Raw genomic sequence first — 72,089 nt, forward strand, 5'->3', positions numbered from 1 at the left:
TGATATTATCATTAAGTCTGTTTCAGGGAAGAGTCACATAGACCATCTTCGAATATCTTTCGAGAGGATGAGAAAGCATGGTCTAAAAATGAATCCTTTAAAATGGGATTTTTGTGTGTAGGCCAGGGATTTCTTAGGCTTTGTGGTCCACAAAAAGGGGATCAAAATAAACCAGAATAAGACCAAGGCCATCATGGAAGCGAAAGCGCCATCGACAAAGAAAGGTTTGCAGTCACTGCTAGGCAAAATCAATTTCCTAAGGAGATTCATCTCAAACCTTAATGGGAAGACACAAGCTTTTTCACCATTTCTTCGAATCAACAAGGAAGGGTTCGAGTGAGGGTAGGCTCAACAAGAAGCATTTGATAATATTAAAGCATACTTGAGTCATCCACCAATCTTGACACCACCTTGTAGAAATAAAAGTATGAGATTGTATATATCTGCATCTGACAAGACTTTAGGAAGCATGTTAGCTCAAGAGGATGATAATGGCGTCGAAAGAGCCATTTACTACCTCAGTAGAGTCTTAAATGATGTAGAAACTCGGTATAACATAGTTGAAAATTAATGTTTATGCTTATATTTCTCTTGTACAAAATTGAAGCATTATATCAAACCTGTTGATGTTTATGTTTCATCTCACTTTGACGTTATTAAACATATGTTATCCAAACTAATTTTGCATAGTCGAATTGGGAAATGGGCATTAGCATTGACTGAATTTTCTTTAACATACATGCCATTAAGAGTTGTTAAAGGACAAGGGGTAGAAAACTTTATAGTCGACGACTCCATAGACGCAAATGCATTGAACTATCTCGAATTGGGACCTTGGAAGTTATACTTCGATGGGTCTAGTCATAAGAATGGTACAAGCGTCGGGGTTGTAATTATTTCTCCTAATAAAATTCCAACAAAATTCCAGTACAAAGTAGAAGGTACCTGCTTAAACGATGAGGCTGAATATGAATCCCTCATAGCAGGACTTGAAATGTTGTTGGAATTGGGGGCAACTCAAGTCAAAATAATGGATGATTCAGAGTTGGTCATAAAGCAGATCACAAAGTAATATAGATGTATTAAGGAGAATTTAATCATGTATTTCATAATCTCCAGTCGACTTCTAAAAATATTTGAAATGGTTTCTATTCGACACATACCTCGACTAGAAAATCAAGTGGCTAACGATTTAGCTCAGATTGCATTCGGGTATAAAATTTCAAAAGAAAATTTGCATAAAGTCATTGAAGTTAGAGGAAAGGTCGTGGCAACCAGATTAATACCCTTAGACTTAGAAAAGACAAAGCTAGGATATGTTGATGAAGGGAATTTCAAAATATTGGCAGTAGACAATTTGACTGATGAAGATTGGAGGAAACCAATAGTGGTGTATCTGCAGAATCCAACGACGTCTACTGATCGAAAAACCAGGTATCGAGCATTGAGTTATGTTCTTTTGGGTATAAAGTTGTTTAAAAAATCTCCTGAGGGAATTTTTCTTAAGTGCCTCAGTGAGTCAGAGGCATACTTAGCCCTTTCGACTATACATAGTGGAGCGTGTGGGGCACACCAAGTCGGTCATAAGATGAAATGGATTTTATTTCGCCAAGTGATGTATTGGCCTACTATGTTGAATTCTCAAAGGGATGCAAAGAATGTCAGATGCATGCAGGCATACAACACGTCCCTGCAAGTGAATTACATTCTATCATCAAACCTTGGCCATTTAGGGGTTGGGCTTTAGATTTAATTGGGGAAATTCGACCTCCATCATCTAAAAATCAAAGATATATATATATATATATATATATATATATATATATATATATATATATATATATATATATATATATATATATATATATATATATATATATATATATATATATAATATATATATATATATATATATATATATATATATATATATATATATATATATTGGTGGAAGTTGATTATTTTACAAAGTGGATTGAAGCTATACCCTTACTAAATGTGAACCAAGAGGATGTGATCGAATTTATCTAAAAGCACATTATTTATAAATTTGGAATCCCAGAGACGATTACAACGGATCAAGGGTCAGTATTCACTAGTCGGAAAATGCAAGAATTTTCCAAAGAAATGGGCTTCAAACTGTTAACTTCGACGCCTTATTATGCTCAGGCCAGTGGACAAGTCGAAGCTGCCAATAAAGTGATAATTGGTTTGATTAAAAAGCATGTGAGGAAGAAGCCTAGGAATTGGCATAAAACTATGGACCAGATTTTATGGGCATGTCGTACCTCTCCCAAAGAGGCCACTAAGTCGACCCCTTTTCGGCTAACCTTTGGCCATGATGTTGTCCTACCAGTAGAAATTCACCTACAATCCATAACGATTTAAAGGCACCATGAACTTCTAATAGAGTCATATTGGAGCATGAGGTTGGATGAATTGGTTGACTTAAATGAAGAAAGGTTAAATGTCTTGGAGTTGTTAAAACGGAAAAAGAGGAGAATAAAAATCTCTTATAATAAGAAGGTAAAAGTCAAAAGTTTTGCGCCCGAAGACTTGGTCTGGAAAGTGATCCTTCCAATGGATCGAAAGGATATAGCCCTGGGGAAGTGGTCCCCAAAGTGGGAAGGCCCTTTTCAGATTTTGCAGATATTCTCTAATGGTGCATATGAAATCGAAGAGCTTAATGAAGATAAAAGGATTCTAAGAGTAAATGGGAAATATTTGAAAAAATATAAATCGGTACTCCAAGAGATAAAAATAAGAGACAAATAGTTATATAAGTAAAACAAAGTCAATATGGTAAAAATGCCAACATGGTTATATTAAATTCGAAGGTCCAAAGGACCAATATTCATTACAAAGAAAATTATCGTTACATTGCAAAGTAAAAATAAAAAAATATAACAAACTAGAAAGGAAGGTTGGCCTTGATCTGAAGATACTTGGCTTTAAGAAGCTCTAGACGTTTTTCGCACAAAGATCTCTTCGATTGCAGGAGTTTGACGTCAAACTCAAGTTTTCGAGCCTTTTCGAAAAATTATGTGCCAAATGATAGCTCTTGAACCATTAAAGCTTCATCAAACTCCAAGAGTTGATTTTTGCTTCTTTCGGCATCAGAGATCTTCTCTTGAAGTTATTCTATTTGTTTCCTCCAAGAAGCAATGTTATGGTTATGACCTTTGATATTTTCTTTGTTTTTCTGTTTGGTCTACTCCAATTCCATCACCCTATTGGTAGATTCGGTGGCAGCATCCCAGACAGCAGCCTCAGAACCAGACTTCTTCTTAATATTCCCTGTGAGCTAAGGTAACAACTTATGATCTGCAACAACTTGGTCCATCTTATTTCCTATCTCCAAGATAACGTTCGCCACTCCAGGAGAAGCTTCCAACATGTCGACTTGGCTGAGAAGAGCCTTTAGAGTCAAAGAGGCAGAGGGATCAGCCAGCAGCAACAGAAACAAGTCACCTTTGAAGACTTTGTCTTTGATCTTAGAAAGTACTTCGTCTGCAGGAGTGCTCGAAGGTTGATCTTTAGACACTGAAGTACTAAGAATCTTTTGTCAGAAGAACTTTCCATGCAGCTTAGCATATCCTTCAAATACTCAAGGGTTTGGCTTCGTTTCAGAATAGCCAATTTTTCTGCAAAAAGACCCTCAGTACTACTCGTCAAAACTCTGGCCATTGGAACATCTGCCATAGTTGGAGTGACAAGAGTTTGAGTTTGAGCTTGCTCTTTGCTTGCATCAGCCTTCCCCCTTCGAAGCATTCGTCATCATCAGGGATTGTGGTGGGGTTGCCTTCATTCTCCTCCTCCACAACCATATCTTCGACATCTCCACCTTCTCCCTGAGGATTGTTCGCTCCTTCAACTGTATGTAAATCATCCCCATGGGCTTCCTCGTCTTCGGCTAATTGATCTACAACCATGGGTTTTGGACTGCCTTCAGCCTCACCTTCTTCGATTGAATTAGTTTTGTGATCGGAGCCGCTGGTTTGAGAATGTTGAATGGCAGTCTTCGGTGGTGAAGTGTCGAGGTCACCCAAGGAAGGTTGGTTAATCTCACTTATAGACCCCTTTTCAGATGATGTTCGATACGTGGGTTCGCCAACACTATTTAAAACATCTGGTGCAGAGACAGGCGCGAAGGAGGCTGTAGTCTTGGTTCGAACGACAATGCTTACGCCACCCTGAAATCAATATGATCGAAAATTATACATGGCGAAAGACGGTAAACAAGTTATGTAAGGTAAAGAGAAGTTTGTTATACCTTGTCACCTTCGACCCCAGGGTTGGAGTTGTCGCTCTCACTTTGGGCCACCGCTATCTTCTACATCTCTTCAGGAATAGGCTTTTGGATAACAAGTGTAGCAGGCCTTTTCCTTGGAAGTTTGACTGGAGGCTGGTCCGAAGCATCAGTGGCCTTTGGCTATTGCTTCCTCTTCCTAGAAGTTAGGTTGAGAACTGGCGACAAATCCTCTTCGTCAGATTCTATAATGACGGGAATGTCAGCAGGCTTTTGGATTTTTAAGGGGCTTATTGGAGGTTTTCGAGCAGCCTGGGTTAAGAATGGTAATATTAGCATCATTAATATACAACAAAGACAAAAGAAACAAGAAAGCAAAAGGATACCTTTACAGGCTTGCTGCCTCCTTCAATCTTCGACTCAATTGGTCTCTTGGTGGTGGGTTTTTTAGGTGGAATCTTGATAGCTAAATGAAAACAACATAAAACAGTTAGTGTTAGCTAAGAGTAAATGGATTTCAAAGGGAATGTACTTCGAGGGAAACCTCCTGTGTCACACCTTCATATATGTCTGATTCGATTCAGACATATTCGACCCCTATATGAAGATGCCCTTTGAGCTTTTTTCTGAGATTGTTGTCGAAGTATTTAGTTGGAATCTCCAAAAATAAACCAATCTGGAAATGGAGGGGCAATGGCCACTCCGAAGTCAGCATTAGGCAGTGGAGGAAACTTTGGGGGAAACAATTCAAGAGCCATTTCATAGCGTTTCTCATGAGGAACGTATGAAGGAATCTTTAGGTTTTCCATTTTCTTTGAAAAAATTTCTTTAAGCGTGACAGTTGCTTCGCGGATGGTTCGACTAAGATCACCAGGCCTATAGGCAGTTTCAAAGTAGTTTTAAAAAGCTTTAATTTCTCTTATAAGCGTATAAGTACCTTTCCTGGTCTTTTCCTGCATAAGAAGAAAAGCGTTGTCAAATAGTTGAATGAAAGAGGTGACATCATAGAATTCTTCGACGTGATACTTAGCCCACCATTTCCCAAACTCTCGATTGCAGAGGAAGCTGGGCTCAAAGTTGAATGGAGTAAGCTAGGTTCATCCAGTATATCTGGCTATTTGTTTGAGAGCAGTAGCTTCATTATGGACTGCATTATGGAGAAGGAGACTACCCTTCTTGTCATACAGGCACTTTGGAAGGACCCGAATTAGCCTAAATTGTCGAGCGACGAGGTTGGGTTGATAGGTTATCAAAGTAACCTGAACCTTCGAAGGGTTGAGTCGAAGGGTTAGAATCCTGGGGGTCACAAAGGCTTCTCAAATCAACAAAGATTCTGTCTCCTGTTTCTTGGATAAAGATGGGAAGGTCATAGTAAACCACTTGGGACCGTATTTCCTGAAGGCAAATAGGGCCATGCTCGAAGTGAAGACATGTCACTTAGAAAATATCATTATATAGCCTATGAAGGCCGGTTGGAGGGATTGTCATTCATCATTTGGAGTCAGCTGAGCTAGCCTAGTGCCTTCGACCCTTCTGTACTTGATCTCCTCAGTATCTTCGTCGACGAGGCCTTTGTTCGGCAGGCTGGCCTCGAAAGTGGCATTTAGCCAAAGTTGCAATAACCAGAAAGGGCCAGACAGAAGAAGGTTCCCTTTGTCCCCCAAATTCTTCAATTGAGCCACTCCATCGCTCAAAGATTCATAAAGGCTTGCCAGGACCATCTCGCGTAGGCAGATATTGTGCCCCCGCATGTAGTTGGTTTTGCCAGAGTGAGGTATTTCTTGGCAACTTGTAGGGATTTCGAACAAAAAATGGAGTGGGACAACCACACGGATAAAAAGGCTATATGCTCCACGTAGGAGACATCGTCGGTATCTTTATCATGGTAATGAGTAATGTGTGTCGAGTAGCTGCTTTGGTGGTCGAAAAGGCGATGGTGTCCATAGAGTCAATGTCAGGATCATAAGTTTGTCCAGTAGGCTTCAACCCTATGATAGAGGCCATGTCGAAAAGGGTTGGTGTGGCCATACCGCAAGGAAGGTGGAAGGTGTAATGTGTATTGTCCCATAAGTACAAAGAGGAGATCAACATGGGAGTGCTGTAATCTAAATTCAGCTTCGACAACATAATCAGGTCATATATTCCTATGTCTTTCCAAGCTTGGGCCTTAGCTTTCTCTAATTTGGTTAACCGGTTTAGATAATCAGTAGGATCTTTAAAGGTGGGAGTAGCACGGAAGGCTCTGAAACCATTATTCATAAATCGTAAATCTATAATATCACCAGCCTTAGGGTTTTCAGTGGAGGTGGTTTCAGTTCTAGGGTTTCTAGCTTGCCCTATGGGTTTACATTTGTGGTAAGAAGGAAAGAATTCTCTAAGCTTACTAGAATCAACATCTAAATCAGCTAAGGGTCCAGATAATGCATAGTTCTTTCCAGAAATAGAGACAGGAATAAGTACATGAGAAGCGTAAGTTTTGCACTGTTCTTCTGTTTGGGGCTCTGGTATATATTGTCGGTTGCCAACTGCGAGTGGAGCAGACAACGTGGCGAATGGAGGAAGTTCAGAGATCTTCTTTGGATCTTTTGTCCTATTGGCAGTGGTTTTGACGAATACACCTGTTCCCTTAAGATCTTTGCTTGAGGTTTCCATTGTTGGAGCTTGAAAGAAATCTGAGTTTAGTTGAAGAATGTTTGAAGAAGGAAAAAGCTAGAGTATTTGGAAATTCAGAAGGCGTAAAAATGTGAAATGGGTAAGTTGGTAAGTTTTATAGGCATGCTTGGAAGAAAGAGCGTTTCAAAACAGTATTAATGGTTGACAAGTTACTGGGACACATGTCTTCCTTGGGCGGTGTAATGGAGATGTCAATTAATGTTGCAGCCCATGATTTCCTAGAGTCTAGGAAACGTGATAAGTGAAAAGATTCGGTTGTGCGCTAAAAGGACGTGGGTAGGAAAAAGATAATGATGACTCTGACGTCACCAGGCAAGTTGGAGAAACTGAAGAGTTTTGCTAACATTGGGACACTTGGCACAATGTAAGAGTTATTAAGGCGTCGAAACAAGGTCTCAAAAAATGTCTTTTTCTCATAAGTGTCGAAAATAACATTTTTTGGGGGCAATTTGTTAACTCATATTTTCAACGCCCATTAAGAATTACCAAAATTGGAAATCATACGTACACCTGCTTTTCGACCAGGAAGTGGTATTCAACCAACTGGGGTTGATTCGACTAGGTAAGGTTGATAAGTATCAACATACAGTTGAGACTCCAAAAGAATATCTTAAAAAACGGTTGAAAATGGTTTTTGATCAAAGATTCAAAATTCAAATAAGGTAGGGAACTTCGCCCTTCTCAAAAACCGTTGAGAGTACACGTGGAGCATAATAGATAATTGTGTACATGCAAGGCGCCGTGTGTCTCGACGTGATTGAAGAATCATCAGAAACGGATATCCTGATCCAATATAAATATAGGGTATTAGTATTAGAAAATGGTGTGTCAAAGTATGTACAAAAACATGTAAATTTACCAAGTACTCGTGTGAAGAAGAATCGTAAATCACAGAATGTACGTTTGTTTACACCATTGTTAGTTACTTCAAAGAAATACAAATTTATCTTTAATTTTTCCCAGAAATACATTTTTTTTATTGCTTCATTTCAAACACTCTTCTTTTCTTCGTCATTTACATCCTTTTACAATTTCCTTGCTTTCGGCATTTACTTTTGTCAATTGTTTATCATTACAAGTCATTTACTTCTCATTCATACCATCCCTTTTTATTCAATTTCCAACTTTAATTTTGCGCTTATTATTGGAGTGTTCGTTATTACCAAAACTCATTCTCAAAACAATTAGCACATGTCCTAGGATCAATCTGATCGGTTCTGCGAGTAACCAAATTTAGAAATTTGGAAGATCAGCGGTTGTTTACCGATTTTCTAGGTAAACACCTCCGTGGAGTTATTCTGCGATTATGGTTGACACGAGACATCACACCTAGAGTAGATCCTTTTGGGAGCATCATTGTCCTACGAGTCATTCGTCTAAGGAAATGGTATCTCAAAATGGGTCTTTGATTCTAGGAACCTTTTTAGGTTGCCTTTGAAGACTAGAACCTACCTGTGAGGGGAATATGAGTTTTTTCTGCAGGAAACCATAGACTCTACATACCTTTATTCTCATGGACGTCGAACCTTTGATCCTGCATCAGACAATATACACAGATTATCCAGACTATTGGTGTTGTTAACCTATGATATTGCATTGTTGTACGTACGATTGGAGCTTTGAACTTGGGTTGTTATGCTATCATGCTTTGAATCTATGGGTGCTGCATAATTATTTACATTCCATCCCTAATATATGCATTCATTCATTTGCATTATGTGCATGTTAACCAGAAAACTCACCCTATCCATTCCTTTGTCAGAAAGACAACGATTCACCGACACCAGTCATCAGAGGATCATGGAAAAGACTAAGAGCATTGATAGAGTTGACATGGTTTTGGGGCTATTCTTGGATAGCATGACAACGGACCTCCCAAATCAGGTTGTGATTGATGAACAAGCTGAAGACAGTCTGAAGAAAGATAACAAACAAAAGGTGGTTGCAGGCATTCTGCCACTTCTTCCTCAAGAGCAACGTTTACTACCACATCAGAGGCCTACTCAAAGCAACCAGAAACTGAAGCAGAAGCAAATCAGTAAAGGAAACAAAGATCAGGAAGGGAGACATCCTCGCAATGATCCAATTCCCACGAGCTATGCGCAAATGCTACCTATATTGGTTAATGTTGGGGTAATTGTGCCTAAACAAATCGAGCCTGCTAAGTTTCTATACCACCATAAGCATGACCCTAATGCCACATATGGATACCATGATGGATACGTAGGGCACTTTACAGAAGCTTGCCATGTTCTCAAGAACAAAGTTCAAGAACTCATCGATCGAAATTTGTTGTTCTTTACACCCATGACTGCTAAGGTGCTTATGAAGAAGGAGTTCGATTATAAGGGTCTTTCAATTCGTGTGCAAGTTCATCCACATGCAGTCCAGCCTGTTATACAGTATCCGAATCAAGGCTACCACCCCGGAATGTGGTTGTCCTATCCTAGGGCATCATCTTCTACTGTTGTTGTACCTCAGTACGCCTACACCAGGGCATCCCATACCCCATTTGGAGTTCATTATGGTCAGACTTCTCATCAGACAGTCAATCCTAGCTTGGTGCTTTCTGCTCAAAGGTTCTGACTAATGGTTATTCCTTCGATTCATCCTCTGTTGCAAGTACCTTTGATGCCTATGTCATGCTACTGATTTCCACATGGTGTTACGTCCCAGTACCGGCAACCTCCTCGGGCATAAGCTCTACAAACAACAAATGGTGCCATTTAACCATCAAGGGCAAAAATAGACCATACGTCATGACAAGAAGCGTCCTCAACGCGATCGGATCCCTATGACATATGCTCAGTTACTGCCTTATCTCGTCCAACAAGGACTTATTATGCCGAAGGGAATACCACCTGTTGTTTATCCATACAACCCAAAGTATAATCCTAATGTTTCTTGTGTGTTCGATGTCGGATACGTAGGACATGCTACCGAGGATTACGGTCTGTTCAAAACCAGGGCACAAGAACTTATTGATCAAAAGATCTTGTCCTTCTCTGGTGAAGAACCCAATGCCAAGGCTGAAAAGGGTGAGTGCAGTCATTGATGAAGAATGCCTAAGAACCGAGGTTGTATCTGCAGAAGAATAATGAGGCCAATAATGCCAGGGATCATGTTGTTTTTCAATCTTTTCATGTGTAATATTTTCTTGTATGACAATGTACTGTTCAATTGTGAACTTGTTTGTTTTTGAATGAATGATCATAATGAAACAAACGTGCATGTTTTTCTTAAATTCATTCGTGTTTACTCATACTTTATTTTATCAGTATCAAGCTACTTGTCAAATAAAATCAAAAGAGAATGATGCAATCACAATACGCAAGATTGTTGTCTGTATGCTTTTGAATAAGACCGTGCTTATGATGTAAGGCATTATTCCAATCCCTAAACACCGGAGATATAAGGAAGTTAATCACTAGTCACCCCCTTCAGGCCTTGAAGTATGAGTTTCTTTCTTTAACACATAAAACGCTCATGTTTAACTCGGGGCATGGTAGTCTTCAGTTAGTTTGATCTTGCATTTAAATTTCGAAAAGGAGAGTATCCCATCAAGTGATTAGTCATATCATATCCTTCTCAAGAGGATGAAATCACAAATTCAAAATGATTATCCCTTACCAATGAAAGGAGTGAGATAGTCACGAACCGTGCAACAAATCAAGAAAGTATCATAGGATTTGCTTCAAAAGAAAAAATGATAAAATGAAAAAAACCAAAAGAAAATCAAAAGCCCGCTAAGTCAAGAACTTGAAAACAAGGTTGACTTAGGCAAAAGGTAGGGCATCCCGGTGGGCGGCCGACCCAAAGGATCAGCCCAGGCAAAAATAAGGGTAAACAAAACAAAAGAAACAAAGGATCAATGTCATAATCCTCAGCAAGAGCAAATCTCTATGACTGCAAACAAAAGCAAAAGGTGAGTGGTTGTCGCTCCAAACTCTCATTGGGTTCCTTAACCATCATTGTTAATATCCAAAATCCTTGTCTGAAAGATTGGCGGTTGTTTTAAGCTAACTGAACGTAGTACTGGAGAACATCCCAGAGAACGGATGGGTTAGAATAGATTCTGAGCCTTATATCCTTTCTTTTGGAAAACCGTGAACCAAACCACGTTACAACCCTCAAAAGACCTAATTGAAGCAGGGTATATTTCAAAAGCATATTATTGTAAGATCGCGTTAAGCTAACTCCTAAAAATTTTCTTGTCATCTGTATTGATACTGATATGGCATTCTGATCAGTGATCCGTTCACTAGATGTCATAATCTTAGTGAACACACTTGAGTTTCAAAACTTGCATGAGCATGACATTATAATTATCATTTTTTATGAGCATTTTACATTCGGACGGTCATTTGACTTCAAGGGAGCTTACAATGGAAAGGTTGAACATTCCTCATGATATTCTGTAGCTCAGATCTCTTCAAAAGCCCGTCAATCTGGGGCAACCACGTCGAGATTCTACAAATCTCTCTGAATCATCCGGACGGGGGCAAGTTACCTCAAGGCTCATGTTGGGGCAAGCTACCCCGAGAACACGAGAAGTCAATCAATCCCAAGTTGGTTAATCAAGGGCATACAATCTCAAGACACTAGGGCAAGTCAGTTTGAGATCCTCAGATGATGAGACTACTTCATAACTTATGACTGGGACAACTGGTCCAGATATCCAGTATATTGAGGCAGATGCATACTACATAGGTGCAAGGTCTCTCCATGTTCCAGACATAGTCCATAGGTGTTGCAACAACTGATTAGCTTAAAGTAGGTGTCGGAGAATCACGTATGAATGATCCCATATCTTGGCCCAAAGTTCTCACCTCCCTCTATATAAGCATATGACTTAACCATTGCATAAATCATCTTCATGCGTAAACCACGTTGTTTCACTCATGCATATCATTCATAAAGCATAACATGAAAAGCAAAAAAAAATCCAGTTATTGACTAACCCAAAACCCAACCTTTGCTTGGCAAACCACAAAACTCTCAAAACATTACATCCATTCTCAACGGACAAATTTTTGGATACTTTGGTATTTAATTTTCTTCTACCTCGAATACCCGGAATTTTTTGGATACTTTGGTTTTGAATCTCAATATCACTCGATCTTAAATCTTAACCACTTAATTAATTCAATGATAAAGTGTACATTAGAACAAACTATTTTTAAAATAGTAAAATACTTTTGTAAATAAACTAATTCATTAAAAATTGGATTTTTTCAATATATAAAATATAAGAAATAAGTATATATTAGAAAAGTTTCTTCATAAATTTTGATTTATAAATATATACTAATTGATTATAAAATTGATTTTATTTAATATATAAAGCATACTTAAAGATTTGTTTGTTTCTCTAAAAATAAATTTACAATACTAATTTATTTATTTTTCCCAATATATAAAACCTATTCAAATATTTATTTATTTTCTAGAAAAAAAACTACCAATACTAATTAATAATTTTTTTTGAACATATAAAGGCATATTTAAAGATCTATTTTTCTCTCTCTAAAAATATTTAACAATACTAATTGATTAAAAATTTAATTTTTTAAATATATAAGATACAAAATAGTATTTTCTTAATCTTATTCAAAGCATACAAAAAAGAGAATTATAATTAGAATAAATTCACTTATAATATATAAAGCATACAAAAAAAATCTATTTTTCTCTAAAAACAGATTAACAATACTAATTGGTTAACAAAGTATTCTTTTCAGAGTATAGAACATACAGATTAATCTATTTTTTCAACACAATCAACAATTGAGTATATTAATTAATTAAATTTTTTATTTTTTTAATATATAAGTCATACTCAAAAAACCATTTTCATATCCAAAAAACAATTAACAATTTAGTATACTAATTTAATAAAAAAGTAATGTTTTTTTTTTCTTCCAATGTATGAAGTAGAAATCAAAGTTTTAATCAATTCGCATAGTTAATTGTTTTTTAGAAGAAAATATTTTTTTGCATGCTTTATATATTTTTAAAAATAATAATTTAGTCAATTAATACACTTAATTGTTAATTGTGCTTAAAATAAATAAATTATTTTGTATTTGTATATTGGAAAATAAATAAATCTTTCAATAATTTAGTATTATTAGTAGTTTTTAGAGAAAAATAGATATTTGAGTAATGCTTTATATATTGAAAAAAAATTAATCCATTAGTAATGTTAATTACTTTTAAAGAAAAAATAGATCTTTGAGTATATATTTTGTATTGAAAAAGTAATGTGTTTTTAATTAATTATTATTGTTAATTTTTTTTAGAGAAAAAACAGATCTTTGAATGCTTTATATATTGAAAAATAATTATCAATTAATATATACTTAATTGTTATTCTATTTCAGAAAAAAAATAGATTTTTTGGTATATGCAAATTTATAATTTTTATATAATATATTTTTATTAGCATGTTCATTTTTGTTATTTTATCACTTGATTAATTAAATAGTAAAAATTTAAAATTGAAAAAATATGGAGAGATCGTAATTCTTGTCAGAACTACCTGTAATTCTTGCATTATACCCGGGCTTATTCAAATTTATCTAGAAGAAATGTGTAAAAATTTATCTAGAGGAAATGTGCATTTTGATTTTTTGTTTTTCACTCTCCAATATTTTTACTTATAAATACTCTTATTTAGAACCCTTATGCCACAAGCTCAAATTGTTTATTCACTTGTTATTTTTCTCTATTCTTGTTCAACCTTCATCTCCATTACTTTTCTGCACAAGAGACATGCAAGTTTGATACAAATTTGGTACGCCATTTTATTCTCAATCTTTTAATATATGTTGTGACTTTTATATACTTTGTCTCTGTTGTTCCATTTCTTCAAATTTTTCTTTCTCTAATTTTTTATTTGCTTGGAATTTCAATAAGGTTAATTTCATGAAATTTTTAGTTTCAATGTTTGTTTGTTTCAAATTTACGCTTTCATTATTTTATATTAATCTATTTATAAATTTTACTCTTTTTTGTTTTAGGTATAATTTGACATAGGGAGAAATAAGTGGTTGTCACAGCTCATAAGATGATCAATTATATAAATGATGATGTCGCTTTATCTATTCTATCAAAATTGTCTTTCAAATCTTTGAAACGATTTGGATGTGTTCGTAAATCATGGTTCCTCTTATCAGACAATCCTAATTTCATGAGTATGTATCGCCACAATTTCTTCTCCAAATATTCTTATGACGATGATACATCTCTTGTCCTACATATCCATGGTCACAAGAAGTTGTATTCTTTTTCTGGTGAGGATTTTGAGAATATGGTGGAACTAGATTGGCCAAATCAAATCGACCACTTGATATTTCTTGGTTTTGGATGTCTTAATGGCATACTTTGTTTTCTAGACCCTATTTGGAACAAAATTGTATTGTGGAACCCAACTACCAATGAATTAAAGGTCATTCGTCCAAGCCCTTTTGAGTCATTTTCCGCACCTGGTGCCCTTAACTTTGATGCAACAGTTAGTTTTAGTACTATTCCTAATCTTCATGGGTTTGGTTATGACTGTGTTGGAGATGACTATAAGTTCATTCGTAATACACCGATTAAACCTAAGTTCCACACTTTTTCGCCATCTTATAGAGATTTAAAATTAGCGCGAGATAAATCATTAAAGCCCTTTTGGGAGATTTATAGCTTAAAAAATAACTCTTGGAAGAAACTTGAAATCAATATGCCTACTTGTTCTAAGCATAATTCTGGTTTTGGGACTTTTCGAGTATACTTACGCGGAGTATGTCATTGGTTGAATTTAGATGGAGAAAATAATTATATCGGGGCATCTTTAATTTCATTTGACTTGAGCAATGAGATGTACATTAGCACACCCGTTCCCTCATTCGCCGGAGAACATTGTACAGGATTGTCGGTGTTAAATGACTCCATTGCCCTGTTCACGTATCATGAGAATATGCGTACTTTTGAGATATCTACTTTTGAAATATCACTATTAGGTGAAATTGGTGTCAAGGAATCATGGTACAAACTCTTCACTATTGGACCACTTCCTTGGTTTAAGAGTCCTATCGGAATGGGGAAGAAGGGCGAAATATTTTTCAGAAAGAAAGACTCTGAATTAGTTTGGTTTGATTTGAACACCAACACGGTTAAACACCTTGGTTTCAAAGCAGTCCGAGTTACTCACCGAGTTAATCCTGGTTGTCGGATAGTAATTTATAACAAAAGTATGCTTTCAATTGAAGCAATTAGCAAATAATTGTTTTTTTTTTAAATTTAAGAACGAAATGTATAAATAGTAGCTATTGGAATTTATCTTACTTACAAACTTCTAGGTTGTTGCAGTCGCGATAATTATTGCATGTAAATTTTCTATCAAATATTTCTTCAATGTTATTCCTTTTCTAATTGATTTCATAATATGTTGGTGTTTTTGTTGATTTGATTGTTATGATAATTGATTTTATCTTCCTGCTTTTTTAGTTGATTTTACTGCTCTTAACGTTTTGTCACACATTTGAGAATCAAATATATGAATATTGAAACTTGATAATAGGCTTTGAAGTGCAAACGTAATTCTTTGTTAAGCATCTTGTAATTATTAACTTTTTTTATTAGACGGTTAGATGAAATCACATTTATGCCTATAGCCTTTATTCTCTTCCTTATTTTGTGACCAAAACCAGATAATAGGAACGTTAGTGATTTGAAATTACTATTAGTATCTATGCGTAATTGTTATTATGAAAATGGAGGAGATAATTGAGAATATGAAAGGCTATTCTACGCCAAAAACTGCTTTTGGCAGCACCAAAAAGAAAGCGCTTTTTAAAAAAAGCGCTGTAATAGCTTGAAAAAAAATTCGCCTATGTAAAGAAAGCGCTTTTAAGGTAAAAGCGCTCTTATAGGTCTCCACTTATGAAAGCGCTTTTAAGGTAAAAGCGCTCTTATAGGTCTCAGTCTCACATCTATGAGTTTCACACTTATGAAAGCGCTTTTAAGGTAAAAGCGCTCTTATAGGTCTCATGGGTTTCACACTTATGAAAGCGCTTTTAAGGTAAAAGCGCTCTTATAGGTCTCAGTCTCACACACTTATGAAAGCGCTTTTAAGGTAAAAGCGCTCTTATAGGTCTCATGGGTTTCACACTTATGAAAGCGCTTTTGAGGTAAAAGCGCTCTTATAGGTCTCATGGGTTTCAGACTTATGAAAGCGCTTTTAAGGTAAAAGCGCTCTTATAGGTCTCAGTCTCACATCTATGAAAGCGCTTTCATGGTAAAAGCGCTCTCATAGGTCATTTATAAAAATTATAATAAATCTAATATTACAAAATCCCTGACTTTCAGAAATCCCTCTTTCACTCTCTCTCGTTCGAAGCTCTCGCTGCCCTGGAAAAAATTCCACAGAGTACCTGGAAATCTCAACGATAAACACTGCAAATTTGAAAGAGACTGCATTCGAAAGAGAAGGATTCAATACCTGGAAATCTCATTGCGTTTTAAGGTTAGGTTTTCGTGTCTTTCTGTTTTGCCCTAGAAGTCAAAGAATAGGTGGTCGATTTTGGTTTGAATGGACTTGCATTGCTACATTATGGGTTATTTATTTGTCAGTATCGATTATTAGAGTTTGTGACTATGTTTGCTTAATATTCTGTAACTTACCGAAAGTTTCATCTTGTTCTGATATAAATGATATTCTGTAACTTGCATCGCCATTGACTTAGAAATAATGTTGGGAGTTCTAATAGAATCAGTGCCTTTTCAACATTTGTTTAAATTTGCTGAGAAAGTAGGAAGGAATGAACTGATATGTTTGCACCATTGTATCCTCATATTCTAACTATTACTGAAATTTCAGAAAGTGATTTTGATGTTAAATGTTGGATACTCAAATGGAATAACTTTGTCTGCTACAGTGATATATGTGATATGGTTTCAAGAACTTAGAGCAATGTCTCATATTTTGGCAATCCTATTACATGTTGGTTTGAATGAACAGTTAAACTTCAAAATGTACATTCATATTTTGGCATAACTTTGTCTGCTACAGTCATATTTTGGCAATCCTATTTAATGTTGTAAAATGATGTTTTAATATTATGTGAATTTTTAAGATGGTCACTGTAGTGTAAAATGAACCCTGATGGACTATATGTACATTTTTCATGTGCTTGTCTGCAGGTTGTTGAGTATCGTGGTGAGCAAATAGGAGGTCTTGAGGATCTGAGGGAACCATATATGTTGTTTTCTTCCTTTATAGATAAATTCTTGCTTAGCTTTTATTACATGGTTTGCGTCTAATTGAAAACTTCACGTCTTTGCCCATTTCAGGTTCTTACAAATCGGTACTGCGTCTGAATCTGTTAATGCAGCTTACATATTTTCTAGAAAAGATCTTTCTCGGTATGTCTTTCAGCTTAGATATTATACAAACCCAAAGCATGTGTTTAATCATTTAGTATCTAGAATGAATCATTATGTTCAATTATTCATGTTAAGCTAATGAATCAAGTTACCAAAATATGTTAGTTATGTATGTTGCTTTATTATTTGACCTTGATATGCAGGCCTGCTATACAGATTCCCTGCGCAAGCAAAGCTGTTGTAGCTGTCCGGTTCTGTCCTATATTTTTTAATCTCAAAGCGACAAACTCAGGTACTTGTGCACTTAGTATAGTTCTGTTTACAACCAGTAACTATGTACAACCAGTTATATGTGGTACTGTTCCAATTAAACTGCCTGTGTGGGATGTATTCCGTCTTAAATCTATATGACCTCTTACTAGTAAAGATCATGAGTGGTGGCCTAGAGGTTCAAAGTGATTGGTCTGAGCTAATTAGACAGTTTTATATTATTTAGCTCTAGTTATGCATTAGGAAGCAGTTATGATATTTGGAACTGTGTTTTGGTCGCAACAAGCTCTTGAGTTCTTGGAAAGGAGACAGACAAAAGACTCAAAATAGTGGGACTTAGACGAGTTTCACCCAATAAAAGAGTGTTAGAGTTGGTATTGTTAGCACTCCTTTTATTAATATTAGTACACGTAGTTTAACTATTGATATACCGGTTCGTCCATTGACACACTAACCTTATATCCCCATCGAGTTGATAATTTAATAAAATTGATAATGTGAATTGAATTTCTTGGTTCTTGAATTTCTTGGTTCTTACTTGTGAATTGAATTTCTTGAATGATCGATTACTTGGTTCTTGAATTGTTCATGTGCATCATATAAGTTTCTTGAATTGTTTTATACGTTATGACTTATCCTTGATGTTGTTTTATATGTACAGCGCTCATTCCCTGTGTTTCCGTGAGTTTGACCTTCTCGACGTTGCTGTTCGGTAAATCCGAGGTAAATTTCTTCCTCAAATTACTGGTACACTGTGATGAATTTGTCTGAAATTGATGAAAGAATTGGAGATCAAGGTGATATTGATGTTGAGATTGAATCTTTTACCATAAATGATCAAAATGAGAATGAATCATGTATTAGAAATGATCATAATGAGGGTATTTGGATCAATCCAACCGTCCGCGTTGTTAAAAGAAAAGTAGAACATATTCCTACCAAGAAAAGAAAGAGACGTTACTGAAAAAGGTAATAGTATAATTATAGCCTATGTCATTCAAGAAAATTTAATTATAGCCTATGTCATTTTATATTATTCAATATATATATGGATTATTGATTATGGATTTTTATATTTTTCATTTCATTTTTATATTTTTTCTTTATTACAGGTTAAATGGCTAGTGATCAAGAAAACTCACAAGATGCAAATGCTCCTGATGATACTTCAGAAAAAGAAATTACACGAGGCATCACTATTATGAAGAGTATCATTCGTGATAGAGATAAAGCAGTAACATATAATGTAAATTGGAATGCTGATAACCAACTAATTGGGTCTAATGCTGCAAAGTTGGCAAGCTACATTGGTACACTTGTTCGTATGCACATTCCAATCACTGCTACAAGATGGAGTAATAAAGAGTTGGGTAGCGCTAAAGATAAGATTTGGACTGAGATACTGGTACAATATATGATTGTTTATATTTTCTTTATATTGACGATAATGTGTTTAAATTACTTATACTAACACACTCTATTCCAATATTTTTTCGTAGAGGTCTTTTAACATTGAAGATACAACTATCCGAAAAAAGTATATACTTCAATTGGCCGGAAAAAGACACAGAGGGTGGAGAACGTTTTTAACAAACAAGTATCTTAAGGACAAAGAAATTTTTTTTGTTGAATATGATCCGGAATATCCAGTGAAGTATGCGATCTTCATTACAGAAGAAGAATGGGTTGCTTTTGTAGGCCAAATAAGAGACGAAAATTTCAAGAAAGTGAGTGCCACAAATCGCGAGAGAGCGTCAAATCCCACGTATGCATACAAAAAAGGGCGTTTGGGATATGCACGCTTAGAGGAAAAAATTGTAAGTATACAAAAATGCTACGATCTTATTAATTGTCTCAATGTGTTATAATTGATTATCTTATTATTTGTGTCAATGCGTAGTTAGACGAGACGAAAAGTGACGCAACATCACTTCCGCCACATGTTTTGTGGAAAGAAGCTCGTGTGGGAAAGGATGGAACTGTTAGGGATGACGTTCAACATATTTATGATGAATGTGTAAGTAGAACATTGTGTCTTTAATTAAATCAAAAGTTTAATAATATATAATTAATTTTTTTATCTCCACTAATAATTTCCGATATGTAAATGAATTTCAGGAGACCCTATCTCAATCGATAAGCACAGCTGAGGACCAGGAGAACAGGAGCGTACTTAGTAGAGCACTAAATGTTCCTGAGTATCCCGGTCGGGTGAGGGGTAAAGGGCATGGTTGTACTCCAACTTCCTTGTATAAGAATCCAAGGAGAAGAAATCCTAGCAATCAAGAAGTGATGGAGACGTTGCAGGCATTACAAGCGCAAGTTCTTCAATTGCAAAAGGATAATGAGAGATATAGGTGTATGGAAAAGTGCAGTTCACAGTTGAAAGAAACTAGTGAGAAAGCCAGTATCAATTGTCAAAATAAATTTCCCGAGGTAATTATATATGTTATTTTGAAATTAAAATAGCACATTTATGTTAATTGAAATATATACACATTAAAAGTAACATATTTATTATTGGTTTAGGGCATTTCATCTTGTCAGCTATACTTATCGTCACCGACTTATCGCCTAGTTGGCAAGGGAAAAGTGCACAACACTTCGGGAGATTTACTTCACCATAGACCGCTCCCGGATGGACACCTTAAAGTATCGGTTGATGTTGTATTAGATAAGGATGCGTTGCTACCGATACCTGACATTGTTTCAGAGACAACATTGCTGCGAGATGCAATAGGATCATTTGTTGCATGGCCCTTGGATCTCATTTTCATTGATGATGAGGTATGTTGAATTCAAAAACCACTATGAATCTTTTAGTATTCAAATGTCAATTCTGAACCGTTAAGTTAATTTTTTTTACATGGTAATTTTAGACGCCTACAAAACCCGCATCTAAGGATAAAGGGATTTTGCGGCACAACGAGTCTGTTGCATCACAAAAAGAGGTATATTGAAAGTGTTAATTATATGATCCGAATCAAAAAATGCATGATTTTATAATTTACCTATGTTATATGATTTATAGGTATTTGCTCAAGGGTCACAACAACTGAGCCAGAAAATTGGTAGTCGACAGAAAAACAAAAGGGATCTTCCAGTGACTTCTTTGCCAAAAAAAGGTGCTTTTGTGCCTCGATACCAGATATCTCTTGAAACACTTGTTGACTCATCAGATATGGCAACAGCTGGTGCTATTCGCTTACTGGATATGGAGGAAGATATCTTTGGTTATTCATGCACTGAAACAATCGGAAAAGAAGATCTGGAACATATTTTTCGGCATCAAGAATTAGGCGTCGGTGTTATACACACATACATCCGGTAATCCGATCTATATATTATTTAATTACTTGAACAATTTATTTACACATTTCAATAAAAATAGTCTAATGTTTATTATGTTTTTATTGAAGGTTCTTGTATGACAATTTCATGCGCGGGAATGATCAATTGTCAAACAGATTCCGTTTCGTGTCTTCCTCCCTGGTCAACAAAGCATTAATTTGTAGGGAACCGGATTCATGTAGAGAGTACTTAGTCAAGAGATTCATGGCCAGCAGTACAAACAACTTGTATCTTTGGCCGTATAATTCAGGGTTAGATTTTAATTCTAAGTTTATTCTAATCTTTAATTGTTTCTTTTACGTAAAAAATTTCCATATAAACTTTTGTTTTAATTTATAGGTGTCACTGGTTGTTGCTTGCTATTGATCCTTTAAAAGAAGTGGTATATTTTCTGAATTCGATAGATGGTGAATGGACAAATTATCCGGATATGAAGCAATTAGTTGATACGTAAGTGAGACTGTTCTAAATATTCGTGTATATTTATGTGAGATTGTTCTAAATATATGTTTTTATTTTGTTAGATCAATAAAAGTGTTCCGATCTCAAAGACAAGCTCGAGTACCACGTACTAAATCCAGCAACATTACGTGGATAAAAGTGCAGGTACTTTAATTTTCACAATTTTGCTTATAATAGTGATGCTACTTGATAAGAAAAGATAACTATACATTCTTATTTATTTTTCTATGTAGTGTCCTCTACAGCGCAACGGTATCGATTGCGGATACTTTGTAATGAGGTTTATGAGGGAAATCATTAATATGAATCAAATAGAGATTCCAATCACGGTATGGATTTATAACTTAGGATTTGTTTTAATATTTATCGAATATTTCATATTATTTATTACTTTTAACTAAATCATGCATATTATGTTTTGTTATGTAGTACTTTGATGAATACAAGTGTGCTCATTACACGAGACTGCAGTTGGAACAAATCAAGGAGGAATTGTGTCAATATTTTATTGAGAAAAGATTAATTAGTATATAATGGTTTCAAAATAACATGAATACTTTGATGAAGAATGGTTTCTGGTTGGCAAGTGTATAGTTCTTTATATTTTTAACAGATTAGTTATGACTCCAAATAGGCCGTATAACATATTAGTTTTGACTTGTGTATAGTTCTTTATAATTTTAGTGATATCTTTAATTTCATGGATAGATTAATGTGTTCATTCTTGTGTTGGTTTGCTTTAAAAAATTACAAATGCTTGAATTATGACTCCAAATGTGTTCAGTGCCTATCTATCCTTGTGTTGGTTTGCTTGAATTATGACTCCAAATGTGTTCATTCTTGTGTTGGTTTGCTTGTGTTGGTTTAAAAAATTACAAATGCTTGAATTATGACTCCAAATGCTTGAATTAGAGAGGCTTGATTTACAGGTTTATGGGATTATTCCCAAAAAATATTACAGGTTGAAATGGTAGGCTTAAACTGAAGGCAGCGTTTTGTTATTTTACTAGAGGAAAAGACAGCGCTTTTTAGTAAAAAGCGCTGCTAAAGGTTGTCAATAGAGAGCGCTTTTTACTAAAAAGCGCTGCTAAAGGTTGTCAATAGAGAGCGCTTTTTAGTAAAAAGCGCTGCTATAGGTTGTCAATAGAGAGCGCTTTTTACTAAAAAGCGCTGCTATAGGTTGTCAATAGAGAGCGCTTTTTAGTAAAAAGCGCTGCTATAGGTGGTATATAGACAACCTTTAAGAGCGCTTTTTACTCAAAAGCGCTGCTAAAGGTTGTCAATAGAGAGCGCTTTTTAGTAAAAAGCGCTCTTAAAGGTTGTCTATATACCACCTTTAGCAGCGCTTTTTACTAAAAAGCGCTCTCTATTGACAACCTTTAGCAGCGCTTTTTAGTAAACAAAAAGCGCTGCTAAAACCTATAGCAGCGCCACCTACGGCAGCGCTTTTAAAGGCCAAAAAAAGCGCTCTCATAGGTCTTTTTTGGCGTATTTTACTCTTTCTTTTTAAATTTGTCAATGTTGTTGCTTAGAGCTATATATGGCATTTGTTTGACATATTTAGAATAAGAATTTATGTCTCAATTCATATCCTGGTATATAACTTGCAGAAATATGTTGGAAAAACAATATGTTATTTTGGCCTGATCTACACTTTTTAACATTAGAATTGTATTTGTTGAAATGACCTATTAGAAGCGATGTGAATAATCCAACCTATAAAGTCAGAAGGGGTTCAGGGGTGGAATATGTCAGTGTCTGGGGAATTTTATAGTTTTTAGAGAATCCTTGGTTGAGTTTGGTTGTATTTGGTATGCGATAAAAGTTTTTGGTGCTACGGTTTGTTGGTGCACAAGACGAAGAAGAGAGAGATGGAAGAAGAGAGAGAATAACAAATTTCTACTACTCTTACAAAACGGTTACAACAAATGTTTACATCCACCCAATGCACACCCTATTAATGACAACTACAATTGTTTATATATACAAATAATAATGCCACGTAGGCAAAATGATAACCTACACTAGCTAGGTTTAAGCTTAACAAAACTACTACTACTACTGAATATGAATTATTTCTAACACCATCCCTTATTTCATATTTAGCTAATCAAAACTAATAACACTAATTTCATTCCTCAAGTGAAGAAATTGATCAGTCTTAATTGCTTTCGTCAGAACATATGCAAGTTGCTTTTGGGTGCTACAATGCATAACTTATAGCACTCCATTTTGAACATGACTTCTCAGAAAATGATACATAGTCTCAATATGTTTGCTTCTCCCATGCATTAATGGGTTCTTGGCAAGATTGATTGCAAACTTGTTACCAATCATCAACTTCATAGGCATGTTTACCTTAATCTTCAGATTTTGCATTAAATTCAGAAGTCTAACAACTTGACATGCAACCACAACACCTACAATGTATTCAGTTTCACAGGTGAAAGTTTTATCATAAAATATATTATTTGTAGTATTGATAGATATTTTGTACGCGTTATATATTAAAAAATAATAAAAAATTAGTAATAATTTTTTAATAAAAAAATAAATCTTTGAATATGCTTTATACATTTAAAAGAATAATCTTTTAATAAACTAGTGTTGTTAAATATTTTTTGAGAAAAAAAAATCTTTGAATATGCTTTTTATATTGAAAAAATAATTTTTAATTAACTATTCTTATTAATTGTTTTTAATAAAAAAAACTAGATCTTTGAATGCTTTATATACTGAAAAAAATTAATCAATTAATATATACTTAATTTTTATTGTATTTCAGAGAAAACTTGGGTTATTTTATATTTTATTTATATGTTGGTCAAAAAATATTTTTTTAAATAAATTAGTTTATTTATAAAAATATTTTCCATTTTAAAGGAAATTTTCTTCAAATGTCTTTTTATTAGTATAACGACATTTATTATTTTATCATTTGATTTATTAAATTTTAAAGATTTAAATTTGAAAAAGATTGAGAAAAATATATATAGAGAAATCCAAATCCTTGTCAGGACTACTTATAATTTTCAATTACCGATTATTCTTTTTTATTGACCTAACTTGTTTTTTAATTTATCTAGAAGAACTAGAAGAAATGTGTAAAAATTTATTAAAAGAAATGTGTATTTTGATATTTTGATTTTCAACCTCCAATATTTTTCCTTATAAATACTATTGTTTATAACTTTTGTTCCATAAGCTCCAATTGTTTATTAACTTCTGCTTCAAACTTATCTTTGTTAGTTTTCTAAATAAGAGAAAAGAGAGACCTACAAATTTGATACCTCATTTTACTCTCAATCTTTTCACTTGTGTTGTCACTTTTATAGATCTCGTGTCTACCATTCCATTTTGTCAAATGTTTCTTTAATTTAGCATTTTGTTGCAATTTTGATAATGGTTAAATTCATGTAGTTTTTGTGTTTGAATATTTATTTAGTGTCACATTTATGCTTTAAAAATTTTCTATCCATCTATTCATAAAATTTACTCCTTTTTATTTTCTGTATAATTTGATAGATGAAGAAATTTATGGAAGTCATCGACGAGAGAAATTATACAAGAGACGATGTTGCATTATCCATTTTATCAAAACTCCCTTAGAAATCTTTGAAACAATTTGAATGTGTGCGTAAGTCATGGCCTCTCTTATTTGACAATCCTAATTTCATGAGTTCGTATCACCATAATTTCTTCTCCAAATATTCTTATGACGATGATACATCTCTCATCCTACATCTTCATGGTGGCGAGAAATTATGTTCTCTTTATGGTGAGAGTTTTGAGAATATGGTAGAGCTAGATTTTGCCCGAACGAATCGACCACAAGAAATTTCTTGGTTTTGGTTGTGCTAATAGCATACTTTGTTTTGAAGATCCTCTTAGTAACAAAATTATATTGTGGAACCCAACTACCAATGAATTGAAGGTCATTTGTCTAAGTCCTTTTGAGTCATTTTCCCCACCTTCTACCCTTAATTTTGATGCTCCAGTTAGTTTTCTTACTTATCCTAATCTTCATGGATTTGGTTATAACTATGTTGCAGATGACTATAATTTGTAAGTTCCACACTACTTGTCCATCTGATAGAGATTTATTATTAGGGCGGGATGAATCATTAAAGCCCTTTTGGGAGACTTATAGCTTAAAACTAACTCTTGGAAGAAGTTGGATATCGATATGCCTAGTTGTTTTAAGTACAACTCTGACTTTGGGACTTTTCGAGTATACCTTGACGGAGTATGTAATTGGTTAAATTTAGACCGAGAAAATAAGTATGTTGAAGCATCTTTAATATCCTTTGACTTGAGCAATGAGGTGTTCATTAACAAACTCATTCCCTCATTCGTCGGAGAGCAGTGGATGGGACTGTGAGTGTTAAATGACTCCATTGTCTTGTTCAAACATCATCAAAATATACATACTTTAAACATACCTACCTTTGATATATTAATTTTAGGTGAATTTGGTGTCAAGGAATCATGGTACAAACTCTTCACTGATGAAATTCAAACCATGGCAACTTAATCGTAGAGGTAGGATAAGAATTTATAACAAAAGTATGTTTTCCATTGAAGCAATAAACAAATAGTTGTATTTTTTTTATGTAAGAACAATATTTATAAATAATAGCTGCTAGAACTTCTCTTACTTGTAAAGTGACTTATAGGTCGTTATAGATGCGACAATTATTATATTATAATGAAAAAAGACAATTAGTCAAGCGATTCAATCATGTGAATCATTCTTTATCATTTTTATTTTGAAAGTATATTGTTTGGTTTTCAGGATGATTTTGTGGTAAAGTGTTTTTGTCACTTGTTTTAAGCATTTATTATGCTCGGTAGATTGGTATATTATTTTATTTTTGTTATAAATGGGATCACTTTTGATGAATGATTACAACATAAGTTCAAAAATATGGAAATTTTTGGGTAAAATAGATTCAGTGTGAGATTTAATGGTTTTGAATATTTCAATCATACCAAATGCTCTGAGATAATTTTAATGGTTCTTTATTGTTCTATTATCTCCAAAATCTTGTTTTCATTACATGTAAATTTTCTATTAATTTCTTGTTCAATGATTTTATACATCAATAAGCTATCGGTGTTGTTGGATCACTTTGAATGATATTCCTTTTCTAACTGATTGTATAACATGCTTATGTTCTTGATGATCTGACCCTTAAAAAATTGACTTATATTGACAAGATATTGAAGCTTAGAGGATGATATAGCTTAGATCATTGATCATGAAAATGACACTAAAATTGTTTAGGTGTTATTGTTACTTTATCACTGTATTTGTTAATTAATTTATCAACATAAAAAGACCAATATGCATTTGTTACTTAATTAGTTAACAAATACGGTGTGAATGTGATATATGTCTGGTAATGCAAAATAATTATTACTGCACTGCCGTGCCAAACTTTGGTTAAGAGAAATTTTGCGCAAAATCTCTCTATTCTACATTCCCTCTATTGTTCACTCCTTTTGTTCGTCCTTCACTCTCGAGCCCCGCCACAGTCAATAGTTGCAATTTCATTCATCGTAAATAGTTACAATTGCATTCCTCGCAGGCAATTCCATAATTGAACAAACTTATCTTGCGAAGAAGATTAACAGGATGTGTCATACCCCAAAATTTGCGCTCCCCTTTTCATCTTTTCATCCAACCTTTGACTTAAGATTCATTTGTATTCATTCTTGCTTCATTCATAGGCATCATTAATTCATGTTAACACTTTCTAATTGATCATCATAGATTCAAAGCTCGTGGCTTGTGAAGCTAGGGTTTGCTTGTGGATCAAACTCTAGGAATATGACATGGCTCTTCATATGCTCATCATGGGATTGAAACCCTAATTTCTTTATCTTTAAGATATGGATTCAAGGAGACCTTATCATGTCATTCCTCGAGGAATCAAAACCCTAATTCTTGGTGTTATTTCTATGGGACCTTGTGATTGCTTCTTGGGATTTGGTTTGATTATTTAGTCCCTAATTGGGGGACCCATGTATTAGGAACTTGTCTGTGAAGTTTCATGTTTGGTTTAAAGACCTCAGTTGGATGGTGTGCACCATGAAACCCTAACCAGGAAGCATTGGTTCTAGTGTGCCTTGTTGGCTTGACTTTTCACGTTGTGATTGTGTGAAACCCTAATTCATTGGAAGGAGATTCTTGACCATTATATCATGCATCATCAATCATCAAATACTCTATGTGATCGTGGAAATCATTCATTTGACCTACATGTCTACATTCTTGGGATTTCATCTGATTCAAGGCCTTATTCAGGCATCCATACATATGCATTTTACATGGTCATTCCTAATCCATTGGTTCTAGGCCCATGGTGCTTTCAAGTTCATAGGTTCATGGTCATTGATGCACGCTTCATGATTGCATTGGTTCTTGATCTTTTAGTCCATTGTGCTTCATTGTGCTATTATGATTCATCGTGCATTGTAGGCCATTAATCCTTGATTAATCCATTTGCTTTAGCCCATTTAATTCATGTGTTATCATGCATTCATAATTAAAATGTTTAAAGGTGATTGATTCATTTGCTTTCAAGTCATGGATCAAAGTGGGTTTTTAAGTAAAATTCATTTTTGAAGACAATTTGTTAGCATTCAATCATGGATCATTTCATTCAAATACATGTTTATTAAATCATTAAAATAAAATTTACATTGTCCATTACAAAAGGAAATACAAAAAAAATGTAATTTTTACAAAGATTGACTTTTTGGTCAACCAGTTGACCAAAGTCAACCAACCTTTTTTTCCATGACCTAAATCCTAATGTGCATTACATCTTCACTCTTGCATTATTTCATGAGATTTTATCGGTATATTGCTTCATGGACAAGAAAGCCATTTTGCACCAAGTTTGCCATGCCTTGAACTTGGTCATGCCTTGAATGCACTTGGACTTTGCCTTGCAACCATGTCCAATTCCACAAGTCATCCCTGCAGTCAAGCATACATATAAGCCAATCATCCAATGAATGGTAGCAAAGCATGTAGCAACATTTGAAATCAAATCAGCCATACATCAGCAACATCAACCAGTCCAAAATTTTGCAGCAAGCATCATGCAAACCTAACACATGCATATGGACAAACCTAACATGAACAAGCCATGATACTTTAAGAAACATGCAACCAAACCAATTTCCATTATTCTACACAAGCATGAACCTGCAGGAACAAGCATTATTCAGCAACCATAAACCACCAACATGAGCAAGCAGAATCATCATAAACCTGCACCAAATCATGCCTAACAGTCATGGCAAGTTAACATTCAGTAGTAGCCTGCAGTAAACCACAATCCAATAGCCATGCAGCAAGCCATATCATGTTAGTTAATAGCTCATAGCCAAAGTCCTGTTGTAGGCCATCAATAACAATTGAGCAACAACATTTAACCTAACAACATTTTTGCTTGACCAGGTGAAACACGTGAAAAACGTGTTTAGTGATTGAGTAAGATGCTGATTGCCTTGGGTCTCATTGCCATGGACTAAACTCCCCCATCTCAAACACGGTTAGGATTAATTAGGATATAACTAGAATTCTAATCTTGTTAGTTAGAAAATTTTAGGCCATTTAATTTAATTAATTTTTAGAACTTGGTTATGTTTTAGAAATTAATTAGATTAATTAATTTTTAGAACTTGTTTAGGTTCTAGAAATTAATTAGATTGATTAATTTTTAGAACTTGATTTAGGTTTTAGAAATTAATTAGATTAATGAGTGCATTAGAGTTTGTTTAGATTTTAAAATTCTAATTAGATTAGTGATTATTAGATTTTTAAAATTGTTAGAATATGATTAGAAACATTAGATTTTTAATTGATTAATGATGGTGATAATTAGATAATTAGGTTTTAACTAATTAATCTTTAGATATGTTGTACATAAACCAACTAAATCACTCCCTTTGATTAAGTTGATCAAAAGATATTTTGATTAACTAAATGCTTTGATTGTGTATAATTCCCTAGTCTATTCAAGTGATCAAAAGTCCCTTGATTACTTGGTAAGACTAGTTCCTGTAATGTTGTGGATCTCAAAGCCTCAAGTTCGGACTTCTAGTCAAGACATCCCAGACAAATCTAGCAGTGGACTACTAGGCAAGGCACATCAAAGGTGTTTCGGAGAGCTTGTCAATCTTCATTCAAGTGTGTGACATGAATCTTAAGAAATAGATAAAGAGTGAGAGTGTAGAATTCATTAAGTCATTCTTAATATCTTTGGGTATGAGACAAATGACCCAGTTTCTCATTATATTCACCTCTATTCATGGACTTTACCATAATTTGAATCAAATGATTGTCAAAGTCTCTCTTCACAAGCAACATTGCAATGGTCAGAACCTTCATCAACACTTGTTAATCATGATAAGAGTTACACGACATGATCCTTAAGTAACAAAGAATGATGAGAATGGAGTATTCATATCCTTGTCCAGGATATCCTTGGATACGGGATGAATGACCCAGTTGTTCAAGGTATTCGTCTTTGTTCATAGACTTTAGTGCAATTCAAATCAAATGATTGACAAGTTTTCATCATCATACAGAGCATCGAGGATTCTTCGTCAGCAACTTGAAAGTTATGATGAGAATCACATGCCATGAGCCTTAAGTAGTAAAGAAGGAGTGAGAGTGGAGAATTCCTTAATTCATTATGAATATCTTTGGGTACGGGACAAATGACCTTGTTGCTCATCGTATTCACCTTTACTCATAGGCTTTAGTGTGGTTCATACCTGATGACTACCAAGTCTTCTTCATCTTTCATTATCATCTTTGTTTCCTTAGCAATCTCTTACTGTCTTTATTACGTCTTAGTCTAAACTACGGAACTCTGATTTTCTCATTGCACGATGAGAATATATAGGCACGAGGATTCAGATCCTCCACGAGCGCATTTATTTACTCTTTCTCGTTCACCAATCATTACCACCCTCAACCGTATTTTGTTGTCTTCTCTTTAAAACCAAGTACCTTATCACTTTGGATTTCATGCATATCCCTTTAGGACAATTCCAATGTCCATCCTCATGAGCCATGAAATGTTTGCCTTGATGCCAAACACTTAATTCCTTTGTTTTCTGGCTTGATTCCTGTTTACTCTTTGGTTCAGAGTTTATTCCTTCATGGATTCAATATAATTTTCTTTTGGTTTCAAATTTCTTGTTCCTCCACATTGATATACTATTTCCTTGGACCAAATATCATTTTCCTTTGGTTTATATATATATATATATATATATATTTATATATATATATATATATATATATATATATATATATATATATATATATATATATATATATATATATATATATATATATATATATATATATATATATATATATATATATATATATATATATATATCCTTTTAGCGCAATTTCAGTGCCCATCTTGTGAACCAACAAATGTTTGCCTTGATGCCAAACACTTAATTCCTTTGTTTTCTGGTTTGATGCGTGTTTACAATTTGGTTAAAAGTTCATTTACCTTTATGGGCCCCATGCTAACATTGTCTTTTGGTGCAAGTTATACTTTTCATCACTACTTATCAAATCAACTCTCTTTGTTTTCATAGTTCCACGAAATAAGGAGTTCTGAGTTTCTCATTGCACAACGAGAATACGTAGGGACAAGGCTTCGAACCCTTGGCGAGCACAACCATAATTATTCTTTCTCCTACCTTAGGGCACCATCTATATCTTTCATGATCCACTATCATCTACATTCAATTATAACCATTCATTTCAGTGACATATTTCCCTTCTTTGAAACCAAATGCCACATTTCTTTGGAATTCCATATATACCCTTTTAGGATAATTGTCCACCTTTGTACCAAGAGTTGTTTTTGGCCTAATCATATATAGTGGTTACATGCCTTAGGCTCCCCACATATTGGTTCATGCCACCTTTACTCTTAGGTTTCAAATACCATTTCCTTTATGGATTCCAATAATACCCTTACCTTTGGTTTCAAGCTATACCTTTCCGTCACTTTTATCCCAATCTTTCAATTCTTTCCTTATTAATTATTTCTCTATTCTTACCATTCATTTCCATTATCCATTATTCACTATTTTCGTTTGATACCTACTATCTTCATTCACTTCATGTGATATACCTTTCTCTTTGAGGCAAATACACTATTTCCTTGAGCTTCATCATATGTCTGCTTTTGAATCGAGAGTTGTTTGGCTTATTTCCAAACACTTAATTTCCTTTGTTCTCAACCATATATAGTGGTTACATGCCTCAGGCTCCCCACATATTGATTCATTCCAGTTTTCCTCTTGGGTTTAGATTTCATCCCTTTTTGAAGTCAAACCATATTATCCTTTGGTTCAAACCATATTTGCAATCACTCTTCTTTCACCTCCCACCATTAGTTCTATGAACTACGAAGCTCTGAATTCCTTATTGCACTATAAGGATACGTAGGCACGAGGGCCTAATCCTCACCAAGAACTTTATCTATTCTTCTCCTTTTCCCTTTATTCTTTTATGGGTAATCCTTAGATGTAACACCCATTCGAGCTTGGAACAATCAAAACGGTTCTTGTTAAGTATAATGGGTGTGGGAGGTGCTAATACCTTCCCCTTTCATAATCTACTTTCTTACCCATTTTCTCTTCCCCTGGGTTTTATCGATGTTTTCCCTTTCCTTCGGGAATAAATAAAGTTTGATGGCGACTCTGTTGTGTCTTCGAGCGTGCGATGCGGTCGAGTACGTTTCCGCTAGCTTCAGGAGATATAATTCTCATCATATTTTATGATTGAAACCAAACATACAAATCCTTTGGAAAATAGGAGGTGACACCTGCCTCCTATGGGAAGACGGAGGTAGAGATGCATGAGTCCCATAAGTTGCCTCATATGCATTAAATGAACTAGAGCCGACCGGTGTGTGCGAGGGTTAGACTCTTTCCCTTCAAACTAATGTATGTTGCAACACTTTGTCGCGCCTCAATTGTTCTTGGTTATCAATCATAATGCCTATAATTAAACCACACAAGGATTATCCATATGAAACTAAATAAAAATAAAGATAAATAATGAAGAGAGACTAAATATGAAAATGCATTTATGAATTTTTGGAAAATTAATTTTTTATCAAATACAGAAGTTCATTTCTATATTAACCTGATATACTCAGCAAAATACGAAAGTGGCAGATATGCATGGTAATCTGACATGCTCTAAACACATTGCTTATTTAAACTACCCATCAAACACATTTCTTAGTTAATAAATCTATCTAAACTAGATACTACACAACCTAATTCTCAACTTCTAAAAATGCATAGAGAAATAAAAAATGTTTAGTGAAATAAAAAAAAAAGACTGAACAAATTTGAGTTTGATGTTGAGCTCTTTGATCGATTGGATGTAGACAGTTCAAACTAGTAAGTGAGTTAAGAGAGCTTGAGAGTGTGAGAGTGTTTCAGAGAGTTTGAGAGATTGAGAGGGTTTGAGAGATTAAAAGTGAAATAATGAAGGAGAAAAGTTTGACACGTATTTGATTAAAAACACATTCGAAAGTTCATCTCCGTAACTTATAAGGAGATTTATTTTCGTAGTCATTTTTTACATAATATTAGGGTCTGGCTAAAAAGCTACTGAATTGTGTGTGAATGAGGTGCGTTCAGAAATACATTTATGTATTCTAGGGATTTTTTTCACTAGGATGTGGGAGCAAGTGTTAGGGTGGGAAGAGAAATTCCCTTATTAATGGATTAATGAATATTTTGATTCATCCATTAGCAATCCAATCTATATCTATCCAATTCATCCATTTTGCCACCTCTAATTTCAATTATCTTCTCTTTTTTTTTTACTTCAAAAAACCCTTGAAAAACACAACTTCAACCTTCATCTCCGTTACTTTTCTGCACAAGAAATAAGAAAGACCTTCAAATTTGGTATCTTTTCACTTGTTTCAATTCTTCAAATCTCTCTTTCTCTAATTGGAGGTTCAAATGTTATTTACTTTTTGAGAGTTTCGATAATGTTTAACTTATGATATGTTTAGTTTGAATTTCTTGTTTTGTTTCAAATTTATGCTTTCAGTGTTTGATATTAATTTTTTTTATAAAGTTTACTCTCTTTTTTTTTCGTTATTTCTTTGACACCTTCGGTCTATTTCTTTATAATGAAGCTAAGATGGGAAAATTTGTGGTTGCCATTGATGATGATTATAAGGTGAGAATCTATATAAATGATTATATTTCCTTTTCCATTATATCAAAACTGCATTTTAAATCTTGAAGCGATTTGAATGTGTGTGTAACTCATGATCTCTCTAATTTGACAATCCTAGTTTCACAAGTGCTTATTGCTTCAATTTCTTTTCCAAATGTTTTTATGATGATGATAAATATCTCATCCTAAATCTCCTTGGTCCTATAATTATGTATTCTCTTTTTGGTGATAGTTTTAAGAATATGGTTGAACTACATTTTCTAAATGAATTCCCCATTTGGAATTTCTTGGTTTTTGCCGTATTTGGCATGCTTTGTTTTCAAGAAAATATATCACAAAAAAATTGTAATATGGAATCCATATATTAATGAGTTCAAGTTCATTTCTCCAAGCTCTTTTTCATTTCATCCTAAATTTAGCTGTTGCTTGAGCAGGATATAGCTCTCAAGATTTCTTAACAATAGATCTTAATAGAGCTCTGCTTGCACTCATGATCTATGGAGTAAGAAAGAGAAAAATATATGGTCTGGGCTTTTATGAAATGTGTGGTCCTCAGAACCTTGACATGAAAGACATGAAAGAATCCTTTAGAACCATATTCTTTAAGTCATGCCTATGACTGTTTGGTGTCTGACATTGAAGGGATCTTAGAGTTAGTAACAAAGAAGTCAAAGGTTCTTAGAGTTAGTAACAAAGAAGTCAAAGGTTCCAGAAAACACAGATATAAGAAACATACAATAAATAGAAAATATAACTACAAGGGTTAAGTGTGTGAGAGCAGAGTGAAAATGATCAAGGAGATCATCATAACAGAAAGGCACAACAACAAGAAGAAAATATGTGCAAGAAGAGAATAAGAATGAACACTTCATTCTTCCACACTCAAGAGAAAACAGCTCATATTCTGCTCAAGAGTGTAAATACAAAACTAAAATTTTGTTACACAACTTGTTTAAATACAAAACTGAAATTGTCACGTATGCAAAATGCTAACCTACGTTAGTTGAGAACTGGGCCTTCTGAAAAATTTAAAATCAACTACAATTCATAAGCTAACACTAAGATTTTGAGCACCAACTTCTCAGCTACGGCGAGTAAGGTTCTTAAGCTTATAACTTCTGAACAACAACACTTCTGAACTATGAACTATAACAAACATACATATTGAAAATGTTTTAATTAGTTAGTAATGTTAATTATTTATAGAGAAAAAATAGATCTTTGATTATATATCTATATTGAAAAAATAATGTGTTCTTAATTAATTGTTATTGTTAATTGTTTTTAAGAGAAAAATCAGATATTCTAATGCTTTATATATTGAAAAAAAAATTATCAACTAGTATATACTTAATTGTTATTTTATTTCAGAGAAAAAATATTTTTGGTATGCTATTTACATATTGGTCAAAAAAATAAAAAATTTAATTAATTAATTGATTTATAAATTTATTTTTTCTAATATATTTTTATTAGCATGTTCATTTTTGTTATTTTATCATTTGATTAATTAAATAGTAAAAAATTAAAATTGAAGAAGATATGGAGAGATCGTAATCCTTGTCGGAACTACATGTAATTTTCAATGACTAAATTTTTTTTATTGACCAACTTGCATTATATCCAGGCATATTCAAATTTATCTAGAAGAAATGTGTAAAAATGTATCTAAAAAAGATGTGTATTTTGATCTTTGTTTCCAGAGCTTTTGTGAAGATGCAAGAACACAAGCTGGATTAGTTTCCAGAGCTTCTGTGATAGGAAGAACTTCAGTTTCAAAGATGAAAAACATCAAAAAGAAGAAGAAGCCAGTTGAATATAGTGGATCAGAAACCGATGAGGACAACATGGCCTTCCTTAGAATAGGTGGTTGGTCTGCAAACGTAGTCTGCGAGATGTAATCTCTTGTTATGCTTTTGCTTGCTTTTGAAATTGATTCAATATTTGTAATGTTTTCTGACTAATAATAGTTTATCCTTTCCTCAATACTTTTGTTTAAGATTATCTTGTTGCTAACATCTTCTAAACAAGTCACCAGTGTAGATAACCATATCTCAGGATTGCCTTTATCCATGGTGATGTCATATTTAGATTGTTGCTCTTGTTGTTGAAGTTGAACTGTTGTTAGTCAATCATGGTTATGGTTTAAGTTGCAGAGAGAGCCTTTGAAGATTAAAGATTTAGAGTGTGGGTTGTGAAAATAGCAACATTGTGCGTGGGAAGTGAGTGAAAGCAGGTTTAAATAGAAAAGTAATAATTAAAATAAATTTTGAAAACACATACATACTGACAATGGAGGAGAAAGTAATGATCTAATCTTTACCTAAGAAATAGTGTTTCCTAAGGGGTCACTTCAAAGTTCAGGTGGCTTAGTGTAGGACATTTATCTTACTTTAAACCCACACAAAACTACGCTTGATTTCAACCATTAATTTAAATCCAGAGCCCAAAGGACAGAAAAGTCGTAGAGGGGTTCTGACCTAGAGAACCTTCTAACTTCATATGACTAACTTGTTCAAAGTCATGTTATCTTAGAGTCTTATTTTGATTCTCCAGAGACTATGCATATTGTTGTTTTATTATAGAAAAAATTCCATTTTTAGAATTTTCAGAATAAAATCGAATTTATCTTCAATATGAGATTTTGTAAAGATATAAACTCATTGATTGTCTGTATCTATACATTTAAAATTAAAAATACCCTTTTGAACATAATCTCTTATAAAATGGGGTTTAATTTCAATATGTTTAAATTTTAAATTAAAAACACCTAAAGAATAACATGTACAAATTTGGAGGGGCTATAGATGAGTTATGTTAAGGATAAGATATAAATATAGTAAAAAATCTTGAAAATTGTGTGTTGAATTTAATACAAATTTAGAGTTAATGATTTTATTGTTCTATTCAATATGAATTTTCTATTTGTAAATTTTTTTAACATGTTCCTCAATGGCACAAGTTAACATTATTAATGAATGCTTTATAGTAAAACTTGATTATCTAATCCCTCGGTTATTAAAGAAACCTAAGAAATAGACCATTTAATTTATAAAAAAAAAATTATTGAAAAAATACTATAAATTGATTTTGCTGAGATTCAAAGCATGTCTTGAATTATTTTTCCTATTGGTTATATTAAAATAATAAGGTAATATATTGTATTTAAAAATTAAAAAATTAAACATGGAGTGTCCTCGAACTATACCTCAATTTTTTGTTGAGTGAAGTGAAAGTTTTGTCATAAAATGTATTATTTATAGTATTGATGGATTATTTTATACGCGTTATATATTGAAAAATAAATACTACCTTTGTTTCTTTTTTATAAGAGACAACCCACTTTTTTGGTTCATTGAATAATCAATGTATCTAGTCTCTAAACTGATCAAATATATTGATTATTCAATGAATTTAAAAAATAAGTTGTCTCTTAAATAAAGTAACGGAAGTAGTAATAAATTAATAATATTAAATATTTTTATTAAAAAATATATCTTTGACTATGCTTTATATATTTAAAAGAATAATCTTTTAATAATTTAGTATTGGTAAATATTTTTTAGAGAAAAAATATATTTTTGAATATGCTTTTTATATTGAAAAAATAACTTTTAACTAATTATTCTTATTAATTATTTTTTATAATAAAAAAATAGATCTTTGAATGCTTTATATACTGAAAAAAATTAATCAATTAATAATTACTTTTTTATTGTATTTCATTAAAAAATTGGATTATTTTGTCTTTTATTTATATGTTGGTCAAAAAATCAAAATTTTAATTAATTAATTAATTTATAATTATATTTTCCATTTTTAAAGAAATTTTATTCAAATATATTTTTATTAGTATAATGACTTTTGTTATTTTATCATTTGATTAATTAAATTATAAAGATTTAAATTTAAAAAAGATTGAGAAAAATATAGATAGAGAAAAATCCAAATCCTTGTCAAGACTACTTGTAATTTTCAATTACTGATTATTCCTTTTTATTGACTTAACTTGACTTTAATTAACGCTCATTCAATTTTATCTAGAAGAACTAGAAGAAATGTGTAAAAATTTATCTAAAAGAAATATGTATTTTGATATTTTGATTTTTAATCTCCAATATTTTTCCTTATAAATACTCTTGTTTATAACCTTTGTTTTCATAAGCTTAAATTGTTTATTAACATCAGCTTCAACCTTTCTGCAGAAGAGAAAAGAGAGGCCTACAAATTTGGTACGCCATTTTACTCTTAATCTTTCAAATTATTATTTCTTTAATTTATCATTTGCTTGCAATTTTGATAATGGTTAAACTCATGTAATTTTGTGTTTGAATATTTATTTAGTATCACATTTATGCTTTCAGAATTTTCTATTCACCTGTTCATAAAATTGACTCCTTTTTGTTTTTTGTATATTTGAAAGATGGAGAAAGTCATGGAAGTCACCGATGATAAGGTGAGCAACTATATAAGTGACGATATTGCATTATCCATTTTATCAAAACTCCCTTTGAAATCTTTGAAACGATTTGGATGTGTGCGTAAGTCATGGTCTCTCTTATCTGACAATCCTAGTTTCATGAGTTTGTATCGCCATAAGTTCTTCTCCAAATATTCTTATAACGATGATACATCTCTCATCCTACATCTTCACGATGACGAGAAATTATGTTCTCTTTCTGGTGAGAGTTTTGAGAATATGGTAGAGCTAGAATTGCCACAACAAATCGACCACATGAAATTTCTTGGTTTTGGTTGTGCTAATGGCATACTTTATTTTGAAGAACCTCTTATAAACAAAATTGTATTGTGGAACCCAACTACCAATGAATTGAAGATCATTCCTCTAAGCCCTTTTGAGTCATTTTCCCCACCTGCTACCCTTAATTTTGATGCTCCAGTTAGTTTTGTTACTTATCTTAATCTTCATGGATTTGGTTATGACTATGTTGCAGATGATTATAAGTTGATTCGTAATACAACTATTATTTGTAAGTTCCACACTATTTGGCCATCTGATAGAGATTTATTATTAGGGCGAGGTGAATCATTAAAGCCCTTTTGGGAGATTTATAGCTTAAAGACTAACTCATGGAAGAAGTTAGATATTGATATGCCTAGTTGTGTTAAGTGCAATTCTGGCTTTGGGACTTTTCGAGTATACCTTGACGGAGTTTGTCATTGGTTAAATTTAGATAGAGAAAATAAGTATGTTGGAGCATCTTTAATATCCTTTGACTTGAGCAATGAGGTTTTCATTAACACACCCATTCCCTCATTCTCCGGAGAGCGGTGGATGGGATTGTCAGTGTTAAATGACTCCATTGTCTTGTTCAAACATCATCAAAACATACATACTTTAAATACATCTACCTTTGATATATTAATTTTAGGTGAATTTGGCGTTAAGGAATCATGGTACAAACTCTTCACTGTTGGGCCGCTCCCTTGGTTTGAAATTCCTATCGGAGTGGGGAAGAAGGGTGAAATATTCTTCAGAAAAGAAGACTCTGAATTAGTTTGGGTGGATTTAAAAACCAACACAATTAAGCACCTTGGTTTCAAACCATGGCAACTTAATCGTAGTGGTCGGATAGGATTTTATAACAAAAGTATGTTTTCCATTGGAGCATTAAGCAAATAGTTGTATTTTTTTATTTAAATTTATCAATAATAGCTGTTAGAACTTCTCTTACTTTCAAAGTTACTTATAGTTCGTTGCAAATGCGACAATTATTATATTATAATAAAAAAATACAATTAGCAAGCGATTTCATCGTATGAATCATGCTTTATCATTTTTATTTTGAAAGTATATTATTTCGTTTTTAGGATGATTTTGTGGTAAAGTTTTTTTGTCACTTGTATTAAGTATTTATTATTATCGATAGATGGTTATATTATTTTATTTTTGTTATAAATTGGATCACTTTTGATGAATGATTATAACATAAGTTCAAAAATCTGGAAAGTTTTGGGTAAAACAGATTCAGTGTGAGATTTAATGGTTTTGAATATTTCAGTCAATGCCAAATGCTCTGAGATAATTTTAATGGTTCTTTATTGTTTTATTAGCTCCAAAATATCATTTTCATTGCATGTAAATTTGCTATCAATTGCTTGTTCAATGAATTTATACATTAATAAGTTATCGATGATGCTGGATCACTTTGAATGATATTCCTTTTCTAACTGATTTTATAACATGCTTCTTTTCTTGATGATTTGAGATCCAAAAAACAGAGTATGACCGATTTTTTGAATAATAAGAAAACCAGAAAGTAAAAGAAAAGAGAGAAGAAAGAGAAAGACAATTCAAATTGGTTTAAAATCCTTGATTCTTGATTCAATTATACATTATGGAACAATGTTTATAATTGAATTTTAACCGCACCACTTTTTCATTATTTATTTTTCTTATGAAGTAAGAATAAGAAACTATGATCATGTTTACTACAATAATAGCATTTACATATATTGTGATTAATGGTCTTATTTAAGGGAATAAAATTTTATACAAATTAGCACTCTTTTTAGATTGATAGTCTAATCCAATTTTATTATAATTCCCTCTTTGATTACATAATATAATATTCAGGTTATATCCCCATTTGATAAATTTTCAAGAATTTTATGCAAATCTTCTATTTAATTTTCTAAACCTTCATTTAATGCACTTGATAGATTTGTATATTAAAGTACTAGAACAAGTAAAAAGAGTTCAGACATAAGACATTTTGTGTTTCTGTAAGGTGATTTATTTCCTATATTAGATTTTCATTTTTATTTTGAAGAGAGGCACTTCTTTTTGTTCCTAACTAATCTTAGCACATAATCTCAGCTCAAATTGGAAGAAGCCCATTAAATACCAGAATCCTAATAAGATGGAGATATTTATGAAGATATTTCATAATAATGTCGGGTCAATGACGTCATAAGACGAGATATCATTCTTATATGAGTTACCTAATACAATTTTCTATGATATAGGGTAAGCAAGAACCTACTATAGAAAAAAACCTGATCTAGGAAAAATATTGAAGCAAGACCATTAAATAACAAGAAATTTTTTATTCTAACATATGTCCGCTTGAACGATGATGATTGGAGAAAAGGTAATATGTATTCAAAAACTCTACTAAAACCCTATATAAGGGAGTGTAATCTTAAAATCAAAGTACACACCAATATTTATACCCCTTATATCTGACAATCACTAACTTGACCGTCAGAATGTTTGTTTGTACCACCCCCACCTTCGTCCAATCAACACAACCAGATGAGTAAGATTACTAGCTTTGTGATTGCAAATATGGAACATGTCCACCTTCAAGAAAAGCTTCCTTACCGGAAGGAACATTAAATTGGTATGTGGAAATGAAACACAAATCTCAAACCATTTTCTCAAACATCATAAAATGGAAATAGGGGAATAAAAACAAGTTGCAACTATAAGATTCCACGATCTATGGCTAGCAAATTTGTGAGTAAAAGGGACTCACCACTTCATCCACTGAGTTAGAAAGTTGATTGAACCTCCTCCAGCAGTCGATACATTTGATGTTCGTCTATTTGAGAACGAACGTCAGACACTAGCGGAGATAAACTAGAACCGTTCTAAAAAATGGACAAGAGAACCCCTAAAAAACCCTTTCTAAAGGGTTGGAAAAAAAGATGAAAATAACACTTTATTGAAATACTTACTCATGGTGGTCAACAAGCAATTTATATCTAAATAACAAATTTTACATTAAATTTCATTTAAATGCATTTTTGATCCCCCTACTTTGATGTTTTTTAACTTGTAGTCCTCCCATTTTAAAAACCAGTGATGATTGGGATAAAAAAATAATTATTTTTAATTATGTGGAATTAGTGATTGGATTAATATATTAATTAATATTTTTTGATTAACTAATAAATTAATTAGTCAAAAGAAACATTTTGGGCCTAGCCCTTATGGCCCACAAAGTCATTTGTAAATTTTAAATCGATTACATGAATTAGCATTCTAAATACTAAACTTGTTTCTAAAGAAAACGATGTGGGACTAATAAACATAATCATGTCTACAATATGGACATGTTTGCAAGTGCACCACTCGTGATTCATTGTTGGGACACGACTACTCTTTGCAATATGGACAAAGCTAAAAATTAACAACACTATTAAGACATTGATTTGGTAGAACCTGAATGGATAAATAAACTACTTAAAGATTACTACAGAATAGAAATTTAAGACTATGGCACAACGGGTATTCAGATTGATATCCATTGGTGTGTGTGTGTGTGTGTGGGGGGGGGGGGGGGGGGGGGGGGGGGGGTTGAATTGTGTTTCTAAATTAAAACTTTTCTCCACCCAAGAATACAAACAACAAAGATTCAACAAAGATAAAAGACACAAATATTTTTATCTTGGTTCGTTGTTAACTAAGCTACCTCAAATCCAACTGTCAAAGTGATTTTTCCTTCTCAATAAGGACTTAAATTACTAATCAAACACTTGATTACAAACTCAGATACAACATACCTAAGACTTCTTTAGAATCCTACCTATAACCTAGACTTTCAAGGTATCTAACCAAAGGTTAAGAATACAAGATTGCGTTTGAAAGTTACTTCTAAAATAAGCAAATACACAAGCTAAAAATATATATTACACTTAAGAAATATATTCAAGAAAATGTTCTAAGTGTATGAACATGATATTTTTCTTAGTGTGAAAACACCTCTTTTTGTTTCTCTTGTAAATTGTCACCTTTCCAATACTTCCAAGACCTCTTTATATAGATGATGAATAGATCTGTTGGAGGGTGGAATTGGAATATTCTTAATATCAACATTTGTACTTAGTTGATTGATTATACAACAGTAGAGTGGCGCTTGCATCATATAATGGGTGAGGATGGGACGAGAGGAACCACGTTGGTATAATAATACAATCTTTTTTCCTAATCATCAGGTTAGTAGAGAAGACATTTTATTTTGTACTCATTGTACTCTTGACACATATTTTTTTTAGTCATTGACTTCTAGTCAAAGGCTTTGTACTTAAGTTGATGAAGCTTGAATAGAGTTTAGAGCCTGTCTTTAGAATTTGGTGAAAATAAGACTTCAGAGTTTATAGAGTTCAGGGTCTTGAGACTTCAGAGGCTTGAATTATCAGATTATTTACCAGAGTCATTCTAGATAGTTTCTTGCAGAAGCATTGACTTGGTAATCTAGATGCTTGAGTTTCATTTAAAAACACAACTTTATTTCTTCCTTTAATTTAGCGTGTGTCTACAGCTCAGAGTTTGGTTCATCCAGATTTGACTTCTTTAGAGTCATAATAGATTTTCTTTGATCTACGCACTTAAAAAAATAATTAGAGTACAAAATTGTTCTTTATACATATTATGTTTTGTTATCATCAAATTTCAAGGATAGTTGCAGAACCAAACTGGTTCTAACAATCTCTCATTTTTTTATGATGACAAATCCATGTATTTTGATGAAACATTTTTATTTAGTTAAACAATTTTTTTAAAACATTGGAGTTAGGTTTGTAAGCTCCCCATGAGTTTTACACTATCAAAAATATTCTTAGCTTCTTAAGAGTGAGGTTTGTAACCTCCCATTGGGATTAAGACTAGAAAATTTTTGATATTCCAAAAAAAAGCATGATAATAAATGTTTACCTGGTTATCATGAGTGTTTCAGTGCTTGGTTATTATCACTAAGAAATCTGATTGCCTGGTGAAGCTAGCGGAGATATACCTGAATGCATCGCACGGTCGAACATACAACAGAGTCACCATCGAACTTTATTTATTCCCTAAGGAAAGTTAAAACATCGATAAAACCAGGGGGAAAGAGATATGATGGGTAAGGAAGTCGGTTATACAAGGGGAAGGTATTATCACCCCTTACATTCATGGTACTCCATGGGAACCGTTTTGATTGTTCTTGCTTGAATGGTGTGATATCCAAGATTACTCACAAAATAATGGGAGAAAAGGAAAGAAATAGATAGAGTGATCGGTGAGGATTGGGCCCTCATGCCTACGTATCTTCAGAGTGCAATGAGGAATTCAGAGCTTCGTAGTTCAAAGAACTAGTGATGGGAGGTGAAAGAAGTCGTGTTAACAAGTATGGTTTAAACCAATGGATTAGTATGATTTGAACTCCAACAACGGGCGGAATATAAACCCAAGAGTAAAACTGGTATGAACCAACAAGTGAGGGGTCGACGACATGGTATCAATGTATTGGAATAACAGAAAATAAAGAGGATTGCCTGTACACAATTGCAAAATAAGTAAGGAGATGTTCGTCTAAGCAACAAGAGGACTAACAAGACAAACAAATCAGCTCTTGGTTCATAAAGAGATTTAAGATGGAGCTCAAAGAGATAATATATTTGGATCAAAGATAATTGGTATATCACATGAAGTGGATGGAAGTAGAATATGAATATAGGTCGTGATTAATGATCCATGGAGATGAATGGGGGAAATGCTTTAAGGCAGAAGGAATAAATAAGTATGCTCGTGGAGGATTCGAACCCTCGTGCCTACATATTCTCATCGTGCAATGAGAAAATCAGAGCAATTGTAGTATAGCCCACTAAGGCTGAAACAAATGAAGATATTTGATAGGTTTGCCAAGAGGCAAGGTAGATTGCTTAACAAGCAAGAGTGTGGGATTATCCCATGATGGTAATCAACCACAGGGACAAATGAGATATGATTGACCTATACGCGAAAGGATTTATAAGGAAAGAGATTTGTCTAAGCATAAGAGGTCTTATAAGACGAACAATGATGATGAAATGATTGGCCTACACACGAGAGGATTTACAAGGCAGAAGATTCGTCTAAGCACAAGAGGTCTTCTAAGACAAATAAAGATTATGAAATGATTGGCCTACACACAAGAGGATTTATAAGGCAAGAGATTCGTCTAAGCACAAGACGTCTTATAAGACTCACGATGAATAAGGGTTTGCCAAAGCCCAAGAGGTCTGATAAGGAAAACACTTATTGAATAGAGTGGGTCTAAGCACAAGAGGTCTGATAAGGCTCATGATGAATAAGGGTTTTCCATAGCACAATAGGACTGACGAGGAAAACAATGATTGAGTTGATTGATTAGGATTTCAAGATTTGATCACAAGTGAATTGATCCAAAGGATATTTGAATGTCAAAGAGAGTGTGATTAATGATCCACTGAGGAGAAAATGATTGATGTGCAATATTGCTTCCCTATTGAAGTATTGGATGATATGATGCTTGCCTGAAGAAGAAGACTTGTCAATTGTATGATTCAAATTGCACTAAAGTCTATGAACAAAGGTGAATATCTTGAGCAACTGGGTCAAGTGTCCCGTAACCAAGGAAATCCAAAATGAGTTAATGGAATTCTCCACTCTCATCCATTCTTTGTTTCTTAAGGCTCATAGCGTGCAAATCGAATTAAAATTAACAAGTTGCTGACAATAGATCCTATGTGTTGATCTTATTGATGTAGTGTTACTTGTTCTAGAAGAAGACTTGATAATCATTTAATTCAATTGTGCTAAAGTCTATGAATAAAGGTGAATACGATGAGCAAATGGGTCATACGTCCCACACCCAAAGATATTCATAATGAGTTAATGGGATTCTTCAATCTTATTCCTTCTCTATTTCTTAAGGCTCGTACCACACACTCTGAATTATGATTGTTAAGTGTTGATACCTTTGCAGCGCTTGAGAAGTTGTCCACAGTGCTAGCTGTGCTTGACTGATGTTGTCTTTAAGTCTTGATCTTGCATTTGAACCTTGAGGTCTTGAACTCCTGAGATTCAACATATCCACGATAGCTTGAGCACAATGAACTTGCCATATAAAGTGATCAATGGTCTTTTTATCACTTGAATAAGCTTGGGGCTTACAACACAATTACAAAGGATTTGGTTGACCTAAGTGACCTTTGGTCAACACTAATCAATGGGGTTGAAATAATAGTTGAACTATGTACAATATAAGCCTAATGAATTAATCAGAAAATTCTAATTAAAGCCCTAAGTTAAGGGATCATGTATTAAAATCAAGATTTTTCTACCTAGGGGCAAAATAGTCATTATACCAAAAATGGAATAATCATGCAATAGTTTTTAAAAATCAATATTTAATTAAAAACTAAATCCTAATTATATCTATTATACATGAACCTATTTTTTTTCAATTATTCTAATTATCTTAATCAAATCAAGATTTAATTAAAATTTGAATTAACCTAATTAATTTCTAAAACCCATTAATCCTAAAATCTAGTTAATCTCTAATTAAAACTAACTATCAAGCAAAACAAGAAAAGGAACAAAAAACAGGAAATGGGCCCTATTGGAAAGAGGGGGTGTGGACCTTACCAGGATGTGCAAAAAGAAAGTTTGGGCCTGAAGGGTAACAGATTGAAATGGACTGGGCTTGGGGATCAAAGCCCAGGTGCTGAAATGATGCCTCACGATGTGCATCAACGGATGCTTCCCAATTCACTGGAGTCGGTCAAGGTGTAGTAATATTGACGCGCCCAAACTCCGAAACTAAATCCAATTCGAAGCTCAAATACATTCATCAACGTATATCGATTCCGGAATCGCACGCTCATCAGCGAAACTCCATGGTTCAACCAAGATTCGCAAACCTTTGAAGCTCCGAAAAAAATTGATTTGTTTCGTTATCCTGTGCGTAAATGGAAGAGAAGCGATGTCGATACGGATGAATTAGTTTTACAGATGAATTTTTTTTTTTAGTTTGTTAGGATAGGTTAGTTATTGATTCACTATTAGTTGTTAATTGAAATGCAGTTGAAACTATCATGAAATGCAAGATTAAATGTACTGCAGGGTGAAGTAAGTTAACTATGCATTTGTGAGTTTTTTTTTCTGTAATGTGTTTGGAGTTGTTATTTATATGTTTGGCTTAAATTCAAAGTATGTCCAAATCTGTTTGTGGATGCCACTGTTTATTATTTGTGAAACGTTTAAATTGTCAAAAACTTAAAGGTTAGCATTTACGATTATGGAGTTGAAAAAGAGTTTTGAACTGTTAGCAACTAAGTTGTTGTTGTGTTAACTCCAGGATCTTATGCAGGTAGGCATGCTAAGTCATCCACTTCAATGCCTTTGTTTTTTTTCATGTGCAGTGAACATGGTTGGCCATGACTATAGAACAAACTGGAACTCAACATCACCTGCAGGTTTTTCGACCCCCGCTTCGTATCCATACCAGAAGTGACGATGTTGGCCTTACGTTCAAAATCGCATCAGCACAGCGGCCCTTATTGCTGGCGACAACATGACTCTTATGTAAAATCAACCAAAATGGGTGTACTTAAACTTTTAACTTCTCATTAGCAGTTTTTTTTTTCTAGTTTGAATAATCGTTCATGTCATTATATAATGCCAAAAGTTGTTAACAAAGTTGGCACCGACCACTCCGCTTGTGTACTTTCCAATGCAGGACCACGAGGATCGTTGATCACCTTGGAAAAATTAAGCTTACACAATTCTATCGGCAGCATCCTTTGGTTGGTATCGAAGTCGAATTAATACTAGCAAAATGAAAATTAGCTTGAGTTGCTTAGATGCATAAGGACTATTTGGAATTGACTTAGGGAATGGGGATTGAGTGTAGATTGTGATAATTTTGAATGGGATTGAATTATGGGAAAATGTAGTTTATGGAATGTATGATCGAATTGGAAAGTTATATTGAATTTTATTGAATGTGTAAAATGATAGTCGGAAATTAATTAGACGTTTGAAGATTGTTAATGGGAGCTTGAGAGTTTACAATGAATATTTATTGGATTGAAGAGTTTGAATTGTGTAAGGAATGTTTTTTTTAATGTCAATTAACAAAAGTTCATTGAATGCATAGTTAGAATGTAATTTAAATATTAATGACAATGTTAATTAAAACGTTAATGGTTATTAAAATGTTAATGAAAAGGTTTAAAAAGTTGAAATAAATTAAAAGTCATATTGAAAATTGTTTGAAATATTTTTTGAAAGTCAATTACAATGAGTTCGAAAGTTAACTTGAAATGGATTTGAAAGGGTTAATTATGAATGAAATTGGTAATGTGAATTGTATGGTTGAAATTTGATAGTTAAGTGTACGAAACTGAATGTTAGAAATTAGAGATTAAATTGAATGTATAATGAAATTTGTTGGTTGAAAAATGATTTGAAAATTGTTATGAATAATAAATTGGAATGGGCCTAGTTAAGAACAATGGTTTAGACCCTTAAACGTTCGAATTAAATAGTTAAATTAAAATTTGAAAATTAACTGTGAATGGAAAGACCAATGGTTAACAAATTCTAAGGTGTGACTTGGATCAAATGGGCCTATTAGATGGGTGGTTGACTTTGGTCAACTAGTTGACCAAAAAGTTAACGGTTGACCGAAGTCAACTGTGAGGCCTGAATTAGAGTTTCTATTAAGCACAGAGTGAAAAGTCAAGCCATTAAATATACTAGGGATAAGTCTTCCCTGATTAGGGTTTAGTGGTCAAACACAAGTTCATAAAGTTAACCACAAGTCCAATGAGTGTCACACCCAAGAATTAGGGTTTTGGTACAAGTGAATTTCATGATGTAAACTCTAATAATCAAGATCCTAGAGGGTATGGAATTAGGGTTTATATTCCATGTGGTGAGCAATCCCCCATTCTTTAGACAAAACCCTAGTTTGAATCAATTAGTAGCTTTGAATCTATTGATGCTTGTATTAACATGTATGCATGATGCATATGAATGAAGATGAATATTAAGTTATGGATCAGATGAAAAGTAAAAAGATGAAAAGGGGAGGCAAAAGTATGGGTACGACACCTGGTTGATAAACTTACCAACACAAATTTGATTTCTTAGTTAATAAATCTCCAAAAAAAATAACGCATAAAAATATAGCATGTTTGGGATTTATTATAGGATAAAGATATATCAAAATCATATATGTATCTCTCCATTTGTCATCAATAAAAATGAATAACATAAGATGAAAATAAACTTTAAAAATATGTTTGAAGTTGACATTGCATAATGATAATCAATCTAGTAAAAAAAATGGTGGTAATTTGGATAAAATAGTTGATAACATCTCCTCAATTTTTGAGATGGTCCAATATTAATCCAATCATATGAGAGAATAAGTAACAGTCAAACTTGGGGAGATGTGATTGATGACCAAGAAAATTTCTTTCATCTTTGTCAATTGGAGCACATTAAATAAAGTAGATTTTTCTTTATCCCAAAACTCTCTATATAAAGGAGACTTTGTTACAGTCAAGATTACAATCCTTTTTTTTTCATCTAACTCTTCTCATAATTGATAATATGATAAAATCTACTGAGAAATCTAAGAAGGTATCTTCCCAAGATGTCAACAAAGCTATTTGGAAATCCAATTATACTGAGGGGAATAAGCACAAAGATGATAGGCTCAAAACCTGTGAAGGTGCAAGAACACAAGCTGGATTAGTTTCTAGAGCTTCTGTGATATGAAGAACTTCAGTTTCAAAGATGAAAAACATCAAAAAGAAGAAGAAGCCAGTTGAATATAGTGGATCAGAAACCGATGAGGACAACACGGCCTTCCTTAGAATGGGTGGTTGGTCTGCAGACGTAGTCTGAGAGATGTAATCTCTTGGTATGCTTTTGCTTACTTTTGAAATTGATTCAATATTTGTAATGTTTTCTGACTAATAATAGTTGATCCTTTCCTCAATACTTTTGTTTAAGATTATCTTGTTGCTAACATCTTCTAAACAAGTCACCAATGTAGATAACCATATCTCAGGATTGCCTTTATCCATGGTGGCGTCCTATTGAGATTGTTGCTCTTGTTGTTGAAGTTGAACTGTTTTTAGTCAACCATGGTTATGGTTTAAGTTGCAGAGAGAGTCTTTGAAGATTAAAGATTTAAAGTGTGGGTTGTGAAAATAGCAACATTGTGCGTGGGAAGTGAGTGAAAGCGGGTTTAAATAGAAAAGTAATAATTAAAATAAATTTTGAAAACACATACATACTGACAATGGAGGAGAAAGTAATGATCTAATCTTTACCCAAAAAATAGTGTTTCCTAAGGGGTCACTTCAAAGTTCATGTGGCTTAGTGTAGAACGTTTGTCTTACTTTAAACCCACACAAAACTACGCTTGATTTCAACCATTAATTTAAATCATGAGTCCAAAAGACAGAAAAGTCGTAGAGGGATTCTGACCTAGAGAACCTTCTAACTTCATATGGCTAACTTGTTTAAAGTCATGTTATCTTAGAGACTTATTTTGATTCTCCAGAGACTATGCATATTGTTGTTTTATTCTAGAAAAAATTCCATTTTTAGAATTTTCATAATAAAATTGAATCTATCTTCAATATGAGGTTTTGTAAAGATATGGACTCAGTGATTTTATGTATATATACATTTAAAATTAAAAATACCCTTTTGAACATAATCTCTTATAATAAAATGGGGTTTAATTTCAATATGTTTAAATTTTAAATTAAAAACACCTAAAGAATAACATGTACGAGTTTGGAGGGGCCGTAGATGAGTTATGTTAAGGATAAGATATAAATATAGTAAAAAATCTTGAAAATTGTGTGTTGAATTTAATACAAATTTATAGTTAATGATTTTATTGTTCTATTCAATATGAATTTTCTATTTGTAAATTTTTTAACATGTTCCTCAATAGAACAAGTTAACATTATTAATGGGTGCTTTATAGTAAAACTTGATTATCTAATCCCTCGGTTATTAAAGAAACCTAAGAAATATATCATTTAATTTATAAATAAAAAAATTAAAGAAAAAATAGTATAAATTGATTTTGCTGAGATTCAAAGTATGTCTTGAATTATTTTTCCTATAGGTTATATTAAAAAAATAAGGTAATATATTGTATTTAAAAAATAAAAAATAAAACATGGAGTGTCATCGAACTATACCTCAGTTTTTTGTTGAGTGAGGTGAAAGTTTTGTCATAAAATATATTATTTATAGTACTGATGGATTATTTTGTACGCGTTATATATTGAAAAATAAATACTACCTTTGTTTCTTTTTTATAAGAGACAACCCACTTTTTTGGTTCATTGAATAATCAATGTATCTAGTCTCTAAACTGACCAAATACATTGATTATTCAATGAATTTAAAAAATAAGTTGTCTCTTAAATAAAGTAACGGAAGTAATAATAACTTATTAATATTAAATATTTTTATAAAAAAAATATATCTTTGACTATGCTTTATATATTTAAAAGAATAATTTTTTAATAATTTAATATTGGTAAATATTTTTTAGAGAAAAAATAGATTTTTGAATATGCTTTTTATATTGAAAAAATAAACTTTAACTAATTATTCTTATGAATTATTTTTTATGATAAAAAATTAGATCTTTGAATGCTTTATATACTGAAAAAAAAAATCAATTAATATATACTTAATTTTTATTGTATTTCATTAAAAATTTGGGTTATTTTGTCTTTTATTTATATGTTGGTCAAAAAATCAAAATTTTAATTAATTTATTTATTTATAATTATATTTTCCATTTTTAAAGAAATTTTATTCAAATATATTTTTATTAGTATAATGACTTTTGTTATTTTATCATTTGATTAATTAAATTATAAAGATTTACATTTAAAAAAGATTTAGAAAAATATAGATAGAGAAAAATCCAAATCCTTGTCAAGACTACTTGTAATTTTCAACTACCGATTATTCCTTTTTATTGACTTAACTTGACTTTAATTAATGCTCATTCAATTTTATCTAGAAGAACGAGAAGAAATGTATAAAAATTTATCTAAAAGAAATATGTATTTTGATATTTTGATTTTTAATCTCCAATATTTTTCCTTATAAATACTCTTGTTTATAACCTTTGTTTCGATAAGCTTAAATTGTTTATTAACATCAGCTTGAACCTTTCTGCGGAAGAGAAAAGAGAGACCTACAAATTTGGTACGCCATTTTACTCTTAATCTTTCAAATTTTTCTTTCTTTAATTTATCATTTGCTTGCAATTTTGATAATGGTTAAACTCATGTAATTTTTTGTTTGAATATTTATTTAGCATCACATTTATGCTTTCAGAATTTTCTATTATCCTGTTCATAAAATTGACTCCTTTTTGTTTTTTGTATAATTTGACAGATGGAGAAAGTTATGGAAGTCACCGATGATAAGGTGAGCAACTATATAAGTGACGATATTGCATTATCCATTTTATCAAAACTCCCTTTGAAATCTTTGAAACGATTTGAATGTGTGCGTAAGTCATGGTCTCTCTTATCTGACAATCCTAGTTTCATGAGTTTGTATCGCCACAATTTCTTCTCCAAATATACTTATAACGATGATACATCTCTCATCCTACATCTTCATGATGACGAGAAATTGTGTTCTCTTTCCGGTGAGAGTTTTGAGAATATGGTAGAGCTAGAATTGCCACAACAAATCGATCACATGAAATTTCTTGGTTTTGGTTGTGCTAATGGCATACTTTGTTTTGAAGAACCTCTTATAAACAAAATTGTATTATGGAACCCAACTACCAATGAATTGAAGATCATTCCTCTAAGCCCTTTTGAGTCATTTTCCCCACCTGCTACCCTTAATTTTGATGCTCCAGTTAGTTTTGTTACTTATCTTAATCTCAATGGATTTGGTTATGACTATGTTGCAGATGATTATAAGTTGGTTCGTAATACAACTATTATTTGTAAGTTCCACACTGTTTGGCCATCTGATAGAGATTTATTATTAGGGCGAGATGAATCATTAAAACCCTTTTGGGAGATTTATAGCTTAAAAACTAACTCATGGAAGAAGTTAGATATTGATATGCCTAGTTGTGTTAAGTACAATTCTGGCTTTGGGACTTTTCGAGTATACCTTGACGGAGTATGTCATTGGTTAAATTTAGATAGAGAAAATAAGTATGTTGGAGCATCTTTAATATCCTTTGACTTGAGCAATGAGGTTTTCATTAACACACCCATTCCCTCATTCTCCGGAGAGCGGTGGATGGGATTATCAGTGTTAAATGACTCCATTGTCTTGTTCAAACATCATCAAAACATACATACTTTAAATATATCTACCTTTGATATATTAATTTTAGGTGAATTTGGTGTCAAGGAATCATGGTACAAACTCTTCACTGTTGGGCCGCTCCCTTGGTTTGAAATTCCTATCGGAGTGGGGAAAAAGGGTGAAATATTCTTCAGAAAAGAAGACTCTGAATTAGTTTGGGTGGATTTAAAAACCAACACAATTAAGCACCTTGGTTTCAAACAATGGCAACTTAATCGTAGTGGTCGGATAGGAATTTATAACAAAAGAATGTTTTGTGGAGCATTAAGCAAATAGTTGTATTTTTTTATTTAAATTTATCAATAATAGCTGTTAGAACTTCTCTTACTTTCAAAGTTACTTATAGTTCGTTGCACATGCGATAATTATTATATTATAATAAAAAAGACAATTAGCAAGCGATTTCATCTTATGAATCATGCTTTATCATTTTTATTTTGAAAGTATATTATTTTGTTTTTAGGATGATTTTGTGGTAAAGTTTTTTTCCACTTGTTTTAAGTATTTATTATTATCGATAGATGGTTATATTATATTATTTTTGTTATAAATTGGATCACTTTTGATGAATGATTATAACATAAGTTCAAAAAACTTGAAAGTTTTGGGTAAAACAGATTCAGTGTGAGATTTAATGGTTTTTAATATTTCAGTCAATGCCAAATGCTCTGAGATAATTTTAATGGTTCTTTATTTTTTTATTAGCTCCAAAATATCGTTTTCATTGCATGTAAACTTGCTATCAATTTCTTGTTCAATGAATTTATACATTAATAAGTTATCGATGATGCTGGATCACTTTGAATGATATTCCTTTTCTAACTGATTTTATAACATGCTTTTGTTCTTGATGACTTGATATCCAAAAAACAGAGTATGATCGATTTTTTGAATAATAAGAAAACCAAAAAGTAAAAGAAAAGAGAGAAGAAAGAGAAAGACAATTCAAATTGGTTTAAAATCCTTGATTCTTGATTCAATTATACATTATGGAACAATGTTTATAATTGAATTTCAACCACACCACTTTCTTCTTCTATCAATATTATAAGGGATTGATATAGAAGTGATGACTAATATGTTATTTGAAAGAAAACTAAACTCTAACATTTTCAGCTATCATTTTGATATTTTGAGACTGTAAAGAATACCTGCATCCCCTATCTAATTCTAAAATTTGAAACCCAAGTCATTTGGGTCATCTATGTTAGTGAAATACACATTATCTTTGTGATCCTATTTTATATTTTTTTTCATTATTTATTTTTCTTATGAAGTAAGAATAAGAAACTATGATCATGTTTACTACAATAATAGCATTTACATATATTGTGATTAATGGTCTTATTTAAGGGAATAAAATTTTATACAAATTAGCACTCTTTTCAGATTGATAGTCTAATCCAACTTTATTATAATTCTCTCTTTGATTACATAATATAATATTCAGGTTATATCCCCATTTGATAAATTTTCAAGAATTTTATGCAAATCTTCTATTTAATTTTCTAAACCTTCATTTAATGCACTTGATAGATTTGTATATTAAAGTACTCGAACGAGTAAAAAGAGTTGAGACATAAGGCATTTTGTGTTTCTGTAACGTGATTTATTTCCTAGACTAGATTTTCTTTTTGTTCCTAACTAATCTTAGCACATAATCTCAGCTCAAAGTGGAAGAAGCCCACTAAATACCAGAATCCTAATAAGATGGAGATATTTATGAAGATATTTCATAATAATGTCGGGTCAATGATGCCATAAGACGAGATATCATTCTTATATGGGTTACCTAATACAATTTTCTATGATATAGGGTAAGCATGAACCTACTATAGAAAAAACCTGATCTAGGAAAAATATTGAAGCAAGACCATTAAATAACAACAAAAATTTTATTCTAACATATGTCTGCTTGAACGATGATGATTGGAGAAAAGGTAATTAGTCTTCAAAAACTCTACTACAACCCTATATAAGGGAGTGTAATCTTAAAATCAAAGTACACACCAATATTTATACCCCTTATATCTGACAATCACTAACTTGACCATCAGAATGTTTGTTTGTACCACCCACACCTTCATCCAATAACACAACCAGATGAGTTAGATCACTAGCTTTGTGATTGCAAATATGGAACATGTCCACCTTCAAGAAAAGCTTCCTTAGTGGAAGGAACATTAAATTGGTCTGTGGAAACGAAACACAAATCTCAAACAATTTTCTCAAACATCATAAAATTGAAATAGGGGAATAAAAACAAGTTACAACTATAAGATTCCACGATCTATGGCTAGAAAGTTTGTGAGTAAGAGGGACTCACCACTTCATCCACTGAGTTAGAAAGTTAATTGAACCTCCTCCAGCAGTCGATACATTTGATGTTCATTTATTTGAGAACGAACGTCAGACACTAGCGGAGATAAACATAGAACCGTTCCAAAAACTGGACAAGAGAACACCTAAAAAAAACCCTTTCTAAAGGGTTGGAAAAAAACGATGAAAATAACACTTTATTGAAATACTTACTCATGGTGGTTGTAGCGGGGTATTCGTCACCTTTAGATTTATTGACTAAATCAAAAATAAATCATACAATTCGAGTCGCCACCACACTTCTATTTATCCAAAGGAAAGGTTAGAAAGCGAACAAAAACCGAGAAGTTTTATCAAGTCAAAAGCTAATAAAAATGTCAGAGATCGGGGTAAGGGGGTTGGTTATGCAATGGGAAGGTTTTAAGCACCCAAAACATCCTTAGTACTCTAAGGGATCCCTTTTTACAAATGTTGTAATGTAGGTTGGTATATGTGAAAATATTTATGCAAATATGATTGGGGAGATGAGAAAAGAATATACAAGTTATTTACAATTTTGTGTTTGAATGGATAAACTCATTGCCTACGTACCATCTTAAAAAGGTAGGATCAAAACCTCGTAGTTCGGGGTAAAAATCTCAAAAGAAGTTGGTGAACTGATTGGTCAAAATGCTAGTGAGGGGTTAACCCTATTCTAAGCATGGAAGACTTATAATCCATCACTAAGGATATAGGTGAGTATTATATCAACCTCTAGGATAACTCAAACCTAATAGCTAATGTTTATGAAAAGCTTTAACACCAATGGTCATTGGAACCACAAAAAACAATTGAGTGAGTTGTATTTACAAATGAAAAGTATTCACAAAATAAGGTCAAAGTTGACTTAAGATTCAATTCAAAATAAGTGTTATGAAAAGAGTTTGAAAAAAAATCAAAGGCATAGTGCCTAGGTTTCTAATTTTGAAAGCAATGTTAATGTTTGCACAAAAGTTTGGCTTGGGTTAGAGTGGAAAGAATAAGAGAAAGGATAGGTCCTAAACATGCAAAGATGAGGGAAGAGAAATAAAACCACTTGGAGTTCCCCTCTTGAGATCATAAAGATGATCCAAGTTGCTCCATTCCTTTGGACTTAGCAAGCAATAAGCAAATAACTCAAGCAATCAAGCAAACAATCAATCAAGCTCTTAGGAATCTTCCAATTGGCTTTTGTATCTCTTATCTTGGATGCCCATGACAATGGTTCTTCTAATTGGCTCAAGTTTGGGATCCCTAGCACACAAGAACACACAAATCAAAAAGTTCCACAATGCAATAGAAAGAATGGACAAGAGTGAGTTTAGAATTAGGGGTTCTTTCAATGTCATCTTCAAGATTAAGCATTCTAAAGGCATGAGGCCTAGTTGCTCTTTGACAATTTTTAGCACTCTAAAGAGGCCTAGTTGCTCTTCAAACTCCATTAGCATAGGTAAGGTCCTAAATCTAAGTCCTTTCTCCATTTGCATTGGGTTCACACAAACAAAACAAAACAAACACAATAATATATACACAATAATGTGCTCAAGTGAGCAAAAGGCAAATTGCATTAACATAAACATAAGCTCAAGTGAGCAAAGGGCAAAGGCAAATGAATTAATGTGCAAGAAATTAAATTGCATTAAAGTAAATTGCAAGAATTAAATGCTTGAATTAAAAGTTAGTCATTAGTGGTTAGTGTTAGTGTGCCATGAGGCAATTTAGCGCTATGTTAAGCAATCGTAAGTGGACTAATATTGTAGTCACACCTATCTGAGGCCGGTCAATAAAACTATAGGCAACAAACACAAGTTAGAGATCATGACTAGTAAGCCAAGCTCCTACAACTTGCCATGCCAAAAGAAAAGAAGAATGATCTTGTATGGATTTAGGTTTTTTGCTTGACCAAGAAGCAACCTATCCTTAATGCAAAGCAATTCACTTAATCTTTGATCAAGATGAATTTGATTTGAATCAAAGAAGGTTAAGCCCCTCATATGTCAAGGCTAACCACCAATCACTAACTCATTGATCAAAAAGAAAAAAGAAGAAGAAGAAGAAGAAATGGAATGTACATAATTGAAATTTAAATGACATAACCAACACACATTGATCAAACATGAATGGAATCAACATCAATCAATGGTAAACGAAAGTGAGATGAAGCTTAGAAGTCAAGAAACAATAAAAATATTTTTGGTAATTTTGGGAATTAAAATAATACTTGAATTAAAATAAACAAATAAAGGTCAAACTTCAAATCCAATTCAAATCAACTTGGAAAAGTCCAATTGGATCATCATAAGTTCAACATGGTCAAACAAGGTTTGACAAAAAATTTCATCATTTTTTGAAAACAGAAACTAATTTTAAACAATTAAAAATGAAGAAAAATAACATAATTGAACTAAAATCTCAAATAAATCTCAAATCAATTAATAAATTGATGAGAATATTTTTCATAGATTCATCATCATTCAAAGATGTTAAGAAAATGTTTTTGGCATTTTTGAATATTGGAAAGTATTTTAAATGAATTAAAAATAACCAGAAAAGAGAAAATTCACAAAAAATTATTAAAAATCATTTTCAGAAACTAGAATTTAAAAGGGAAATATTGCAATTGGTCCCATATTTTTATGATTAAAATTGAAGAAGTTATGAATTTTTGAAATAAAATGGAATTTAAGAAAATAGAATGGAAAATCAGAAAATGGAAAAAAACATGGAGCGTCTGATCTTGTCTCATTAAATGACGTGGATCATCACATGGCCAGGAAGCGCGCGCTCACCATACACATTAGTCAAACACGTGGTAGGATGCATTAAATGAAGTCATAACATTCAAAGGCTAGGATTAAATCTGGAAACAACATCCAATGGTCCAGAACTCATCCACGTGGGGACGGTGGTGTACACCACCGTCTTCTCCGGCGAGATTCACAGCTCCGACCAAAACTTGCAGGTTTTAAAAACTACACCAAAATGCACGATCTATATATCTTTAGAAAGCTGGGGTGATGTACATCACCCCTGTGACCTTGATTTCCACTCAAGATCTCTATGGAGAGAGAAATCTGAGATGGAAATTTATGGTGTTCAATCTGAGTTTGCTCAATTCATGAAATTAAATGCACAGATCAATTGCCTCTCACATGAGGACTTCAGAGGTACCAACAAACACAAGAAATGATCAGTATCCAAGGAGTTTTGAATCAAAACAGTTTGAGGGAAAACCTTTAAAGTGCATCTTTACAAGAATTGATCCACTCCAATTCTTTGATGCAATGTGTTCTTGAGGTAACAAGGAAGCAAGGTTTAGGAATTGAAGTTCAGAGATCAACCAATGAAGTTGAAATCTGAGCTTAAAAATTTGAGAGAAAAATCAAAATTCCTTTGAGTGAAGGTTAGGGATTCAATTGTGCAGCAGTTCAGGCGCCTTGAGGTTGGATTTTGAAGTGGAATGGAGCTTCTATTTATAGCCAAGCATGATGCAAGCAATGAAAAATCCGTGTGTGCATGAGCTTGGATCCTCCATGCATGGGCCTGTACAGACGCATGTGAGGCCCAAATGCAATGGCAATTGAGTGCTAAACTTCAGCCAAATGAAATTGGACGTGCAGATTGGAATGTGTAAGCTTGTGCATGGAGTTTTGATATGTTATGCATAATTAAACCAAAAACTTCTCTTCGAAAATACCACTTTCCAAATTGAAACATAGGCATGTGGGTAATGGTTGGAAAGGTCTTGACATGAGAAACAAATGTTATGTTGAACAAAAATCCATTTGGAGTTGGGAAATTATTGAAAATAGGTCATGAAGTTCAAGGTGCAAAACATGTATATGGAAATTTTGCCAAAATGGACCAACTTCAAGCCCTTCTGTTTCAAAGATGCAAACATTAAACATCAAAGTTGTAGATATTTTCAAGAAAATAAATTTGGACTTAAATTTTGCATCATTTTGATTTTTTATGAGAAAGTTATGGGTACTTGAAGTTGGACTTTTTCACATTTCAATGACTTTGGTCCAAAGTGATCTATAATGTTTTGTATTATCACATGTATTTATTTTAGGATTATGAAATTTTGTCCAACATAACAATTGAAGTAGACATCGTAAAATTTCCAATGCACTTGATCCCACCTCAAAATCATGAAAACTGAGTGAGTTAGGTCCTTAGGAAGTTGACCCAAAATTAGGGTTTCAGTCAAAATGACCTATAATGTTTTGAAATGAATGATGACCTTCCAAGATTTAAAACAATTTTTAATGAACATTAAAGTTGTTCATATGGTCCTTAAGAACATTTTTACTCTTGGGGTCATCTTCATTTTACAAACACATCAAAATTTAGGTCTCAGTGGATTTCAAAATAGTCAGATGAATTGACTGATCAACTTCTCAAGTCCAAACTTCAAATCTTGATGAATGAATGATTAAGGACACTTACATAAGCTCAAATATGAATGAAATGATGAATGAAAGAACTTCCCTTGATTGTATTTTATCATGGGTTGAGGTTGCTTCATGAGCAAGGCACAGTCAATGCATAGTTGAATTAGGGTTTCCTTGGGAAACAATCCTCAAGCCCTTTGGTTTATCTTGATCAAATTGACAAACTGAGATACTTGGGAGGCATATATGATGATTGAGAGCTTTGTGAACCATTTTCATGCTTGCTTTCACTTTTATCTGACCATTCTTTGAGCATAGGGGCCTCCTAGGAGCCTTGGATCACATGATTGCTCAAGCTTCAAAACAAAACAAGTTAGTGACATATTTTTGTGCTTTTGGCTAGTAAACAAAATAAGAAAAGCAATAATATACAATTCAAGCATGCTTGGTGGTCTCAAACCAACTCACACAAGTCCTACCCTAGGGTTAAGGAGCCAAGATGCTACGATCCTTGAGGCAAATGCAATGTGCAATGATATGATGCCAGGAGGGATCTTAGGGTCAAAATTAGGGTCTTACAGATGCCCCTATTTAAGTTCATTATAGCCGGAGATATGAAGGTTAAAATCTTCGTCTCGACGTGGTAGAATGGGCTTAAATAATAACAAAGAGACAAATTTTGGTCCCTAAGAGACCTCATGATGCGAATGTATGTATGCAAAAATTAATGCTCTGTGGGGATATGTGTCCACAAAGGAAAAAGAAACCAGGAGAAACTGAAACTCCATAGGAGTAATACACTCATAAATGGGACAGAAACTCTGGGGACTTTACCGGGGAACAAAAGGGGAAAATGCATGAGTAGGTCACGACTTGAAACTTGCTGAGAGACACAAAGAGATTCCATAAATCAATGGAAAGACTTGAGTTGACGCAAAGATGCATGTATGAGGAATATGCCAATACAACAAACTATCCATAAAGGATACTTCGGATAAAAATCTGGACTCAGGTGGGGAATGTCCGCACAGGGACTCAACTAAGGAAGAGACAAATGAGGTATTACCGGTTACTGGGTAATAAGCTCAAAGAGACATGTGATCAAAACACCGGTATAAAGGTGAGAGAACAACACGCTCAGGGAGAAAGAATATCTAAGACCGGTATAAGGATGAGAGATATCAATCATCCAAAGACATCTGAGGAGGACTGATGCGGTCAATATCTTGATGCGGTGTTCGCAAGTATACAAATGCGTCAGAGTAATATAAAAGATTGTCGAATCCACAGAGACCAAGTGTCAATCTATCGTTATCTATTGTTATGGTGTTTATCAAAGGCAATCGAAATAGGTGTTTTTTGTAGTGTGCAATGAAAAGTAAAGTTTCGGATATAATTAATAAAGACAGGGTCGAATGTAATTCACGTAATCAATTGATAATCCAAGTACTTGCTAGTAGAGCTACTTATGGGCAATGTTTCCTACTTTGAAAAGAACTAATTTAACAGGAATTGTCGCTTTCGCGTATTCAGAACCGAGTTGTACTCCCTAATCAAACCCTCTTATTGTCACTTATAAAAAGGTGTGCATTGCGTTAGAGTAGTAAACCTATTTTTAAGAAATAAAGTATCATGACTAAGTTGAAAAGTATTATAACCTGGATTTCTTAACCAAAAGAGGTTCTCACGAACTAGACTCTAAACTTATAAACGCATCGAAAATAGTTTTAAAATCTCTTTTCTTCTTAATGTTAAAATCTCCTAATGAACTAAACAAAGCGCTTTCGCTGTTTTTGAAATAGTTAAAAACAATTAAGTTTAAAAAAAACGTTGGACGACTTTCGATCTTACCCAACGGAATTGAAGTGCGGGAAAACTTAATTTGAAAGTTAAAATAGCCCTTAAGTGTTTCTACGAACAGTTGTACGGATTACTGGTTTAATTACGATCCTTACATTCTAGCCTTATAAATTTAGCTAGACATGGTAAAGTAAAAGTGCATTAAAATAAATAAAAGTAGTGCGAGTGCGGAAAGTAAATAATTTAAAGCGAGTGCGAGGAAATAAATAAAAGTAAAGCGAGTGCGAAGAAATAAATAATTTAAAGCGAGTGCGAGAAATCAATAAAGTAAAGCGAGTGCGAGAAATAAATAAAGTAAAGCGAGTGCGAAAATAAATAAAGTAAAGCGAGTGCGGGAAATAAATAAAGTAAAGGCGAGCGCGGGAAATAAATAAAGTAAAAGCGAGTAATAAAAACCTGCTCCAATCAGAGGGCTGAGTAAATTGCAATGCGGAAAAGAAAATGGCGGCAGGATTAACTTCCTTCCAAAGTGCTCCAAACTCGATTACAGACTCTATCACAGACTTGATTACACGATTGTGGTAACCCTCTAATGCGAAGCGATTACCACTATAAAATACTGAATATATGCCTAAGTGAAACAAAGTTGCTTCTGAGTTTGCCTCTGCTCTAAGTTTGGATGGTTGTAAAAGTGAATTCGCGTCTCTATCTATAAGCAAGTAAAAAGATGGAAATGACTTGGATGCCCTTCACTTGAAAATAGGAGGGAACCGTTTTTCCTCTTGTGGCGCCCGCCACAAGGCCATGGCACCCGCCACAAGCACAATATGGGGCGCCTTAGTGGAAGTAGTGGGAAAACGTGGGAGTTGATGGAAGTTGAATTTGACACGTCATGGCTTGGTTTGTGGCGTCCGCCATTGGGTAGGCCATAAGAGTAAAATGCTGAATTTTAGGGTTTTTGGCTCTTTTTCGCTCCTTTTCTCGATCGGGGCTCCGATTAAAGTAAAAACCTGTAAACAGAGAAAAACATAACAATAACACAACAAAATGATAATAAAACAACTAGAATGCATGTGAAATCGGAGTCGAAAATACGTAAATTTCAGTGTGATCAAACTCTCCCACACTTAAACCTTTGCTTGTCCTCAAGCAAAACAATGAAAAGCTCATAAAAGAAAATTTGTGTAAACGAGTGCTTCAGGTAAAAATTCTAAGTTCAAGTCGGGATGCAGTGATAGGTACTAACTGAGTGAACTAAGGGTATCATGATGACACTAATTCGCAAATACGGACATAAACTTCATTCCTATATTAACCAACCCATTTATCCCACAATACCTAGGCCTGCCTCTTCATCTCTTTTTATATCCTTTTCATTCAGGCGCAATCACATTAAGCCCGTTATCCGTACATGCTTCATAGTAGAGTGGCCTGTTAGTGATTATGATCAGAGCTTGGGGTTTCTGGCACATAAACATGTGTAAACCCTTTTATTGGACCCAACTGTAGTTGTGGGGGATCGGATCGTAATCCGCCCTACCGAGTTCAGTGCCAGATACCTCTGAACCAACTAGCAGTGGGTATTGCTTTTCTTTTTCTTTTTCTTTTTCTTTTTCTTTTTCTTTTTCTTTTTGTAGCAATTTTTTTTTTACAATTCTTTGGTTTAAATGACTTTGTGAGGGTCACCTATACCGGAGTTGCCTTTTTGCTTTCTTTTATTTTTTTATTTTTTTCTTCTGGATCATTCACTTATTTGCATCGGTCCCCTACGTAGAGGATGTGTAGGCCGGAGCTGACTGCTGAGATAAACTACTAAGGACTTATATGGAAATGATGATTAAGGCCATGGTATATGGGGTTTCGGGAATGATTCCTATATTTACGAAGCTTATGGTGCTAAAACAGATACTGATGTTTCGCAAAGTTCTCCCAAGTCACCGTATCCTTACTCAAAACATGTCCTTACAACCTGAAAACTTTCGAAATAACACTATTTTCTTTTGCAAAAATTTTTGGTGGGGCTAAAGGTATGGGGAGGTAGGATTGTACTAAATATCTACTATATTTGGTGACTCGTCAGACTCATGCATTATACTAAAAAGCAAAATAAACAACTAAAAGGAAATAAACTATCTAAAAACAGCAAAGAAAAACGATAAAGGAAAAGCGAGAAAAACAATAAAGAAAAGACGATAGAGTCTCCTCCCATACTTAAATCGAATATTGTCCCCAATATTTCGAAATAAGATAAGGAAGAGTTACCTGGCAACCTATTACTGACCACTAGTGCCCTCGCCATCCCGAGGTGGACGACGGGATCGGGTACGACGACGGTCTCTCTGATCCATCCTCGCCTGCAGAGCATCCTGAGCGGTCCTCACGTCTCGAAGGTGACCTAAAATGGTACCCTGAGTGTTTTCTACGAGAGCAATGTGTTGCTGGTGGTAATGTTGTTGACGGGCTTGTGTATCTGTGATCACTTGCAGGGACTGTAGAACAGTGTCGTAGGACCTGTCCGTCCTCTGCTGCGACTCTTGCATAAAGTTCATATTATCCGTCATTTGTTGCTGGAGGGTAGAGAGTAGGTCGTCACGCCTTTGCTCTCTAGCCAGGTGGTCACGTCACATCTCCTCTGTAATGTAGAAGCCAGGAGTGGTACCTGCAGAAGAAGAAGATGGTGCGGTGTGTGGTGGTGAAGGGTGATGGGGGGACACATGTGGTACGGGAGATCTCTCTCTCCGATCATATTCATCATCGGTGTCATGTCCCGCCTCATCAGGAATGTTAGGAGGAAGAGGACCCAAAACAGGTGGAGCATCTAAATCGTAGGTCCAATTCCTCTCATCACGTATATCTGTACGTCTAATGGAAGGTATAATAATAGATGGGATGGCTACACCATGAACCATAAGTGTATAACCTCCTTCTCTCCTTGAGCGGCACAATTTCATGTCTCTCAAAAATTTTAAGTTAATTATGCGAGGAGGTAAGGGGTCTAGGGTAGCCATCTCATTGTTCAGGTTAAGTGCCCGAGCAATAGACGTAATCAATCCACCAAAAGAAATTGGTCCCGCCTTATTCAGAGTTAAAATCATATGAGCGAGCATGAACGGAACCGAATTAATTCGCCTATTTGTGAGGCTTCCTTGCAAATATAGAAGCTCTCTAGCATTAACCTTATTTGGATTCTCCCGGCCAAAAATAGTGCATGCCAACAGATATCTAAAAACTCCGATGGCCGAGTTATGGATAGTTGAGGCAAGAACTCCTTCAAAAGAGTTTATGGAAGTGTTTGATGAACGCTCTCAGAAGGAAAATACCTTAACAGACCATTCAGAATCCAAAGAGGCCTCACAAATAGCACCTTCCCCATGAGGGATCCCTAACAAGCTGGCTAGTTCATCGGTACTGAATTGGTATTCAACAACAAACATTCTAAATTTGACAGTACCGACTGTGCTAGCAGTGTTAGGGTTGACAATATAAATTAAGGAACTCAAAAATTCGATTGTCAACCGCTCATAGGTGGGTTCTTTGTTGGTAAAGAAATTATGCAAACCTAAGTCATCTAATAAATGGAAATGCTATGATAAATACCTAAAGTGTAGAGACAATTTTTGTCAACATACCTTGTCGGGAGGATTTCCCGATTTTGCAACTGTTCAATAATTTTTCTTTGTCTCTCCCCCGGTTTCCCTCCTTGAAGAATGAATCCGTTAAAATCCATTTGAATGCTCTTGAAGAAGATGAAGTGGTTGGTGAAAAGGTTGGATTTTTACAAAATTCGACGGATGAAATTGAAAATGGAAAGTGGAATAATGATTTGTGTGGTGTGATGGTTAGGAAAGTATGAGCTTTTTCTGGGTTCAAGGATGTTTTTCCAAGGTGAAAATATGGGTTTGGGAGGTTGTAAGTTGCAAAAATGGTGAAAAAAAGGGGTTTGCCCCGACCATTTACAGACGCTGTGGCGGGCGCCACAAGGCAAAATCTGGCGGGGCCAGATTTTGGTCCTCTGGTTTGGGCTTCGCTTGTCTTTTGGCTTTGAGGGGTATGGATAGCATTTGTCTTGTGATTCTCCTAGTTTCTTTGACTTGCATAATTTTATAAAAGTAAAAAAAAACGAAAATAAAAAGTGAAACTGAAACAAAAACAAAAACAGAAATTAAATATAAATAAATAAATAACTGAAAAATTAAAATGCAAATAAAATAAACATAAAACATATATAGATAAAAATAGAAATACTAATGTATAGTAGTAGTTTATATAATATTCAAATGCGATAATAATGAGTAATGCAAATACGAGAAATATATAAAAGAGAAATAAAATGAAATGAAATGGTGAGATCAGGTAGTAGGGGTGTCGTCTGCCTGAGTGGATCCACGGAGCACAACTATCTCCTGCCTGAGCTCTGCGATCTCCTGATATAGACAATCGGCTTCAGTAGCATGGGTGAGATCAGACACTCCCATCTGTAAAGTTAAGTTCGCCACTTCCTGTCTAAGCTCTGAAATCTCTGTACGGCACTCAGCAATCTGGGTGCGTATGTCGGGTGTCTGCAATGAATGATTATTAGAGAAAATAGTGATTCTAGGAGATGGTGGTGTAGGCGTGTATTCAGCAACGGGTGGCGATCTCGGTGCCTCGACGGTCTCTCCCTGGCCCTCATGCACACTGGATCATGCACACTGGTCATCATAGGGTCTGGCAGTGTGAAATAATGGATAGCCTCACTGTCGACTAGCAATCGGAACTGACATGGGTGGAAAGAGGCTCTCCTCATCAATCCTATGGTCAAACAGAAATCGATGTCCATGGTAGTGTATCCACAGTAGGTCCGAAGATGCAACAGCTTGCGAGACAGACCTAAAGCGACAACAATCTGTGTGATGATTCCTCCAACATGGATGACTCCTTCGGTGGATCTGAAGATACCGCTGAGATTATTTAATAAAAATTTCCCACATGCTACTGGGCGAGACTGGGATGCACAAAATAATAGAAAGATCTCCTCTTCACTCAGTAATGCCTCTGCATCCGGTCTTTCTAGGAAGGAATGTGCTAATATCATCTGAAAATATCTGAAGGTTGGGTTATGTATGACATAAGATAGCTGCGTAGATGGATCCTGGCTTCCGCCACCTGATATATCACTCCAAAACTTCTCCACTTCCTTACCCAGGAAATATACCATAGGTGTCTCCGGGATAGCATCAGGAGTGGTCTGGAAACCCAATAAGTCGCCGAACTCTTTCTGGCTGAAAGAGTACTCAACTCCAAAAAGCCTGAAAGCAGCATACCCATCTGGTCCAGAATATGGGTCATAGTCGAATGAACTCAGGAACTCCAAAGTCAGGTTCCTATATGTGTAACTCAAGTCATCAGCAAATTCGTCCCAGTGGAACCGGTGGCTAAGGAATCGGATACTAGGCTCGATACCCAGTGCCTCCATACAATGTTGATCAGGGTAACGTGTGGGTGCCATAGGGCGCTGATACAGGGCAATGTAGCGCTCCCTCTGAGCATTATCTCTATAGGCAACATGCATGTCATCGAAACCCTGCATCCTGTAAAACTTAAGAAAGTGATCCTGAAAATGCAAACCATTCAAACTTTTAGTCTCTATGCAAAATATGATAAAATAAAATAAAATAAAATAAATGTGAAAAAGTAAAATGAAAGAAAAACCATGGTTTGCCTCCCACGCAGCGCTTGTTTAACGTCATTAGCTTGACGATTATAATTTATACACCTGTAGTAGTAGGAATTGGTGGATCAATCATGATGTGACTCGAGTAGTATGCTGGAATGTCTCCTCCTTCGTAGAGCTTCAGTCTTTGTCCATTTACAATGAATGGACTACAGGTATCGTTCTTGATTTCTACGGCTTCGGATCTCAGAGTCTTGGATACTTCGAAAGGACCAGTCCATCTTGAACGTAGCTTTCCAGGGAAGAGTCGTAACCTAGTGTTGAAAAGGAGAACAAAATCGCATATATTGAAGTTTTTCTTTACTATTCTTTTGTCGTGATAGGCTTTTGTCCTCTCTTTATATATTTTTGCATTCTCGTAGGCAGATTGCCTAAGTTCTTCTAGTTTATGAATGTCTAGGATACGCTTTTCTCTAGCGGCTAGGTAGTCTAAATTCAAAGTTTTAATGGCCCAATAGGCCTTATGCTCTAATTCGAATGGTAAGTGACATGATTTTCCATAGACTAGTTGGTAAGGAGTAGGCCCATAATGCTTCTTGGAGCTTCTGAGACCAGTCTCTCCTAGAAATAAAAACAGTTTTCTCTAGGATTTGTTTTATCTCCCTATTAGACACTTCTACTTGGCCACTAGTCTGTGGGTGGTACGGTGTTGCTACTCTATGCCTAACTCCATATTTTCTTAAAAGTTTGTCAAATATTCTCGATATAAAGTGTGATCCTCCATCGCTTATGACTAAACGTGGTGTTCCAAATCTAGGGAATATATAGTTTTTAAACAGTTTGATTACTACCCTAGTGTCGTTTGGGGGTGCAGTTATAGCTTCAATCCACTTAGACACATAGTCTACAGCTACTAAGATGTACCTATTTCCTAAGGATGGTGGAAAATGTCCCATGAAATCTATACCCCATACGTCAAAGAGTTCTACTTCCTGAATGTTTCTTAGAGGCATTTCATCACGTCTTGAAATGTTTCCAGTTCGTTGGCATCTATCACATTTGACAATGCAAGCATAGACATCACGCCACATGGTAGGCCAGAATAGGCCAGCTTGAAGAATCTTGGCGTATGTCTTAGAGGTGCTCGCATGTCCACCATAGGATGCAGAATGACAATGCTTGATAATATTATTTACCTCTTCTTCTGGAACGCAACGGCGAAAAATGCCATCTTTACCCCTTTTGAAAAGGAGCGGTTCGTCCCAATAGAAGTTTCTCACATCGTGGAAGAATTTCTTCTTGCGGTGGTAGTCAAGATCAGGGGGTACTATATCGGCAGCTAGGTAATTAACGAAATCTGCATACCAGGGTACGTTACTTATTGCTAAGGAATTTTGGGGTTGCTCATAAGGATCTAGGTTATTATCTTCAATGGTTTCTACTCTAGCTATCAGTCTATCATAGGCAAAATCATCATTTATGGGTATTAGTTCTGGTTTTAGATGTTCTAGCCTAGAAAGGTGATCAACTACTACATTTTCAGTGCCTTTTTTGTCTCTTATGTCTAAATCAAACTCTTGTAGTAATAAAATCCATCGGAGTAACCTGGGCTTGGCATCTTTTTTATTCAATAGGTAACGAATGGCAGCATGATCAGTGTAAACAATAATTTTTGCTCCTACTAGATAAGATCTAAATTTGTCTATAGCGAAAACTACAGCGAGTAATTCTTTTTCAGTTGTTGCGTAGTTAAGTTGGGCAACATCTAGGGTTCTACTGGCATAATAAATGGCATGTAATTTTTTATCTTTCCTTTGTCCTAGAACGACTCCAACTGCATAATCACTAGCATCGCACATTATCTCAAAAGGTTCTGACCAATCGGGCGGTTTCATAATGGGTGCAGATACTAATGCTTGCTTTAAAAGATTAAATGTGTTATTACATTTTTCATCAAAAATGAATTCAGCATCTTTCATTAAAAGTCTGGTTAACGGTTTGGTTATTTTGGAGAAGTCCTTAATAAAACGTCGGTAGAATCCAGCTTGGCCAAGAAGGCTTCGGACTTCTCTGATGGTTTTTGGTGGTTTTAGGTTTTCTATAACTTCTATTTTAGCTTTATCTACCTCTATACCTTTTTTGGAGACTATATGTCCTAAAACTATTCCTTCGGTTACCATGAAATGACATTTTTCCCAATTTAGCACGAGGTTCACCTCCACGCATCTCTCCAGGATTTTCTCAAGGTTAGCAAGGCAATCGCAGAAATCAAATCCGCAAACCGAGAAATCATTCATAAACACTTCCATGATCCCATCTAGGTAATCTGCGAAGATTGACATCATGCAGCGTTGGAAAGTAGCTGGGGCATTACAGAGGCCGAACGACATTCGTCTGTAGGCAAAAGTTCCATAAGGGCATGTAAAGGTAGTTTTTTCTTGATCTTCGGGGTGAATAGGTATTTGGAAGAATCCAGAGTATCCATCCAGATAGCAGAAGTAAGAGTGTCTGGCTAGACGCTCCAACATCTAGTCTATAAATGGTAAAGGGAAATGATCCTTCCTAGTTGCTTTATTTAATTTTCTATAATCTATACACATCCGCCATCCTCCTTCTAAATGTTTTGCTACATGTTCGCCTTTATCGTTTTGCACGACTGTGATGCCTCCCTTTTTAGGTACTACATGCACAGGGCTCACCCACTTACTATCCGAGATCTGATAGATTATACCTGCCTCAAGTAACTTAAGAACTTCCTTTTTAACAACATCACTCATTATAGGGTTTATTCTTCTCTGATGTTCCCTAGAGGGTTTTGAATCTTCTTCGAGCGAAATCCGATGCATGCATACGGATGGGCTTATACCTTTCAGGTCAGAGATATTATATCCTAGGGCTGAGGGATATCTTCGTAAAACGTCTAAAAGTTGGTTCGTTTCCTCTTGGCTCAAGGTAGCACTAATTATAACTGGACGGTTCATCTTTTCATCGAGGAACTCGTATCTCAGGTTCTTAGGTAGTTCCTTAAGTTCTAAGGTTGGTTTCTGAGGGCATGGCATAGGATCTGGGGTAAGGGATAAACATTCGTAAAGGTTATCATCGATGTAAGGTTCTTTAAAGTCATCATCTTCCTTTATGGGGGTTGATGGTAACTTAATTGTTTTTATAATTTCTTTTTGTTCTAGTTCTCTAACACATTCATCAATGATATCTAAGGCATAACACGAGTCTCCCATCACAGGTGCCATAAGAAATTTCGAAAGTATAAATTCTATTTTCTCGTCACCTACCTCAAACGTCAACTTTCCTTTCTTGACATCTATTATGGCTCCTGCAGTCGATAAGAATGGACTACCTAGAAGGATTGGTATATCATTGTCCTCTTTGATGTCCATGACAATGAAATCAGTAGGGATAAATAACTGACCTATCCTAACAGGAACATCTTCTAAAATGCCTATTGGATATTTAACAGATCTATCGGCTAACTGAAGTGACATCTTAGTGGGCTGTAATTCTCCTAAGTTTAACCTCTCACAAACCGCTAAAGGCATTAGGCTTACACTAGCTCCTAAGTCTAGAAAAGCTTTTTCGATGACATGATTACCTAAAAGGCAAGGAATGGAGAAATTTCCAGGATCTTTATCTTTCTTTGCTAATTTGTCCTCGGAAATAGCATTACATTCCAAAGGCTTCGGATCATCAAGTCTACGTTTGTTGGTAAGGATGTCTTTGAGAAACTTTGCATAAGAAGGTATTTGGGTGATGGCTTCTGTGAAAGGGATTTCTACATGAAGTTTTTCTATAACTTTAATAAATTTTTGATACTGTTTGTTGATCTGGGTTTGTTTGAGTCTTTGCGGATATGGTATAGGTGGTTTATATGGCGGGGGTGGTACGTAAGTTTTATCTTTAGGTTCTTCTCCTTTTTCTCGACCTTCCTGGTTTTCAGATTCCTCTGGTTCCTTTACTTTGTCCGTGGGTTTGGTACATTCCTTAGAAGTTTCGGGTTCACTCAATCTTGGGTTTGGTGGCTCATCATAAGCGTTCCCACTTCGTAGGGTAATGGCATTGGCTTGTCCTCTCGGATTTTGTTGAGGTTGTCCAGGGAATTGTCCTCCAGGTGTAGTCTGAGGGGCTTGGTTTATAGCTACCTGAGAGATCTGGGTTTCAAGCATCTTGGTATGAGTAACTATTTGGTCAACCTTGGTTCCTAACTGAGTAATCAATTCGTTAACATGAATGTTTTGATTCATGAACTCCTTGTTTTGTTGGGTTTAAGCGGTGATAAAATTTTCCATAATTTTCTCAAGGCTCAGTTTTGATGGTACAGGTTGCATAGGTTGATTTGATCTAGGGGCTTGATAACTAGGTCTCGGAGGTGCATTATTTTGAATAGGGTTATTGTTTTTATAGGAGAAGTTCGGATGATTCCTCCATCCAGGATTATAGGTTTTCGAGTATGGGTTCCCTTAGGTGTAGTTCACTTGCTCGGAGTGGGTTTCGTTTAATAGACTGCATTCTGCAGATTGGTGTCCTTGGGTTCCACATATCTCACAATCTGACGAAATTGCGGCTACAGTATTCGGGTTTATGCACATATGCTCGACTTTAAGGGCTAATGCGTCCATCTTAGCTTGCATCATGTCTATAAAGCTTAGTTCATGCACTCCTCCCTGGGCTTCCTTCTTCTCAACTGTCGCTCGTTCGACTCCCCATGATTGATGGTTTTGAGCCATATCTTCGATGAGGGCACTAGCTTCAGGATAAGGTTTGTTCATCAGAGCACCGCCTGCGGCAGCGTCGATGGTCATCTTTGTGTTATAGTGAAGTCCATTATAGAAGGTTTGAATGATTAACCAATTTTCTAAACCATGATGTGGGCATGCTCGTAACAACTCTTTATATCTCTCCCAAGCTTCGAACAACGATTCTCCTTGGTTTTGGGTAAATCTAGTTATATGGTTTCGAAGAACGGCGGTCTTACTCGGGAGAAAATATCTAGCAAGAAAAACTCTTCTAAGGTTATCCCAAGTCGTAATGGAATTGGGTGGAAGGGAATCTAACCATGATAGGGCTTTATCTCTGAGGGAAAAAGGAAATAATCTTAA

General features: G+C 34.1%; 4 protein-coding genes, 1 non-coding gene and 1 pseudogene across 5 annotated transcripts; all 6 read left to right on the forward strand.

Annotated features, from left to right (window-relative positions):
* Nucleotides 1-13,626: 13,626 nt before the first annotated feature.
* Nucleotides 13,627-18,527, forward strand: LOC127120987 (F-box protein CPR1). Its single transcript, XM_051051606.1, has 8 exons — nt 13,627-13,718; nt 13,945-15,143; nt 16,788-16,910; nt 17,111-17,169; nt 17,261-17,332; nt 17,497-17,544; nt 18,225-18,275; nt 18,347-18,527. Exons 2-8 carry the CDS (start codon nt 13,992-13,994, stop codon nt 18,525-18,527), a joined length of 1,686 nt encoding a protein of 561 aa, XP_050907563.1. The 5' UTR covers nt 13,627-13,718; nt 13,945-13,991.
* Nucleotides 17,497-21,529, forward strand: LOC127120989 (uncharacterized). Its single transcript, XM_051051607.1, has 11 exons — nt 17,497-17,585; nt 18,676-18,968; nt 19,063-19,380; nt 19,464-19,580; nt 19,682-19,999; nt 20,093-20,350; nt 20,443-20,514; nt 20,595-20,890; nt 20,983-21,165; nt 21,254-21,364; nt 21,439-21,529. The coding sequence occupies exons 2-11, from the start codon at nt 18,681-18,683 to the stop codon at nt 21,527-21,529; spliced, it is 2,052 nt and encodes a 683-aa protein (XP_050907564.1). The 5' UTR covers nt 17,497-17,585; nt 18,676-18,680.
* A 3,081-nt stretch (nt 21,530-24,610) lies between these two features.
* LOC127117480 (F-box/kelch-repeat protein At3g06240-like) lies at nt 24,611-25,917 on the forward strand (annotated as a pseudogene).
* Nucleotides 25,918-37,823: 11,906 nt separating this feature from the next.
* On the forward strand, nt 37,824-39,412 carry LOC127117481 (F-box/kelch-repeat protein At3g06240). The gene is made up of 2 exons (XM_051047507.1): nt 37,824-37,873; nt 38,065-39,412. Exon 2 carries the CDS (start codon nt 38,065-38,067, stop codon nt 39,283-39,285), a length of 1,221 nt encoding a protein of 406 aa, XP_050903464.1. The 5' UTR covers nt 37,824-37,873; the 3' UTR covers nt 39,286-39,412.
* Nucleotides 39,413-49,014: 9,602 nt separating this feature from the next.
* On the forward strand, nt 49,015-52,945 carry LOC127120990 (F-box/kelch-repeat protein At3g06240). The gene is made up of 3 exons (XM_051051608.1): nt 49,015-49,173; nt 51,850-52,599; nt 52,820-52,945. The coding sequence occupies exons 1-3, from the start codon at nt 49,015-49,017 to the stop codon at nt 52,943-52,945; spliced, it is 1,035 nt and encodes a 344-aa protein (XP_050907565.1).
* Nucleotides 52,946-71,847: 18,902 nt separating this feature from the next.
* On the forward strand, nt 71,848-71,954 carry LOC127125049 (small nucleolar RNA R71). The gene has a single exon (XR_007804515.1). It is a non-coding gene; the product is annotated as a small nucleolar RNA R71 (small nucleolar RNA).
* The last annotated feature ends 135 nt before the right edge of the window (nt 71,955-72,089 follow it).

This window comes from Lathyrus oleraceus, chromosome 2 (genome assembly GCF_024323335.1).
Source record: "Lathyrus oleraceus cultivar Zhongwan6 chromosome 2, CAAS_Psat_ZW6_1.0, whole genome shotgun sequence".
NCBI classification, from domain to species: Eukaryota; Viridiplantae; Streptophyta; class Magnoliopsida; order Fabales; family Fabaceae; genus Lathyrus; species Lathyrus oleraceus.

What these genes read in the sequence shown, in the direction of transcription:
- LOC127120987 (XM_051051606.1), top strand. Translation starts at nt 13,992, where the DNA reads ATGATCAATTATATAAATGATGATGTCGCTTTATCTATTCTATCAAAA. An exon ending in GATCTGAGGGAACCATATAT is followed by an intron (nt 17,170 to 17,260) that starts GTTGTTTTCTTC and finishes TGCCCATTTCAG; the next exon opens with GTTCTTACAAATCGGTACTG. An exon ending in AAAGCTGTTGTAGCTGTCCG is followed by an intron (nt 17,545 to 18,224) that starts GTTCTGTCCTAT and finishes TTATATGTACAG; the next exon opens with CGCTCATTCCCTGTGTTTCC.
- LOC127117481 (XM_051047507.1), top strand. Translation starts at nt 38,065, where the DNA reads ATGGAGAAAGTCATGGAAGTCACCGATGATAAGGTGAGCAACTATATA.
- LOC127120990 (XM_051051608.1), top strand. Translation starts at nt 49,015, where the DNA reads ATGATAAAATCTACTGAGAAATCTAAGAAGGTATCTTCCCAAGATGTC. An exon ending in GATTAGTTTCTAGAGCTTCT is followed by an intron (nt 49,174 to 51,849) that starts GTGATATGAAGA and finishes ATAATTTGACAG; the next exon opens with ATGGAGAAAGTTATGGAAGT. An exon ending in TTCGAGTATACCTTGACGGA is followed by an intron (nt 52,600 to 52,819) that starts GTATGTCATTGG and finishes TATTAATTTTAG; the next exon opens with GTGAATTTGGTGTCAAGGAA.
- LOC127120989 (XM_051051607.1), top strand. Translation starts at nt 18,681, where the DNA reads ATGGCTAGTGATCAAGAAAACTCACAAGATGCAAATGCTCCTGATGAT. An exon ending in CACGCTTAGAGGAAAAAATT is followed by an intron (nt 19,381 to 19,463) that starts GTAAGTATACAA and finishes GTCAATGCGTAG; the next exon opens with TTAGACGAGACGAAAAGTGA. An exon ending in AACATATTTATGATGAATGT is followed by an intron (nt 19,581 to 19,681) that starts GTAAGTAGAACA and finishes AATGAATTTCAG; the next exon opens with GAGACCCTATCTCAATCGAT.